Raw genomic sequence first — 64,382 nt, forward strand, 5'->3', positions numbered from 1 at the left:
TTGACTTCTGCTCAGCCTTCTGTCTCCTCCAGCTCCAATTCCTTCAGCTCCCAAAGGCCCCTGTGCTTCCCCTGATCCATCCTCTGTTCTGAGGATGCTGAGCCAGCTGGCCCTGGGCAGCTTTCCAGCCCCTGAGTCCACCCTCCCTTCATGCCATGGTTGAGGGTCATCCCTTCCCACCCCCCACGCCCACACCCCATCCACCACCTGGGCAGATGGTGACTCTCCTTGGATCCCCAAGGTGGGGCTAGAGAGCAGAAAAAGGATCCAGGATCCAGGAGAAGTCATTGCCACCAGGCTCAGCCTTGTTTCAGCTCGGGACAAGTTACAGGGGGCCTGTGGCGGTGCCCAGGAGAGGAACAGAGGAGCCTCGGGGCAGCTGAGGCAGCAACATTCCTAGAGGGAGGAACTGAGCCTCCTCATCGGAACAATGGGGAAACCGAGGGACGTGACTTGACCGTGGACGCACAGCATGTCAGAGCCAAATCCAGGAGCCAGTTTCCCATCTGGTGTAGGGAGTCTCCAGGGCCCTGGTCCCTAGGATGGTGACAGACAGGGCATCACAGCTGGCTCACACAGGTCCCTGGATGAGGGTGGACAGACAGCCTCCCAACCCTGAGGCCAGGGCTGCGCCAGAGCTTCCAGGGACAGAGTGATTTCCTGTCACTTGGCCCCGGAGCAGCTGCTCCCTCATCTAATTAATGGCCCCGCTTCTGAGCCTTTGATGAAGGGGAATCACGAGCAGTGGCTCTGTACGAGCCTCCGTGGAGCCTTCCGTTAAGCAGGGGCAGGTGGGAGGGGCGGCGGCAGCCGGGCAGCACACAGGCCCCCGAGCTGAGAGCTGTGCCCACTGCCAACCTCTTGTCCCCGTTTCTGTCCTCACCATTTCTTAGCTCCTTGCTTCCTCCTCCCCTTGCCCAGGCCAGGGGCACATCCCTTGCCCGTCCCCTGCCCTTACAGCCTTCCTCTGGGTCCTCTCTCACTTCCAGTCTGTCCTATCCTCTGCCCCCTCTCAGAGCCTGACTCCTTCACCTTGACATACACACACACACACACACACACACACACACACACACACACACACACACACACGCTTGTCTGGCTCTGGGAGGAGGTGGGCAGGGAAGGTCCCTCCTTCCACCTACAGCTCACATCAAGGCGGCAATCTTGGGGCTTTCCCTGTGAGATCGGCTCAGCCCAGGGCTGTGACCCTCCACAGACGGTCGCTCCTAGCAACTAACATCCTGTCTTGGGAGCTGGGGAGGTGATGGAGGTGTCCAACAAGCAGCAGCCGGACTTCTCTGAGGACGGCTCAGGGATCATGAGAAAATCCCTTCCCAACCAAAGTCTGTGCAGTGCTAGCTGGGAGGAGACATTAGGGCTGGGTCAGATGGAGAGGAACAGGACTGGAGACCCAAAGGCTCCCCTGCTGGCTGACCGGATGGGTCCCGGGAGCCGGAGGAAGTTCAGATCAGTGCCAGTCAGGGTTAGGGCAATCTAGCTGTGACCCGCAGACATCTAAAGGGTTGCAAAAGCACATGGTCCAGCAGAAAGCAACAGGAGATAGCGATGGGGGCGGGGACCTTATTAGGCAGAATCTTACATGATCATTGGAGAGTGGTTAATCTGGGGTGGTCAGTGTGGGGAGATCTGTACAGAGGGTCCTTACTGGATGTTGGGGTAGAGATGTTGGTGATGGGTGGCCAGTGTTGAAAGGATGTATTAGCACATTGATGTCGGGCCACCAGGAGTGGTTGATATTGGATAGTTGGTTGGGCCATCCGGGATGGGAGGCTGGGCTGTGTCGATGGGCCGTCAGTACTGCTGGGGACGGTCACTTGGTTAGTCAGTGTTAAGAGAGAGATGTTGAGTAGTCAGTATTTGGAGGCTGGGGCAAAGTGGTCAGTTCCCACAGTCTGAAGGCATGGTACCCTCTGTGTTACTATGCATGGTACCTGATATAGCAACCTAAGGCGAGCCCCTGATTCCCTGCCCCAGGGCTTCATCCAGCCCCAGGCTATGGGCGTGGCTTAGTCAAAACAAAGTTGTCCTCAGGCTAAGGCGGGGCGGGGGGGTGGGGGTCTTAGTCTCTTGGGATTGCAGCAGATGGGAAGGTCCCTAGAAGGGATGCCTGGGGCATGCGGAATGGAGTGGGCAGGGAGCTGAAGTGCTCAGGGATGCAGCAGAGCTCCACAGAGGCTGTAGACCTCAAAGCCAGGTTGCTTATCGATGAATCGATTCCCATTATTGATGCTCCTGGGAGAAGTTCCGAAAGATGGAGCTGGGGGAGAGGATGGGGTTCTCACGGAGAAAACTACGGCAGAGCCTGGCCACTCAGAATATAAATGAGACCATCTGCTCACCTGGCCCTTCACAGCTGCCCCCTGCAGTGCTGAGCAGAGGTGGGGACATGTACCCCAGCATGTAATGAGCTGCAGATGTGGGTGTTGGGGAAGCCGTGGTAGGCAGTGAGATGCAATTCTTGAATGGAGCGTCCCAGCTCCGGGCAAGACGCAGACTTGCAGGCAGACGTGCAGGGAACATCGGGTTTGCATGGGGCAGTCACAAGGAGATGGATTTTGGCTTCCATTGGTGACAATTTCTCCAGAAAACAGGTTGCTCTCCACAAGAGGAAGCTTCCCTGCTTCCAGAGGCACTGAGTGCCATGGACTGGAGGTGTCCAAGCAGAAGTTGGAAGACTCCCTCTCAAGAAAGATGGTCTCTGAGGCACCCACCTCCCACCAACCCTGCCCCCGTATTGTCATCAGGGTCCCATTAGTGATATGAACGGTGGAAAATGGCCATAACCAGCCAGGGGTGTTTAGCTGCTTCCCAGGAAGGGCAAGGGGAGTAGTTGCTGTGTTGACCATCACTAAGGGGCCAGGATGAAGGAAGAGTGACAACTTGGGAGAGCTGCATCCATTGGTAGCAGGTCACTGCAAGGAATATCTGGTGGGTACCCGGGCAGAAGCCAGGAAGGGACAGGATAACTCACTGCTGTGAGGTGGGGCCAGGGGCGGGTCAGGATAGAGCCAATGCTAAAGCTGCTGTGACCGTCAGACCACAGGGGCAGAGGCTGAAGGGGGAGGAATCTGATGAGGGAGGCGCGATCTCTGCCTTAGGTGAAGGTTAGTCTATTGGGGGAGACTCAGTCCCTGTCCTGGGAGCCCAATTTGACGAGAGAGATACAGTCCCTGCTTTCGGGAGCCACCAAGTGTAAAGGGGGAGACAGTGCCTACGCCAAGGGTATCCATCTCTTGGGAGGAAAACAAGAGGCAGGTTGTCCTGATTGGAGTAGACGTGCAGTGTCCCAGATCTGAGAGCAGAGGCTGGATTGTGGAGGCCAGCGTGGCCCCAAGTCTGCAGCCGAGAGGGCTCAGGCTGAGCAAAAGGCACGCTGACTTCCTGTGTCCAAGTTTCCAATGCTGGCCTAAATTCAGCGCCATTGGCTGTGACACTCCCCACCCCATCTTCTGCTCACTGCTCTGTCCCCAGTGAATTATTGAAGATGCTCAAAACGGCAGGAGGCCAGGGCCTCCGCTCCCTGGCAGAGAGGTGGCATTCTCCAGGTGTGCCTCCTTCACCAAGCACACATGCCCACACCATGCTCGTTCGGGCTCCACACTCTCCTCCCAGGGAGGCCTGTGGGTCTCCTTCATCCCCCCACAAACCTGCGCACCCCAGACACAGGAAATCTCGGGGGGACAGGCTCAGATGTGGAGCAACGCCCTCTGCATCAGACCCGAATCCTCAGCCCAGCTGTGGCAACAACTTGCTCTGTGACTTTGGACAAGTCCCTTTCCCTGTGTCCCTCTGGACAATGGGTGGGCTGAACCCAGTGGCCTCCCGGGTCCTGGGAAGTGCTGACCCTCTCTAGGCAGAAGGAACGATGAAGAGCAGTCTCTGTTTGAGGCTCTGCCATTAAGCAACGTGCGACCTTGGGCAACGATTTTTACCTCCTGGAGCCTCAGTTTTCTGTAAAATGGGTACAAGAGAAAAAAAGGATACAAGAGCTGAACTGCCTCCTGGGGTTGTTGCAAAGATCAGGGAGATAAAGCCAGTAAAGTGCTTGGGGCGGGACCTGGCACGCGGGGCGTGCTTGGTAAACATTACTCATGACTCTTGTTACTGTTATTATTTCCCTCCCAGGAGCAGCAAGGTCTCTGACACTCTTCTCTGGACCCCATTCTCCCTTCTCCAGGCAGCAGGGCCTTCTGCCCAATCCTTGCCCCGTATGATCAACTCCCACACAGTTCGCTATCCCGTCTCTGCAAGGACCACCTGCCCGCAGCCCAGGGACAAAGCAGCACAGCCCCTCCCCCACACCCGCTACCACTCAGAGCGCCTGGGCCCCCTCCCAGTGCCCCCCTCCTGCAATTATGTAGAGCAAACAAGCGCAGCTGATGGGAAAGGAGCTGCTATTAGCTTAACCTTTCGGGGCTGGAGCTGCTGGGACGATGGGGAGGCTCATGGGGAGGGGGCTCCGTAAGCAGGTGGGGCTGTGAGATGGAAGAGAGGAGAGGGGAAGGGAGGGCACTAGCTCTGAGCTCCTAATGGGTAGGATGCAGGCCCCAAAAAATCAGAAAAAAAAAAAAAAAGGACAGAGAACAAAAGGAAGATGTGGAAGTGGAATTAAAAAGACTGGAGCAAAGAAATCAGTGTGGAAGAAGTGGGAGGCAGAGGAAAGGTGGGAAATAAAGCCCAGGGAACTGTGCCGAGGGCCCCCTGCATGCCCGTCACAGCCCCCTGTGCCCTCGCGCACAGGAGGATGGGACCTCAGAGTCTGTAGACAGGATTATTCCATCTGACACTATGGAGAATCATAGAATGAGGATTGCCAGAGTCGCACGAGACCTCAGACGCCGCACAGCCCCGCTCTCCCACTTTACAGATAGAGAAACTGAAGCTCAGAGAGGGCTTCTGCCTTTCCCAAAGTCACGGTGAATGTTCAGAGAAAGCGGGTGAGCATTCAGGCCCCTGAGCTCCTCCCTTTACATCACCTCTAATCTGTCCATCCGTCCGTCCATCCATCTCAACAGGCAAGCCCGCTTCCCAGCCTGAAGGGGCTTAGATACAGTGAGAGTGACCGAGGGAAATAAGGAAAGAAAACACAAGTAGAGAAAGTCCCACAGGGAGACAAAGTTCCCACCGAGCACAACATGTGACGGCGCTTAACATCATTAAATTATGTACAGTATGTACAATGAACAAATAGCTCCTTCCGCGTGAATCAGGGAGGCTTCAGGGAGGAGGTGACTATGGTCTGGGGCTTGAAGGATGAACTGGAGGATGCTGTGACTATTGCAATTTTCCCAGCAGGGCCGGCTCAGGTGCAGGTAGCAGCTGGGAGTTCAGGGAGGCCCTTCCTCCTTTCTCCTCTGAGTTCTGGGAGGGAGAGTGAAGCAGGTATGCTACGAGGTGGAGAAGGGACCTCGGCTACATGCAGGCCTCTCCCTCGGATGTGGGAGAGATGATGGTGAGGGTTCCTGTGAAATTGGTCCAGAGGTGGGGAGGGGGTTGCGGAGGGTGGTCAGGTACCAGAGGGTGGCTTCTGCCTTTCTTCCTGCTTCCACCCTTGTCTCCCCTGCCTCTCTCTCCCCAGCTCAGGTGGGCTAGCCAGGATGGGGAGGGGCGGGAGTCACAGATTTGCAGAGGCCTGGGTGTGGGGGGGGTGGGAGCCCTTCTGCCTGACCTTGGCTTGGCCAGGCCCTGAGACTAGTCTCGACCCTTCGCCCTGCAGCCCACTCAGGGGGCCCGAGGGAAGGGCCGGGGGTGGGGAGTGGGGATGGGGTAGGGAGGTTTGACTCACACTTAGCCCACAGCTTCGGCGAGACAGCAAGGAATATTTTTAGGAGCTCGTTAAACAGGGAAGAAAGAAAGGGAAGGGAAGGAAGGAAGATGAGGATTATGCATTATTTTTCATCCAAGTGACAGCTCTGAGCATCTCCACTGGAACTGTCACACAAAAGAAATGGCATGTCTAATATTATTACGGAACGGGTGTGCGCACACGTGTGTGCGCGTGAGCGTGTGTGCCGCCAGTGTGCACCTCTGCAGGGTGGGGGCCCTGCAGGTGAGCCCGCAGGTGACACGTGTGTGCGAGCAGCGGAGGGGAGGGCGGTGTGTGCAGCTGCAAGAGAGGAAGCTGTGACGGAAACCGTGGGAGAAACTCTGAATCTGTGTGTGATGGGGGGTGCAGACTGTACAACTCTGTGTAATTGGCTATGTATAACTCTGGGTGCGTGAGACATCGCTGGAAAACTTGTATCCCCGGAGATGTGTGGGGTGAGCACGGGGGCGAGAGGGGCTCATCCTCACAGGTGAGGCTGCATAGGTACGAGGGGGAGAGTGGGCTCGGTGGGGACTCAGAGTCGAGCCCCCAGAAGGTGGTGGGGAAACGGGAGGGTGAGGGCAGCCCTGAGCCCACCTACCCTGTCCTGAAGGGAAGGCGAGACATGGCGAGACACCCCTCACCACCCCGACACTCACACTGTCCCTTCTCTGACCCTGCTGACTTCCCGGCCGGAGGGACGCTGCCCCGCGGGTGTGCGTGCAAAGTTCTCTCTCTGACCTTCAACTCTGGTAAGTGCTTCAGATGGTCTCATAGAGTTATCGTCCCCTCTGGTGAGGTGGGTACTCTCATTATTCGCATTTCATGAGTGAGGTGCTCGCGGGGTGACTCAGACTCAGCAGGGCCAAGCAGCTTCCCTGACCTCGCCGCAGGTGGCAGGAGGCAAAACTGGCATTTGAACAGGCCTCCCGGGAGCCCCCACGTCTCAGGGCTGAAGAGCTGAGCGCAGGGCGTCGGGGTTAGTGGGAAGGGGTCAGCCTGGGAGGCTGTGACTGTGACCTTGGGCTTCCAGGAGCCTTCCCAGGACTTCTTTGGGGTTCCTGGGGGCCTGTCTGGACAACAGGTGTCCAGCGTGGGAAGGGGGCCCCGGAGAGCTGGTGGGATGCTCCCGAGTGGCCGGCCGGGCGGGGTGTAAGGAGATTCGCTTCTGTCAGCCACTGAGCAGTGGCGCGGGCCCTGCCGACTTGGTAACTAAAGCCAACCTCGTAAGTGGCTAATTGATTTCTGTTCCCAGATTAAATGTGCAGCACTTTACATGGCAGCAGAAGGAGGTCAGCGCTCCCCCCACTTCTCCAGCGCCGCGTTCAGAGAGACAAAGAAATTGATCTTCCAATCGATGCTCTGAGCAATGATTAAATGTTCTCTGCACAGCGGGCCTAATGAGTCCCTGAGGGGCGTGCCGGTCTTTTAATTAGAGACTCCCATGGGGGCCAGGGGTAGGGGCTGCCCTAGAGAGAGGGGTCCGGCCAGGGAGCAGTCCTCACCCCCAGGGATCGGTGGGCTGCACCTCTGGGGGAGCACCGTGGCCTAAGAGATGCTGTCTAGGGGTCTCTGAGCATAGACACCCTGTGGAGGGGTCCCTGGTTGCTCAGGCCCATTGCCAAGGCCTCCCTGCCTCCGCCCGCCCTCAGCATCCAGGTAGCCAGGGTTCTTCTTTTGGTCAGTTCAGCTCCTCCATCCTGGTGGAGACAGGGCGAGACAGGAAATGAATCCCCTGTAAGCAGCTGCATTTTCATTACCCAGCTGCCCCATTGGAGGACCGGCTAAAGACTTTAGAAATTCAAATGAGGCTCTCGGGGGAGAGCGGGTCTTAAACATTCCCCTGCGCAGGCAGCTTTATTGAAGGAATAAACTATTTGCAAAGTAAGATATTGAGGCTGTCAGTTTCTCTTAGGGATATAATGAGATCCTGGGAGGGAATGAGGCCGGCAGGATGGAGCCCCCGAGGGCAGGAGCCCTAGCCAGAAGCTGGGGTGAGCTGCCTGCCATGGGCCAGGCAGAGTCCCTCACCACCCCCCCCCAGAAATTCTGTGACCCGGAAAACCTATCCCCTCCCACACACCCACCATCCTCACCTCCCTTGTCGGCGCTCCCGAGAGAGGTGAAGGCAGGAAGGTAGTCAGAATGGCACTGCTGGCCATGGACACCCCAAGAGAGCGGAGCCCCCTGAAGTCCCAAACACACACACACATACTTCCCCACCAGCTCTCTTCCCCTGTATAGAGCTCCGCTCTCCTGGGGCAGAAGTAGAGGGCAGGAGTCAAGACTTGCGGGGGCTGGGGCGCTAGGCTCTGCTATTCGCTAGCTGTTGACCTCGGGCAAGTTGCTTAACCTCGCTGTGCCTCAGCTGTCTCATCTCTAGAATATTAGTAGCTGCCTCATAGGGTTGTTGGGAGAATTAAATGAATTATTTCATATAAAATACTGAGCATGCATCTGTTTTGTAAATGACACTCAATAAATAGTAGCTATTACTAAAGACGTGGGGGAAGATGTAGAGGAAGGTAGTGACCAGTCAACCTCTTTCCCTCCAGGAGGTCCTACCTTACTCTGATCGTCACCACCACCTCCACCGCCACTTCCATCATAACCACCACCACCATCACCACCATCAGCATCACCGTGACTCAGACAGAGTCAGACACATAGCTGTGAGAGTGAAGGGACAGTCAGAGGGAGTCAGAGAGAGCAGAACTATGTGGGGTGAGTCCCGGCAGGCTTCCTGGGGGAGGAAGCCTGTGGACAGCGTACAGTCTGGGCACAATTCTTTCTCTCCTCTTCCCTTCTTCACTAGCTCCTGGGGGTCAAGATGGAGCTACCCATTTTTTTGAGCAAGAGACTAAGGACTAAGGTGCAGGACCAGAAAAGGACGAGGACCGGACCCCCGAGCTCACCACCTCGGAGCTCAAACAGGGCTGAGGGCTGAGGGCGACATTCCCTGGCCCTCCAGCTCAATGCCAGTCAGAGCGGCTGTAGCACGGTGTGCAGGCCAAAGGAGGCCCACAGTCAGATCTGGGGGAGGGGTGTCAAGTGTAATGGGTCAGGCAGCAGCTGGGCGTCTGTCACTCTCACTCTGAGCCTGGAGAAGGAGACTGAAATTGACAGTGTAGATGGTCAGGAGGACAGCAGATACAGCAGCTCCCCCAGGGGCCTGAAGAGGTCTGTGCTCTGTGCCTCTGTCAGGGCTGCAGGGGGGATACACTGGTGGTCCGTCCATCCTCCTCAGTAAGACCTCAGCCCCAGCTGAGATCTAGAAGTACAGAGAAAACAGCCAGGCTCTGCTTCTCACTACTGCATGACCTTGCATAAATCAATCAACCTCTCTGGGTCTCCATTTTCCCTACTGTGACATGTGGGTGGCTTCATGATGGCAGAAGAAGGAACATGGGGCTAGGAGTCAAAGGACCCAGGGCTTAAGTACCTCTCCATGTCTTACTAGCTGTGAGCAGGTAGCCGGGTCACTTGTTCTCTGTGGCCTCAACGTCCTTATCCGTAAAAGGAAACAGCAATCTTCGTGCGTTGCTGTAGAAATGAAGTGAGCCCCACAAGGGCCTGGCACATAGTAGGCCCTCAACAGATCATCTGGAACTGAGCTCTCTTCCAGCTCTTAAAATCTGAGCATAAGATTCTGAAATGAGCTCCTATCACCACTATCACCACCTATACCACCAAAACCATCATCACCTCCACCATCACCTCCACCATCACCACCATCACTTCCATCACCACCTTCACCATCACCACCACCACCACTAATATCGTCACCTCCACCATAAACTCCACCATCACTTCCATCACCACCACCACCACTAATATCATCACCTCCACCATCACCTGCATGACCACCACTGTCACCACTACCCCCACAAATACCATCATCACCTCCACCATCACTTGCATCACCAGGTTCACCATCACCACCTCCACTACCACCATTCCACAACCACCACACACACAAGAATGCTTTTTTTTTTTTTTTTTTTTAGTGGTACGGGTGCCTCTCACTGTTGTGGCCTCTCCCGTTGCGGAGCACAGGCTCCGGATGCACAGGCTCAGTGGCCATGGCTCACGGGCCCAGCCGCTCCACGGCATGTGGGATCCTCCTGGACTGGGGCACGAACCCGTGTCCCCTGCATCGGCAGGCGGATTCTCAACCACTGTGCCACCAGGGAAGCCCCAAGAATGCATTTTTATAATTGAGAGCCAGAGAGGGGAAAATGAGATGAAGAAAGGGGCTGTTTTTCTGGAATATGCAGGTGGTCCAGGAGGCAAAGCCAGGCCTCTCCACCCTCTTACTTGCAAATAAAGAGGCTTCCCTCAGAGCAGAACCGGACTCCCTGGGAGGACTGCATGAAGTACAGATTCATGGTGCATGGATTGCTGGGACTTCCCACACCCCTAAACCTCCCCCAAGTTTCCTCCCCCTGCCGGTGCGGAGAGATGCAGTGCATACTTCTGGCAAAGGGGCAGGGGAAGGGGCTGGCATGAGTCGAGGCCCCCACTCTCTGCCAGGCACCATCTTTGGTGCTTTATATACTTAATCTCATTTGATGCTGATAGTACCCCTGTGATGGGTACTAGTCACTGCGTTTTAACAGAGAAGGAAACTGTGACTCAGAGAGACGACTGATTTGCCTGAGGTCACCCAGGCAGTGTGTGTCCAAGCTGAGATTCAGTCTCACATTCACGCTTTTCCCACCATTCTTAGAGGGTTTGGCTGCCCAGGAAAGCAGACCTGCAGAGGCAGGAGAGGAGCGAGAAGGAGATGTGATCCTGGGATGAGAGAGGGATTCTGTGTCATATTCACAACATTCAGCTGCAAGACCAGGACATCTGGGTCCCCATGTGTGGCACCTGAATACTGCTCCCTGGCCTCCTGGGGGCACCAGGCTTTGTCGTGCATTTGTTTTTCTTCTTTGATCAACTCTAAACAGTGTGCAGGCCAGAACTGGCTGGTGTTTGCACTGGCTCCCAGGACGCAGCACAGGGCCTGGCACCTGCGTGAGTAAGCGTTGTTGAGCAGTTACGTGAAGGAACCTGTGAAAGCATGAATCAATCAGGACGTCAAAACCTGATGGAAAGCTGCACTGACGATTAAAACACAGGAAAACTGCAGTCAGCACAACCGTCCCTGCTTTTCATTATTATTATTTGTTTGCCTTTCTGATTTTATAGAAATGGTTGCTCCCAGATTGCAGAGCACACGCTGACCAATTGATGCCCCAGAACTAATACCCTGAGACAGACCCAAGGCAAGAAGATGATTATTTAACGCAGCACACAGGGGCACTGGGTGTGGGGACATCATTCCGTGTGCGGTAGGACAAATAGAATACAAAGTTTATGCCCAAAACATGTTTCGTTCCTCCTAGTGACCTTCTTCCCCAGCCCCCTCCTCAAGCCCCTGCCTCAGGCACCGGTTCCTGTCCACGTCTGGTGGGTGCCTGGGTGCCCAGGAGCAGAGAGTTGGCCCTGCTTCCCAAGCCCAGCTTCAGGGTCTGGGGACCTGGACAAGGTCTGGTTTCACTGCCTGCTTTTTGGAGAAGGAGATCCAACTGCCTCCCTCCCCCAACTTTGGCCCTGCAAGGTAAGGACAGCCAGGCAGATCACTGGTCTCATCTGGGTCCCTGTGGGTGATGAGATGGGCACTGATGGGTGAGTTGGCAGCCAGGCTGGAGTGGCACAGCTCGCTGCCCTGGGCACTGCCTTCCCTGCTTGTCACCACTCCTGGCTGCCCAAGCAGCAAAGAAAACCCACAGTGACAAGATCCAGAGGGGGAGAGGCTCCAGCTGGGGGTTGGTGCTGGTCTCACAGGCCACTGGAACAACAATGTGACAGTTTCTCATGGGGGGGAGGGGGGGATCCCTCTGTCCCCAGCTCCTGCCCCATCTGCCTTGACCCTTGTCAGTCTCCATTTCCTTGGCCTGCCTTTGCCTCTCTTTTTTTTTCTTTATTTTTATACATTTTATTTTTTGGGGGGCTGCTTTGGGTTTTCGTTGCTGCCCACGGGCTTTCTCTAGTTGCATCGAGCAGGGGCTACTCTTCGTCGCGGTACACGGGCTTCTCATTGCAGTGGCTTCTCTTGTTGCGAGGCACGGGCTCTAGGCGCCTGGGCTTCAGCAGTTGTGGCTCGTGGGCTCAGTAGTCGCAGCACGCAGGCTCAGTAGTTGTGGCTTGTGGGCTCAGTAGTTGTGGTGCCCGGGCTTAATTGCTCCGCAGCGTGTGGGATCTTCCCGGACCAGGGCTCGAACCCGTGTCCCCTGCACTGGCCACCAGGGAAGCCCTGCCTCTGTCTTACTTCAGTTATGGGCTGCTATCAGCTCTGAAGGGCTCTTGGTCCACACCTCCTCCCTCTCCCTCGTCCCCTGACCTCAGGGCCTATTCCCTCCTGCTACACACACACACACACACACACACAAGGACACACGCGCACGCACATACACACCTCAGGCAAAAAACAGAAGGCTCTCTCCCAGGACCTGTGATTAAGACCTGTGAGGAGTAACTGGGATCTGGGGCTCCAGTGGGTTTGTGAGTGTGAAGTGGTGTATGTGCAAAGGTGTGAGCAGGTGTGCGTGAGAGTGAGCATCAATGTGGATGTGGGAGTTGGAAAGCGTGTTGAGGGCGGAGTCGGAGTGGCGATGGGTGTGTGAGTGCACGAGTGGGTGGGGGTGAGGGTGGCAGGACGGGAGTGACTCTGAGTGTGGAAGCAGAGCCCAGGGGCAGATGGACAGATGCATCCTCTGAGCTGGTGTTTCTCAGTGTAGAGGCTGCCGGGACCACGTCCTACTTGATCACCCCCATCTCTGCCATCCTGGGCTCCCTCAAATCAGGTCAGGGGGTGGGGAAGGGGGGTGAAGCCGCTGAGCTCCAGGCAGGGCCCCTGCCTGCTCCTTGGGCCTGTCAGCCACTGATCTGTTCCATGTTCCTATAAATATTTACAAATCCCAGCTGCTGAGGAGCAAGACATCCTCCGCCAGCTGGGGCTCCCAGCCTGGGAGCTGATGGGGAGGGAACATGGGGGAGGGGGAGGGGGCTGCAATGGAGAGACAGGCGCCCAGGACCCCCGGGTTCAGCTCCTAGTTTCGACTCAGGTTAGTCCGTGCACCTCTGTGTCTTCCTCAGGGACTGTGGAGCCAGAAATCTCCTCCTCCAGACCTCGGCCTCAGGAAGCCTGCACCCCTACCCGATGGAGAGGGGGGCCCCCTGTACAGCCAGCCTCCTGCATCCTATTCATGTCTCTCAATTTGAGGTAAGGGGAAGGGTCTTACTTTTTTAAAAACACAGAGGATTCTCCCCGAGTCCCTGGAAGGTATTTCTTTCTCTCCACTCAAAATCTTCCCCAGGACACTTTGATAAATCCATCTGGATCTTTCTAAGTTAGAGGCTGGAGGAGCTGTGTGGTTCAGGCACCCCCATCGCAAGAGCCCCCTCCGTAGACCCTGAGGAGAGCTGAAGCATTTTCATCTGGTCTCACACGCTACCCCCAGGCCGCCCAGTCACTTCCAGAGCTGGCCTGGCTGTGGGAACCGGGGGAAAGGGGAGTTGGGTGGGGAGGGCTCCCTTGCCCCAGTCCGTCAGCACCATGGCCCGGGCTGGTGGTCAGACTCCCTGGCGAACCAGCCCGAGACAGTAGCCCTTCTCAGGCAGAGACTGATTATCGATTATTGATCGACTCTGCCTGGCGCCCGGCACAGGCCCTTGGGCATTTGCATGGATTCATCGGCCATGTGCCTGGATCTCCAGGGCAGGTTTTCCCGGTAGGACTTGGCGGCAACTTCCAACTGCTAGTCCCACAAGGCATGTGCCTGACAGATGGCACCAGAGTCCTGGGTGTCCTGGGTCTCCCAGCTCAGGCAGGCCCAGCACAGACACAGGACACTCCGAGCTCTTCCCCTGTCTTGGCTAAAATTTCAGATTTATAAATGCCGGACCTTCCTGGCCCCCTGTGGGACACCCCTTGGCCTTGCCCAGGTAATACGTACATCCTGGTGTAGGTTTGTCCAGGAAGCCAGACACTGGAGTGGGAGAAAAAGAGGGACAGGGAACCCCATGATACGCTTGGCTGCTTGCGTGGAAGCAGCTGGAAACTCAGCCCAAATGCGGCATTGAAGTCGGGTCGGTGGCTGGCTGCTGCTCTGCCGGAGGGTGGACACCAGGACTGTGGCTTCCCATCTTCCTCTCTGGGGCCCAGATCAGCTGTTTTCACTAGGGTGGGGGAGCCTAACTACCCCAATTTCATAAGATGAGAAGAAGGGGCTGGATGATGCTGAAAACGGCCAATCTCCTTAGCGCAGAGCTGTGATGAGGGGGAGGGGGAGGAGGTGCAGGGCTCAGAGGCCAGAGACAGCCACTCTCCTCGCGAAAGGCAACTGGCCCCACCCCCGAGAAAATTGTGTCCTCCTCAGCCGCCAGCGAGGAAGAGCAGGGGCCGGGAAGGAGGGATCAGGAGAAAGACAGTCTGGTGCTGGCACGTGCTCAGGAAGAGAAGGCCAGTTATGGCAGTGGCACGGGAAGAGTTAAGAATGTTCCTAAAATAGCCCAGCCAGAGCCTAAGCCAGCCGGCTAGGGCCTCTCCCAGAGAGCAGATCTATAGCGGGAAAAGTCAGCCTGCTCTGTGCCCACCGCCTGCTGCCTGGCTGGGGGTGCTAATTAAGCCTCCCTGCCTCCACCAGCCCCTCCTGGTCCTGTGGGGTGCGGGCGGGACTAAGCAGAGGGGCCACATCTTCCCAAGAGACAGCTGGGACCAGGAGTCTTGTGGCAGGGCATCCCCTGCCACACATCCTGGCCTGGGTCAGTGATGGGCAATTGAGTGAGTGATGGGTCAGCGAGTGGGTCAGTCTTTGGAGGGTGGGGACCGCCAAGAAGCTCATTGAACGCCAGCTTCTCCCAGCTCTGTGCTCCGCTCCACTTGGGGCATCTAGGGGTGAAATTGGGGCAGGGAGGGGCCAGAGGAGCCCCTCCGAGAACAAACCATGTCTCTGTTTCAGGGGCAGGACCAGCTACATAATTTACAGGCCTGTACGAAATGAAACTGTGGAGTCCCTTTGTTCAAAGATTGTTAAGAACTTCAAGATGGTGACAGCAGAGCATTAAACCAAGTGCAGGTCCCTTCTGAGCGCAGGGTTTTTGTCAGTGAACAAGTTTCACGTCCATGAAGCTGGCACGGTCAGGATCTGTTTAACTAACGTTTACTAAACAGTCACTGCTCTGTTCCACTGCTCTTCCGGCTCTGCCACCTCAGAGATCCCCTCTCACTCACTCCTGTCCTCAAATGTATGGATGAGGTGCTCAAAGACCGCTCTGAACTCGGAAGGGAGGCCGGGCCACCTCCGCCCCTGGCTGACTTGGACTCTCCAGGAGTACTGCTGCAGCCAGGGTTCCAGCCTTCACACCCAGCTGCCAGAAATCTTTGAGCCGAACCCTCCACTAACACCCTGAGGGTCTTTGGGGACCACCTAGGACAGGGATGAGCAATCAGCCCCTCTTCCTCTTGCCCCCTGACCCCCACCAGTGGGGTCCTGAAAAGAGCCCCTGGGGGTCCCATCTGGCTGTGCCTCAGATGGGCCTCTGACCTAGGGCAAGCCAAGTCCCCTCTCTGGGCCTCGGTGTCCCCCTCTGTCAAAGGAGAGGTATCTAAGATATTTCCAGACCCTAAGTTCTAGGTCTCCTGGGGTGAGAATGGAAGGGAAGGTTTTTTCCTAGAAGAGACAGAGCTTCCAAAGAAAAAGCCCTCCCCAGTCATCCTGGGGATCACGAGCCTTTCTCCCTTATACCCCCATCCTCAGACCCGGGGTGTCTTCCCCAGAAGCCAGGAAAACCAATGCCCCACTCCAGCCTGGTCCCTCCTCCACCGCCCTCTCCCCACTACTTCTCCTCCTCCCTGCCTTCCCCCAGTTTGCCTGGGAGCTGGGGCTGGGGTGCTGGTGGGTCTGGAAGAGTCAAGGCCTGAGGGAGCGGGTGGGTAGCCTGGGGACCGCGCTGGCCAGGCCAGGCCCTCCCTCTGCTGCTTTTGCAGGAGCACAATTGCACTGCCTGTCACTCCCACTTCCCACTATCTGTCTCTCAGGCTGACCCCGTACACCGGCCATTATATTGGTTCCTGCTGGGGCTGCGGAACCTCATTACTTATACATGCAGCTGGGAGATGCAGGCTGGGCTGAGGGTAGACGGCCCCTCCGATTAGGTCTCCCCTCCCACAGCAGGGGCCTTTTCAGAGCTGCCTCCCTGGAGCTGGATTGGGATGGGCTGCCTGTGGGCTGGGCAGGTCCCTGGAACCCTCGGGCATGAGGCCCAGAGTTCTCTGGCGAAGGGGCATCGGAAAACCTACCTGTGACCTGGGTACTTGGGCTCTGCCCCCTTCATCCCGCTCTCTCCTCCTAGGATATGGGGCTGGGGGAGGGGCTCCTGAAGGAGATTCCTCACCAACCTGAGTCCCAGCCTGGTGCGTCCTGGCTCCCCCACCCCAAATCACGACACAGCTTCCATGCTCCCAAATGCCCCTCCTCCAAAGAGGGGCTGCGATTATGGAGGCTTTTCCCATGGAGGATCTGCAAGTGTCTGAGTTAAAATGTCATGAAGGGATTTTAAATATTTTAACAGACGACAATGAGGAGTTTTCTTTCACATGAGAATCACAGCCTCTCTGAGCTGCCCTAGACAATTCTCCAGCCCACAGAAAGAAATGGGAAGCTCTAAAATGTGATCAGAATTCCCCAACACTGTGGCAAGTTGGTGGCCTAACTGAGCCTCGAGAGCCAGTCTCTGCCTCTAGATGTCTGGCTCTCCACCCTTGCCCAAGACAGGGCTATAGACCAGTGGCTTCAACCAAAAACCAAAAATATGCCTTTTATATAATTGAGCCTTAACCCAAGCTTTTCTTTCTCTCTAAAGGACCTAGCTTTGGTTTATCTACCGGGTATGCACCTGCTGGGCCGAGTGGTGAAGAGCCCCCATCCAGGGTCAAACAGACCCAAGTTCTCTCTCCTACTAGCTGTGTGATCCCAGGCAAGTTACTTCACCTCTCTGAGCCTCAGCATCCTCATCTCCAATGTAAAGATGATAATGATTATTCCTTAGACTTCCAGCGAGTATTAAGTGAAATAGAGTATATAAAATGTCTGCCACATATTGGTGCATAGGTAATGGCAAAAACACTCATCCACCCTTCATTAATTTCATAAACATTTCAAGATCTTTCCAGAAAGCTGGAAGTCTCCTGCTCCTCATCCCACCCCCATCCCATCCAGATCAGGTCACTAACAGCTCTCGCCTGGACCACTGCAACCTCCTGCTACCTAATCTCCCTATGACACTCTTACTCTATTTTAATCCCTCCTGCCCGAAGGATATCTGAAAAAATCTGATTATTGGGCTTCCCTGGTGGCGCAGTCATTAAGAATCTGCCTGCCAATGCAGGGGACACGGGTTCAAGCCCTGGTCCGGGAAGATCCCACACGCCAAGGAGCAACTAAGCCCGTGCACCACAACTACTGAGCCCCCGTGCCACAGCTACTGAGCCCCTGCACCTAGAGCCTGTACTCTGCAACAAGAGAAGCCACTGCAATGAGAAGCCCGTGCACCTCAATGAAGAGTAGCCCCCGCTCGCCGCAACTGGAGAAAGCCTGCGCGCAGCAATGAAGACCCAACGCAGCTAAAAATAAATAAATTAATTAATTAAAAAACATCTGATGTCTCTCACTCAATACTCTTCTGTAGTTTCTCATTGCCCTTAGGATAAATTATACACTCCTTGCCACAGCCCACTGAGGCCCTGCAGTCTTGTCCTTAGCACATGCTGCTCCCTTTGCCTGGAATAAGCTTCCCTCCCTCCCTCTCTCCTCCATTTCTGGCAGTCATCCTCTTCACCTTGCTATCCTTTAATCAGGGCTTAACTAAAATACCACCTCCTCCAGGAAGCTTCCCATGATTCCCTGCCTCCAGATGAATTTAGGCAACACTGCTGAGTGTTTCTATAGCATCCCACATATTCCCAGGCAGTTTGTCAAGTTGGATAGCAGTTGCTTGTTTAATTGTCCAGGTTTCTACCATATGCTGTAACTACATAAGGTCAGAAGACTTTTCACGCTCATCACTGTATCTTGTGATAATAAGTCATCAATTAATATGGGCTTATAGAATGGATGGAGGATGGATAAGTGGATGGATAAATAGATGGGAAAATAATGATACCTCCCCTCTGTAGAGTCTTCCTACAGTCCTCTGGGAAGGGAGTTTTCCATCTGTGCTTCATAATACCTGTGCAAACCTCTACCCAAGCCTTAGTCTCCTCAGCTATAAAATGGGGGAAATAATAGTATCTACCTGGTGGGGTTATTGAAACGAAATTATATAAGCCATGTAATAGTTTTAAATCAATGATAATAGGTTGTTACATTTAAATGAGGTAATCCATGCAAAATGCTTAGAGCAAGTTCTTGTACCACTAAGCGCTCAAAAACTATTCATAATTATCATAGCACTTATCGTTTCTTCCTGCCTGTGTCCCCTGCCAAAGAGTGAGCTCCTTAGAGGTACTGCTTAGGTCTTGATCATTTTTGGACACACCACCTCTACGGCCTCACAGTGCCCAGCTCGGTGCTTTCAGTAAATGTTTACTGAGTGAACAAGTGAACAAATGAACACAGATTTGCCAGCTGATGAGTCAGGGCACTGCACTCTTTTTCATCACTCACAAACCCAGACACACACTAATGCAAACAGTCTCTTACAATTCACACCCACTCACATTCATTCAAAGAACCTCAAAATACCACAGAACAGCCACCCAGCTTCCTAAAGTCAGCCATGCATCAAAGAAGAGACTCACCCACTTTCTTACACCCACCATACAGCACCTCAATGCCCAGTACCCCCTCCTCACCTCTGGAATGATGGGGGCTGTAGGAGGGAGGGAGCTCTCACTCACAGTAAGGAAGGCAAAGCTGGACCTTCAGCCCCCAGCACTGGCAGTACCACAGCTACAGATAGCACTGCCCTCCCTCCCTTCCCTGGGCTCACCTCTTTCCTTTTCTGAAAACCTGGGTCCCTGGGCTTGGCAGGTGGTTGAGGAAGAGGCCTGGGAGCCAGAACTCCTGGGTTCCTTTCTCATTCATCTAGTCTTGTCTCTGAACCCGGAAGCATAGGCCATTGTCCTCCTCTCCTAGCGCCAAGCACAGCAATTTGTAGGAAAAAAGGCAGGATGAGGAGATCCCATGCCCCGGGGTGGTGGAAGGGTCTTGCTGTGAGATAATTATATTAGCCGTCCTTTACTTGGCGCCTAATAAGGGTCAGATACTGAGGCCAGCGCTTTGCTACCTTCATTATTACTCATTTAATCCTTATAACAACCCCTTTTCCAGAGGAGAACACCTGAGACGCTGCTGGTTAGTCTGTAGCCTAAAATCACCACCTGGGACTGGCATGCAGGTCTCTAACCCCGGAATCATCAGCAGCCAGGCTTTAGAGAACTCGGGGTGGATGGGGTAGGAGGGCTGGAGGTCCTCAGGTATTAAGCTGGGGAGACGCGCCCCCGTCCCAGACAGTACCCGCCCCCCAATCGGCCAGGCCCTCTTGTCCCGGGGAAGAGGGGCTCGGAGCGCTGCGGCGGAGGACCCTTTCCCGCGGGGACCTGGGCGGGGCCGGGGCGGGGCCGGCGAGCCTGGGGGAAGCGCGGAGCCTGTGGCCCAGGCTCACAGGCCAAGATGGCTGTTAATTAAAGTGCTGGCACTGGCTCCTTTCTGCAAAGTTTGAAGCCGTTATTTTCCACTCCAGCGAAGCGGGGAGAATCCGGCTGGTCTGACAGCGACGCCACACCGCGCTAGGGGAGCGGGCGCTCTTTCGGGTCGGGGGGCGGGCCGCCTTGCAGCGCCGAGCGCGCCCCTGGACGCCCCGGCGAGCGCCGGGGGTGCGTGCTCTCGCCCCTCCGCGACCTCGGGCGACCAGCCGCAGTTTCCCCGGCGGATTCGGGAAGGACTCCGGGTGACAGACGAGCCCCAGCGGCACAGCAGAGGAGAGAGCCGTGTGCGCGCGAACTAGGGGGCGCGGGATTGTACAAATCATACGCCGACGACCGCGCACTTGTCCCTCGGGTCACCAGCCCTGTCGCTCTTGGGGGAGTCATACTGGGGAGACCGCCGTGGGGGACGGGAGGCCGGACTGACAGCCGAGAGTCGGGACTACTCTTCCCGAGCCTGGGGGGGGGGGGTTTCTAGCTGTCCTCCTCCGCCTGCACTTATCGCCTTCCTCCCTCTAGTAAGTAAATGGTACCTAGAGACCCAACTGGGTGGCGGTTAGAAGAGCTTGGAGCCAGGCTGGCGGTTTGAATCCCGGCTCTATCCCTTATTAGTTGTGTGGCTTTGGGCAAATCTCTTAACTTCCCAGAGCCTCAGTTCTCCCGCTGTAAAATGAAAGGAATGATGGGCTTTACCTCCTTGGATTGCTGTGGAGATCTGGTGTGATGGCCTCTGTAAAGCAGTCAACACAGGGCCTGGCACACAGAAAACCCTGAATAAATGCTATTGATTGAATTTTTAGCTCCTTCCTTGGAGAGGGGATCACTCTAACACGGGCTCGGCGGTGCTTGAAAGGTCCTCTCTCACAGCCTCCACCCCCCGCCCCCGACATCCTCCTGTTCTTGTCCTCCTCCCAGCTCAGGTGGGGTTAATCAATCTCAGCTTTGGGAGGGGTCCTCTCAGGAGAAAGGAGAAAGGCTGGAGGGTCATCCTTTAGCAGCAGCTCGTGGCCTCTGCATGGCAGAGCCCTCCGGGGTAGGCTGGATAAAGGAGGGTGAGAAGGAGCAGCGGAGCAGCACAAACTGGGCCTCAAATAACGTGACAAATATTTTGATGGAAGCAGACGCCTTCTCGTTTATGCAGCCTAAACACTTTACTGCACTTGAGGAAGAGGAGTGCCTTATACAGCCTGATGGGGAAAAGAGTTAGGAGCTCAGGAGACTCGAGCTTGGGTAGGAGTGGAGAGCTGAGGGACTGGGAGAGATCAACCCCTCCTCTTGGAGCCTGGGAGAGGGGGTCACCACCCAGGGATGTGTTTGTACTGTCAGAACGGAGAAACTACCTGGGGTGCCCACTTTCTTAGGGCCCCGATTTCTGCCTTGCCTAAAAGCAGGGAGAAGGGAAGTGACCAGAGTAAGATGGAGGGGCCCCCGGCCCCACGCCCATCCCCAGGAAAAAGCAGCCTGACCTGGCCTGGAGCGCAGGCAGGAAGGAGCAGAGGTAAGGAGGTGTGGGTAGAAGATCCTGCTCCTCCTGGGGAAAGGCGGTCCCAGGAACATCCAGGAGCCAAAAAGAGAGGAGGGAGCGGCAGATGTTAGCACTCGGGATTCCGCTGGGCACCCTGACAGGCATCCCACCACCACCCCCATCTCCCGGACAGGTTGTCTGCGAGGCCTGAGGGCGGATTGGCCCCCTCCCCATCCTCCTGCCTTCCCCTCTTCTCCCCCCTCATAACCCTCTTCCTTGTCCTTCCTTCTTGCTCCCCGCTCCTTCCTCCTCTCAATCGCTCTTTGTCCCCTGAAGACCGGGGTGCCCTACCGCAGCCTCCAGCCCCTGCGGGCCGTGGCCCCTCGTGCCTCCCTCTGTCTCTCTCGGCTTTCCTCGTAAGCGACCCTCGAGTCCTCTCCCTCCCAATCCCCCTCGGCGCTTTCTAGCTCTCCCTATGACCCTCTCTTCCATTCGCTTTTTCGTCCCTAGTCTTCCCTTCTCTATGCGAGCCTCTCCTATGTCTGAGACTCTAGCATCCTCTCCATTTCCGAGGCCCTGTCTCCCTCAGTCAGCCTCCCCTTTCCTCTCCCGGTTCCAGCCCTCTACTCCGCGGCCCCGCCCCACGGCCCCGCCCCTCTTGGTGGGCGGAGCCCTACCGTCCGCGGCCCAATTAGGCGCCGGCCCAGCCCTCAGCCCCACCCCTCACGGGCGCCAAGCTGCGCTGAGCGGGTGGGGCTGGATAGGGCGGAGGGGGCGGTGGCTCGAGCGCAGGGAGGCAGGAGGAATCAGGCAGGAGGCGGCGGCCGCCGCGCTCAGTTCTGCCGCGCCGCGGGAGGGAAGCGCGAGGTGGGAGCCGGCGGCTGGGCTCGGCAGCGCATCCAGCGCAGCGCGGCGCCCCGGGCCCGGCCCCATGCCCTCAGCCCCGCCGGACCGCCCTTGAGCACGGGCGCCTTGCCCGCGCCCCCCGCCCGCCGGCACCATTGCCCCGACGGCGCGGCCTGGCGGCCCGGCGCTCCCCAGGCTCCGCGCCGGCCGGAAGACGCTCCTGGCAGCCGCCGCGGGCGTGGTGATGCTGCTGGTGTTGGTGGTGCTCATACCCGTGCTGGTGAGCTCGGGCGGCCCGGATGGCCACTACGAGATGCTGGGCACCTGCCGCATGGTGTGCGACCCCTACCCCGCGCGGGGCCCCGGCGCCGGCGCGCGGCCCGACGGCGGCGACGCCCTGAGCGAGCAGAGCGGCGCGCCCCCGCCCTCCACGCTGGTGCAGGGCCCCCAGGGGAAGCCGGGACGCACAGGCAAGCCGGGCCCTCCCGGGCCCCCGGGGGACCCGGGTCCTCCGGGTCCTGTGGGGCCACCCGGGGAGAAGGGTGAGCCGGGCAAGACCGGCCCTCCCGGGCTGCCGGGCGCGGGGGGCAGCGGCGCCATCAGCACGGCCACCTATACCACGGTGCCGCGCGTGGCCTTCTACGCCGGCCTCAAGAACCCTCACGAGGGTTACGAGGTGCTCAAGTTCGACGACGTGGTCACCAACCTAGGCAACAACTACGACGCGACCAGCGGCAAGTTTACATGCAACATTCCCGGCACCTACTTTTTCACCTACCACGTCCTCATGCGCGGAGGCGACGGCACCAGTATGTGGGCGGACCTCTGCAAGAACGGCCAGGTGGGCCCGGCGGGGGCATGGGGCTGGCCTGGGGGCAGGGCATCCAGGGACCCCGGGGCCGAAGGGTACGGAAGGGCGCCGATGGAGCCCCTGGAGCGGCTTAGGCATTACAGGCGGGGATGGTCCAGGCTGGCTGGCACCCCTAACTCCTCGGTTCCTGGGCGCCAGCTCCAAGGCAAGTGCCGCTGGGCACCTGCGGTATGGAAATGAGGGAGATAAATCCAACTAATAATCAGAGCGCAGGGCTCCCGGCGCGCGGACTGGCCCTTGGGGGCTTGGCCCTTGGGAAACAGCATCTGAGAGCTGGGATTCTGGTTGATACCAGGTGGTGATGAGGGGACGGATCAGGATGGGCTCTGGGGAAAGGCAGCATCGGCGCCCACGGGCGCCTGGGCGCACCGCTAGGCGCGCAAGCGGAGAAGGCGAGCTATAGGAGATGTTTTGCGCACAAAGGCAAAGGGAGCCGAGCGCATAAAGCCTTAGCTGCAATACATCCCCCGCCCTAAGGAAGGGACCACTGGGCAGATCTGACACCCTTTGCAAAACCCGGGACTGCGCGGCCCCTTCCCACTGTGTCAGAGCTAACCGCACAAAAAGACGGCCTGGGGGGGGAAAGTTTTTCCTCCTGAGGCAGGGCAAAGAGGTGGAAACTCCCCTCCTCTTTGCCTCCCAGCTGCAACTCCTGATTCCTGGGGTGTCGGGGGATCCTCTTCCTTCCCTATCCCCATCGGAGAGACCAGAGTGGCAGGCACCAAGCTTACGAGGTCTTTGGTACCTGGGACCGGCAATGCCTCCTACTCTCCTTGGAACCGCTGCCCCGGGACCAATCTTGACCTAATCCTGCCCCAGGGTAACAGTTTTACGCAGCTCCCTTCGCTTTGATTCCCCCTCCCTTCTCAGTGCTCCCAGACCATGGTGGCCTGGGGCCCCTGGGGTAGTCAAGCAGAGCATCCTTGTGGAAGAAGGTGTCTGTGCCAATCAGAACTAAAGCTAGGCTGATGGGAGTTGGGAAGGAATCTCTTGCAACTGAGACCCAAGATCCTGCTGGAACCCCTCCCACTGCAGCACTACCCTGAGGCAGACCCTGGCTTGCGGGGTGGGGGAAAGGACAGGCCTGAGAGTCAGCAAAAAGCCTACCAGGTGCTTGTAAGTCTGCCCCCTGCCCTCTCTGCCCTCTCTCCCATGCCTGCTGTGTCTGGTTTCTGCCTCTCCCCTGCCTCTTTCTCCTATCTCTCCATCTCTTGTGCTGGCCTCTCTCCTGTGTCTACCAGTCCTATCTGTCTCTCCCTGGGTTTCTTGTCCCTCACCCCTGGGTTTAACCCCCCCCCCTTTATTTCTTTGGTGTCTCTCCCACTTGTGTCTATCAGGCTTCCTGTGTCTCTCCTCTTTGTCCTTGGTTCTTGACCAAATGGGAGGCCCTAGTATCCAGTTAGGGCCATCTCTGCAGACAGTCCCACATTTCCCCTTATGAATCGCCGGTAAGGGATGCAACAATGTCACCTTCATTGATGGAATTTCTTCCTTTCGTAAAGAAAGTTTGGGCTGGCATGAAGTTGAGGTTTCAGGGGGCTGGGGGCCCAGCTTGCCTGAATAGGGAGGTGGTCACCAGGCCGCCAGTGGGCCCTAGACCCTATGCTACTTCAGGAGGGTGCCGCAGGGCCCCAGAGATGAGACAAGAGGAGGCCCCAAAGATGGTGTGTGCTTGGGGCAAGGACACTTGCTGCAGTCTCAGGGAGGTGAAACTGACCCCAAAGCCTCTTTTTACCCCCCCGGGACAGGACATCGACAGAGCCTGACAAGGAGGTGACACCGCAGGCTGGTAGAAGAAATGAGGTGGCTTTAACCAGGGGTTTCAGAGACCCAGCATTTTAAGTTACTCAGACCATTTCCTCCATACACATAAAAAAATCCAGGCAGTGGGGTGATAGGCTCTGGTCCTCCCCTACATCCTTTGTGACTTCTTCCAGATTGTCCAAGAGATTCCTTTAATCTCACTGGTCATTCTTTATATTAGTTTTGAGCCCCTACTAGGAGCCAGGTTTGGGGTTCCAGAGGTTCAGTCTGCTTGCCCTCCAGAACCTTGTGGTCTGTGCAGGGGAGACAGTAGTAAACACACAATAACACAGCCCAGCGATTATTGAGTGGGAGAAGGATAGGGAGACCACTGGCACTCCTGTCCCCAGATGTGTCGGCTGGAGGGAGTGATTCAGTGGGGTCTGCCCCAGCTCAGACCAACCTGCTCTGGGGAGAGGAAGGTGAACCTGGGTCACCAAGGTGAGGAGACACAACTAGGGAGAAAATGAAAAGGTCAAGTGTAGGGAAAGGCTGGCTCAGAGGTGGACATTCAAGTGAGCGGATAAAAAAATGATGGGGCTGGGCAATGGGTGGGACCAGAAAAGAGGAGCTTGCTTCTCCCACGCCTTCGAGTCCAGGGGTGACCCTGGGCTCTGTGCTTTTCCTTCCTGGCTTCCTGCCTTGCAGAGAGGCTTCCAGAATTTCCTCCAGAAGGTAGAGCTGCACTGGGGCCCTGGCCCTTCCCTGGCAACATGGGGAGATGGGGCGTCACCACCTTCCTGCCTGGTGCTGAGACCCCCTCTCTGTCCTTGTGTGAGGCCCACCAGCCCCTCTATCTAGGGGTAGCTTTGAGTCACCACTGCACAGCCTGATGGCACTAAGCCTGAGTCATTAGGACATGGGCACCTGAAGAGCCTGAGGAAGGGTCTCTAGGTTGGGGCTGGTGCCCTGGGCGAGGTGAGCCCCCTGCAGCTCCCTCTAAGACCCACAGTTCAGGGACTTCCCTGGCTGCCCAGTGGTTAAGACTTCATGCTTCCAGTGCAGAGGGCATGGGTTCGATCCCTGGTCCCTGGTCGGGGAACTGAGATCCCACGTGCCGGGCGAGGATGCGAAATTGATAAACAGGGCTAGAGAAGAGGGGGCTGTGTGGGGACAGGCCAGGGCCTATGGGAAGGCAGGTATTACAGATGGGCAGGGGCTTGGACACCAGAGTTTGAGTGAGGTGAGAAGTGGTGGGGTGTGTAAATTGGGGACCATGGTATAAAGACCTAACTGGAGATCAGCCTCTCTGATGGGAGGAGAGGGGCCCCCTGCTGTCCTCTCTGGCCTCTAATGCCTTTCACAGCACAGAACGAGTGCCTGGCATAGTAGGGACCCAGCAATGGTGTGAAAGCACAAGTTCCCTGTGGACCAGGCTGGCTGCCTGTGGTAGCCACACCTGCACATCCAAAACCCCAGCATTGCTCTGGGGGTAGGGGCACATTTCCTGGGTTCTCTGCCCCCACCCCACCCCCACTCCAGGCCCCTAATTGGACCACTGCCTCAGTTTCCTTTATTGGCAGCCCTTGAAGAGGTGCTTCTATAGCACCCCCTCCTGAAAAGCCCCAGACTTGCTTTCCTGCTTCCAGGACAACCTCAAATCCCCAAACTTCCCCTCTGCCCCCAGGAGGAGCTGGATGCCTCAACTGTTCCCAGTCTTGTGCAGAGAATCAGGACCCCTGGGTTCCATTCCTGGATCCCCCACTGTCTAAGGATGGAAGAGCATTAATTCTCCCTGCCTCCATGGACAGTCAGGATAATCACAGCAACAATCATGGTGATGAATAAATAATAAACATAAGCGTGACAGTTCTGATGCTTGTCACATCACCAGGAGATTCCTGATGACAGATGACGGTATTCTAATGGATTTGGCTATTAAGAAGCACACTGTTTTAATGAATTAAGGCTAAATTAATCTGTGTAATAAAAATAATTGTTATTAATAGTAATTTATTAGCAAAGATAATGAAATGCATGTGTAATAATAAATACTACCAGGATTAGGGCCCAGGGAACAATACAGGAGTTGGCTGCTTGCTTTTTTCAGCTCTTTCCTAGTAGCTCAAAGCCCATCAAGATTAAAAATTTTTTCCTCCCTGTCAAAAAGCTTCTACACTGGTGGCAGTGGTGAGGCAGGATCTTCTCATCCATTTTCTAAATGGAGAAACTGAGCTCCTTGGCAGACGGCATCTCTCCCTCATTTGATTTTCCACCACCTTTAGCTGGACCAGGAGTTTTCCCAACTGAGTGCCCCAAACAATTCCCTCCCGGGTTGGGGAAGAAGAGCTTGAGGGGCGAGAAGGGGCTGAAAGGATCTGGGCTTTAACTGGCAGACTGCGTGCAAATATGTCGGGTCCTCCTGGTGCAGCATTGCTGCTGAGTCAGCAGCTTCGGCACAGCTGATCTACAATTCTGCCTTCCGTCCAGGAGGGAGGGTGGGCCCCTCCCCTAATTTGGCTTGGTCCAGCCCTGACTGTCAGCCCTTGGGGGAGTTGCCTTCGGGGAAGGGGCAGGATGGAGAGGGGCTGTTGAGGAGCCTGGCTGAGAGAACCCCATTCAATGCAGCCTCCCCCCAACACAAGCCGGAACTTGAAGATGGTTCCTCTCTTCCCATTCTCCACCCAGAATATCCCGGAGAGGCCCCAGGTCAGATGGCTCAGGACTTGCGCTGGCCTCAGCGGTCGGAAAGGAATGCCTGGAGGGAATTCGTCCACCACCCCACATCCTCAATATCTTATGATTATAGTCTGAGCCCCCCAAATGATGTGTCAGGCTTCAAATCCAAAGGCTGGCGCTCCCCTGCCCCATCGTCCTGCCTGTCCCGCCCCTCCTCCATCCAAACAAGGAGCAGCAAAGATATCAGATCAGACTGAGGATCACAGAGGGATATAAGGCTTGGCTCCCTTCCTCCCATCCACTTCCTTTCTACCACCGTGGGGTGACACAGGAGGAGCCGGAAGTCCTCTTTGGGTGGGGGAATAGTCACAGGTATAGCTACAGCTCCTTGGAGGCGGGATGCAGGCCCAACCTGAGCCTTGGGAGGGGAAGTAATGACCAGGCCTTCCATCTCACTGCTCTGGTGTAAAAGACTCCAGAACGGACTTCAGACAAGGCGTCCACAGAGCAGGCCCTGGTACTACTGTGGTTGCTTTCTAGTAGCCTGGCATTGATCCAGGCCCGAACCTATAAGGCCAAGGGGCGCCCTCCTGTCCATCCACTGACATAAGAACAGGTGGATGTGGCTGAGATGTAAGGCATCATTATCACAATAAGGCAGAGAGGAACCAATGGTGAGAGAGGGGATGGCCCTCCATCCCTTAGGGGTCCAGGGAATGCCTCTCTGCAAGGAGGGAGTTCCAGGCTGAGGCATCCCGGAAACATTGTTGAAGTCAGACAGTGAGACCTAGGGGAGTTAAGGAGGCCGATTACACCTTGACTGCCAATTCAGACCCAGATTACACCTCCCTAGAGATCCAAGGCTCCTCTGTAACCCCTTCCCAAAACACACAGTGATGACTGGACAGGGCAGTGGTGGGATGATGGGAGAAAAGCAGGCTGAGAGCCCTGATGGGGCTGGAGGTGGGGCTTTGGGGGCTTCCAGAGGTAGCTGCCTTACCTCTGACGGTCCCCCTCCCTCCCCGACCCCACCTCTCTCCCTCCTCCTCCCCTACCTTCTCACACACACCCCTCTTCTCCTACCCCCACCAACCCCGAAGGTGCGGGCCAGCGCCATTGCCCAGGACGCAGACCAGAACTACGACTACGCCAGCAACAGCGTGATCCTGCACCTGGACGCGGGCGACGAGGTCTTCATCAAGCTCGACGGAGGCAAAGCGCACGGCGGCAACAGCAACAAATACAGCACATTCTCCGGCTTCATCATCTACTCCGATTGAGCTCCTCGCGACCCCTCCATCCCCTATCCCCCCGGAGGTCCCCTCCCGGCGGGGCAGAGGATGACCCGTCCCCCTACCCACACCCCCTCGCTGCCCGCCACGGCCGCCGGCTTCTCCCGGCTATGACGCCCCCGGCCTGCCCTCACCACCGTCCGGGCCGCAGCAAGCCCTCCCGCCATCTCGCCACAGAGCCGGGTCCAGCGCGCCCCGTCCCGGTTCCCCGGGAGGCGGTGTCGACTGCCCCCGCCCCGGCCCGCACTGTATATTTGTACAATAGGATTGTTTTTGCCCACCTGACCCACCAGCCCGCCCCAGCTGGGGGAGAGGTCTCCGCGGGGTCGCTCCCCATGCTCGGATGTGCTGCCCACCCGCTCTGGGGTGGCGCTGCCTGGGGGAGCGGTGTATTGGGGGCTGGATGGCTTCCCAGCTACAGCCCTGGCTGGCTGAGCCCCGTCTGACCAAAGCTATAATAAAACACTTCCACCCCGCTGGCTTTCCGACTGTGCTGTGGAGAGGAGTTGCAGGAGGGGACCATGAACCCTGCCCTCCTCCAGGCTGGGAATGAGTCTGCTGAAAGCTTCTCACGGACCCGTGGGGAGCCAGGCTCCAGAGCCAGAGCTGGTCCCGGAGGAGGTGGGCCGAGGGACCCAATGCCCACCACAGCCCAAGTGGGCCTGGGCAGCTGGAATAGGAAGCAGTTCAGTTACATCATCATTTCCCAGGGTGGAAAAGCTCCATCTTTTCGACCTTGAAAGTGGCATCAGCATTCCAAAGGCACAGCAAGTTTTAAATTGGGAAACCCAGGTTCCGGTCCCAGTGCCACGGTGTAGAATCCTGGCCGTGTCACTCTTTTCTGACTCAGTTCTGGGTTAGTGACAGCAGTGAAAGGAACAAGCTTTGCATTAAATGCTGGTTGACCCTGACCCAAGCACTTCACCCCTGGGCCTCAGTTTTCTCATTATAATGTGTAGGTGAGGAGACCTAACCTACCTCACTTGACTGAGAATTAAAGAGGTATCATGTATATGCTCAATAAACACAACTTTTATTATTTATGCATCACTTTAAAGTTTGTCAAAGGCTTTCACGTATGTCATCTCACTTGAGTCTTCCAAGAGCCCTGGGAGGTTGGATGAGTAGATTTTATTCTTTTTCCAAAGAGGTTAAAGAGCTTTTAAAATAGGACACAGGGACTTCCCTGGTGATGCAGTGGTTAAGGATCCACCTGCCAATGCAGGGGACACGGGTTCGAGCCCTGGTCCAGGAAGATCCCACATGCCGTGGAGCGACTAAGCCTGTGTGCCATAACTACAGAGCCTGCGCTCTAGAGCCCGCGAACCACAGCTACTGAGCCCACGCAGCTAGAGCCCATGCTCCGCAATAGGGGAGGCCACCGCAATGAGAAGCCCACGCACCCCAACGAAGAGTAGCCCCCACTCGCTTCAACTAGAGAAAGCCCACACACAGCAACGAAGACCCAACACAGCCAAAAGTAAATAAAATAAAATAAATAAATTTATTTAAAAAAAAAATATAGGACACAGTCCCCAAGTTCTGTGATTGCACTTGAATCCAAGAAGCCCTTGCCTCCCTGGAGACACACTAAATCTCCTTGCCTTGTCACTGCCTCCCTCACCTCCTATTACTGGGACCATGACGGTTGCACAGTTAGGGCATTCCTAAATCATAATAGCTAATATTTAGAGAGCACCCACTCTGTGTCTGACACCATATAGGAACTTTTTAATTTTTTAAATTTATTTTTGGCTGCGTTGGGTCTTCATTGCCGCACGGAGGCTTTCTCTAGTTGTGACGGGCAGGGCTACTCTTTGTTGCAGTGCACGGGCTTCTCATTGCGGTGGCTTCTCTTGTTGCAGAGCACGGGCTCTAGGCGCACAGGCTTCAGTAGCTGTGGCACGCGGGCTCAGTAGTTGTGGTGCACAGGCTTAGTTGCTCCGCGGCATGTGGGATCTTCCTGGACCAGGTCTCGAACCCATGTCCCCGGCATTGGAAGGTGGATTCTTAAACACTGCGTCACCAGGGAAGCCCCATATAGGAACTTTATAAATATTATCTGATGGAAATGTGTGTGGGGTGGGAGTGGACTGGCAAGAAATGCTCCCATGCCCTTTAGCATGGAGGCTGTTGTCTTATCCATTTCAGATGAGGAGACTGAGGCTCAGAGAGGATAAATAATTTGCCACGGTCACAGAGCTAGGAAGAGGCAAATGCCAGTATTTGAGCCAAAGACCATGCTCTTACCCAGCATGCCATATTACATAAAGACCTGGGATCTCCGAAGCAGAACGGAGGAAGGATGGCTTGGGGGCAGCCCAGCGCTTCCACTCCAGCGCTGCCCTGCAGAGCCTTGGTGGGATTTACAAGCATTTGCCCTGGGCAGCAGCCATGGGGTGAGCCTCTTGGAGAATCCCAAGGCTCTGCTTGAGGGAAGGGTCCCATCTGGCCTCCCCTCCCCCTGCTGGCTCAGCTGGAGAGACAGGAAGGAGGGGTGGCCTCCCTCCCTGTCAGGCCCCATGTATGGACCCTTGTCAAGGCTGGCGGACTTGAATGACTTTCTTTATCCTGTCTTCTCTCCCCGACATCCCCCTACTGCCAGCTGTGGCCGTTTAATAAAATTAGCTTAATACTTGTTCCTTCCCTGTGGGGTCTGGAGATTGAAATCTGCGGGTTCCCACAAACCCAATAAAACCCCTGGCAGGTCTAGCTGGAACGAGAGTTTCCTTGGGAAGAGTGATTAGATTAGCCAGCACCCCCCCCGCCCCCCCACCTAGTGCCACCCACAACCCCCTGTGATTCCTTAATGGCCAACTGGCCCCAAATTACCACCACACCTGGGCGTGCTCCCCAGCCCTCTCCAGAGGCCACAGGGACTGGTCTAGGAGCCCTGCTACAGCAAAAAGCATGTTAACCATTTTTGTAGGGAGAGCCAGGCTGGTTGGCCTGCTTTCTTTCCTTTCTGGTGAGTGGCTGTTCCTCACGTCATTCTGAGAGATGGGCCTAAAATCTCCGTGTCGCAGATGAGGAAATCATAGTCTGAAGAAAATCTGTGACTTGTCTATGGTCACGCAGCAAGTTTGTGACACAACTGGGACAGGACTGAAGCCAAGGACCTTTTCTTCCTTTGCAGGGCACCAGGGGTGTCCGGCAGTGCCAGTTGCCAGCTGGTTGTCACTCAAGCGGCATCCCAGCTGACGGGGAACATGTTGGGGTAGTGTCTCCCCCACGAGACAGGGGCTCCCCAAGGGTGGATCTATTTTTTCCCCCCTCAGACTTGGGACACCTGAGAGCAAGGACTATGTCTCCATCCTCAGAATGGGAAACTTCCTGAAGGCAAGACTGTGTCCTCCATCAGCCTGGGTATCCTCAAAGACAGTGTTTTGACTGAGTTGAGGGCAAGGTGTGTATCTCCAGAGACTGGGGATGAGGAGGGGCCGTTTCCTAGTTGCAAAGATTGTGGCCGTCCTCTCAGTGGCTCCAAGGGTAGACACTGTGCTTTATCTATTAAACTAGGGCTTTCTGAGACCAGACCCTGGGACTGGAGGTTCCCTGAAGGACAAACTCTGTCTCCTCATCCAATTGGGGTCTCCTTGAAAGCAGGGCACGTGTCTCGCCTCTTCCTCTGTCAGGGGCGTGTCTGCCACAGAAACATTCCACAGGGCAGGGCTGGCTAGGTGGTGGAAAGGCGGCTGGACAGGCAGAATGGTGAGCCCACTCTGGAGGAAGGAAGGAAGAAGCCTCCCCAGGCTGCCGCCCCTTTAGAAAGATGTGTGATTAATTAACGAATAATGTCCCTGCCAAAGGGGTGTGAGGATGGCAGTGCCCCTGGAGCTCACCCACACGAGGAATGGCAGGCCATCCTGTGCCCAGGCAGCTGCCAGCCCTCAGAGCTGGTGTTGCCCTGGTTTCCGGGGTCAAGGGGAGCAGAGGGGGCAGCAGGAACCCACCGCTGGGGGCTACCCTAATTGGATGACTTTGCAGGAAGGCCAGGCAGGTGCGCTCGGCTCTCCGCTTCAGCTCGCTGCAAACACATCTGCCATGGTGAGGTCTAGGGGTTAATTGCCTCCCGCCTCACTCCTGGTAACCGATATTTCATTTACTGCTCAGAGGGGGAGCTGCCTGGAGAATCAATCCTGGACAAGCATCCAGGGGACAGGGGAGGCGCGGAGGCACGGGAGCTGTGTCCCGGAGGATCTCTGAGCGTCAGAGGAGGAGGCAGGAGGCAAGGACCAATTGCTCAAGGCTATTCTGGGGCTCACCTGCATTCTGCTGATGCTGACAACAGCTCCAGGACCCCAAAGAGCTGGGGGAAAATCCAAGGGGTCCAGAGGCTGCACTACTTCAGCTAGCGGTGCTGTTTCCCCTGCCCTGGTTCCTTCTGCATGTACTTACCTGGGTACCCCTGTAAGCTGTAGCAGGTTAGATGCGGTTAATAAAGTTATTTTCACAAGCGATGAAGGTATATTTGAAAAGCGGAAGTGGAAGTGTGAGCCCCTCACTTCCTTCCAGGTAATAAACCTTAAAATCCTACAAATGGGGCTTCCCTGGTGGCGCAGTGGTTGAGAGTCCGCCTGCCGATGCAGGGGACACGGGTTCGTGACCCGGTCTGGGAAGATCTCACATGCTGCGGAGCGGCTGGGCCCGTGGGCCATGGCCGCTGGGCCTGCGCGTCCGGAGCCTGTGTTCCGCAACGGGAGAGGCCACAACAGTGAGAGGCCCGCGTACCGCAAAAAAAAAAAAAAAAAAAAAAAAATCCTACAAATGAAGTGATAATAAAGTGGAAGTGAAAAGTCTATACATGTTTGGGACTGGGTAGGGGTGGAAGGGCTACTGAGAGAGGGCAGCTGGGGCCTGGAGAGAAAAGGGACCAGAGGGCTCCCTGCCACCGTGCTTTCCACATGCTACCCATTTGCCCCATCTGCCAAAATTGAGAATCAAAGCCACAGAATGGGCAACTCTCAGTACACAGCTGGAAAAACTGAGACCCAGAGATGAACCCAAGTTTGCTCGGGCTGGTTCAGGGCAGAGCTAGAACCTGAGACAGCAGGACCCAGCAGACATGCAGCAGTTGGAGTCAGAAGAATTGGGCTCAAGTTCTGGCCCAGTTCAGTGTTTCAGGAAACGAAATTTCACCTCTCTGAGCCTCAGTTTCTCCATCTATAAAATGGGCCTAATAAAAATATCTACTTGAAGGGCCATTACGAGGCAGTGGGTAAGAAATTATTAATATTTTGTAAGTTGTAAAGCAAAATGCAGATGCAAGTCTCCCAAGCCCTGTGATTTAAAATTCTTTTGAGGACTTCCCTGGTGGTCTAGTGGTTAAGAATCTGCCTTCCAATGCAGGGGACATGGGTTCGATCCCTGGTGGGGGAACTAAGATCCCACATGCCACAGGGCAACTAAGCCCATGCGCTCTAGAGCCCAGGTGCCACAACTAGAGAGCCTGCACTCTGCAACTACTGAGCCAGCGGGCCCCGGAGCCCGTGCCACAACTAGAGAGAAGCCCACGCACCGCAACAAAAGATCCCACAGGCCGCAACAAAGATCTGACACAGCCAAATAAATAAATAAAAATAAAATTCTTTTGGCTGCACTTCAGTGTGCGGGCCGGTGATGATCGTCACTGAAGAAAACGAAGACATCTGGGTTTTCTTCCACCCGAAGTGAGTGTGGGGCACTAAGGGAGAGATTGGTCTGAGGTACCCAGGATGGAGAGCTAAGTATTAAGAATGGAGTCTCCAATGTGGATTCTCCCACCATTCTGCTCTGTGGCCTCCAGTTTGGGGTAAGAGCACAGGGATGCCCCAGAGGACCTGGCCAACCCATCTGTTTGGTCTCTATTTGCTCTGCTCATTTTTTTTTTAATATTTATTTATCAAATAACCCATACATTGTTAGTATAGACATCATGCAAGGTTAAAACATATTCAAACATCAAGATCCACATTCAGGGTTTCCCTGGTGGCGCAGTGGTTGAGAGTCCGATGCAGGGGACACGGGTTCGTGACCCGGTCTGGGAAGATCCCACACGCCGCGGAGCGGCTGGGCCTGTGAGCCATGGCCGCTGAGCCTGCGTGTCCATAGCCTGTGCTCCGCAGCGGGAGAGGCCACGGCAGTGAGAGGCCCATGTAAGTTCTAGAGGCTGGAAGTCTGGTGTCAAGGTGCCAGCGGGGTTGGGCTCTGGTGAGAGCTCTCTTCTTGGCTTGCAGATGGTTGCTTTCTTGTTGTGTCCTCACAGAGCAGAGAAAGAGAAAGAGAAAGAGGAAGAGGAGTAAGAGAGAAAGAGAGAGACAGCTTGCTCTGCTCATTTTAACATTACTGAATTCCTCATCTGGGCCAGGCCCTAGCTCCGTGTGGAGGAGCCAGAAAGTGATAAGAAACCACCCAGGGCTTCAAGATACCTACAGAGATCATATAAATACATCCAGGACACGGTGCTATTGGAGAGGCAGGGAAGGCTCCCCAAACTGTTAACAGTGGTTACCTCTGAGGGAGCTGGACTAAGTGGAGGCTTACATTTTTTTTTTTACTTATATAATGTTCAAAAAGGTTTTACAACAAGTCTCCCTCCAAAATCTGAGACCCCAACCCCACCCCAGCTGTTGTTGAAGCTGTCCTGTTTGGAATAGGGAAGGGGGCAGAACCCAGGCAGCTGAGGGGTTTCTCTTCTTTTGTCCAGGGGTTTGGGGAATATTGGAGCTGGAAGAACAAATATACTCTCATCTCCGTATCAACAACTAAGTCATAACAGTAGCTTATGCACCATGCGCTGTTTTAAGAATTTTGCACGTATTCGTTCATTTTAATCTCACGATGATCCCATAAGGTAGTTACTATTATCACACCCATTTTTTTGGATGAGAAAAATGAGGCACAGAGAGGTAAACCTTGCCCGAGATCACCAGGCTTCATCTTTCTGACAACAGCTCTCTTGACTGTCCATTCCCTGGAGTAGGGGAAGGGTTGAATCTCACTCCCTCTCAGCCAGAGAAGTCTTTCATCCCCTAAATCACTAGACATTTCCTATAACACCTGCCACCTGGGCAGCTTGTGCAGGGGCGGGGTTCCTGTCTCTTCCCAGACAGTAATGGGCAAATTCAAGGAGTTCTTCCCAGGCCCCCAGGGCTCAGGCCCCTTTGCTCCCTGAGTGAAGAACCCCAGCCAGCATTAGGACAACTGCCTAGGCCAGTAGAGTTACAGACCTCTCCCTGCCTGCCCAGAACCAGGGATGGGTCTGCTAGACCCTGGGCTACTTCAGCTGCCTGCAGAACACCTGCTCTTCCATGAAGCCTTCCTGGACTTCCCCAGCAGTCATCTGCCGTCTCCAGGGCCATACTGAGAGCATCTTCCAAGTGGCTCACTCAGTACCTAACACGGCTTCCTCTAGTTGAGGCAAGTGGGGGCTACTCTTCGTTGCGGTGCGAGGGCTTCTCATTGCGATGGCTTCTCTTGTTACGGAGCACGGGCTATAGGCCCTCGGTCTCAGTAGTTGTCGCATGCCGCCCTAGAGCACACGGGCTTCAGTAGTTGAGGCACGTGAGCTCAGTAGTTGTGGCGCACCAGCTTAGTTGCTCTGCGGCACGTGGGATCTTCCCGGACCAGGGACTGAACCCATGTACCCAGCACTGGCAGGTGGATTCTTAACCCCTGCGCCACCAGGGAAGTCTCCAAGGACCTTTTAAAATTGGTCTACACCCGAAGCAGTGAATGCTACATCCAGGTGCAAAGATGTGCAGCGACAAGGGTACAGGTGAATGGACATGCCTCCTCCCTGCCTCCTTTGAGCACCCAGGGTTGGTAGTCTTGCCACTTGCAGATAGTGAGACATCCACACACCTCACAGGAGCACAGAGCCTGTGGCCTTTCACACCCCCAGCCACGTCAGCCCAGAAACATCTGCTGCCAGACAAGGCAAGAATCCTGCACCCAACCCTCACGTCTGGGTTCTATGCTTTGAAGTTCTTGTTAGGCCAGTACCAGGCTGCTCTCCCCTTATCAGCATCTGTGGTGTAGGGCCCAAGGGTTTTCCATTTGTGTCCACTAAGGTGGGCCTCACCAGGCCCTACCAAGCTCTCTCAGCATCACTGGGCTTGGTTGACTCCCTCACCTGCAGAATCCTTTTCCCTTGGCCTCTAAGATCCAAGGAATGGCTCCACTCACCAAACGAGCTCCACTCCTCCTTCAGACCTCAGCTTGCATGTCACTTCCTCCTGACACCCTCAGATGTTCTCATTATAGCCCATCTCTCATGTCATTGTTAGTCATTATTTAATAGGACAATTTCTCCCATAGCCTGGAAGCTCTATGAAGGTAGGAGGTGAGTGTTTATCACGCACCACCCTATCCTCTGAGCTTACTTGTCTCATATCAGTAAATACTTGTTGAATGAATGAATATGAGAACACCCATTACCACTTCATTGAATGTCTGCAAGTTGCTTTCCCTACATTATTTCTAATCTTTGTAACAAGCTAAGTATTATTTTATCCTCTTTTTTTATACAACTGCAGAAACTGAGGCTCTGAGAGGCTAAGTGACTTGCCCCAAATGATCAAGCAAGTAAATGTCCCCTTTCCACTGCCCATAGCAGGGCCAGCCTCTGCTCCTGGCCTCACCGTGACTCACCTCACCTTCTCCAGGTAATTGTCAGAGTCAGAATAGGACCAGGGCAAGACTTGGCTTACAGGGCACAAGAGGCTCCTATTCCCCTCGTCTCCTGGGCACCCCAAGCTTTCAACCACACTCCAAACCTCTGTTATAATGCACATCCCTGTGAGGGGGGAGGAGATCCCTAACCTGGAAGCCATTCTCTTTTTTTTTTTTTTTTTTGCGGTACGCGGGCCTCTCACTGTTGTGGCCTCTCCCGTTGCGGAGCACAGTCTCCGGACGCGCAGGCTCAGCAGCCATGGCTCACGGGCCCAGCCGCTCCGCGGCATGTGGGATCTTCCCGGACCGGGGCACGAACCCGTGTCCCCTGCATCGGCAGGCGGACTCTCAGCCACTGCGCCACCAGGGAAGCCCTGGAAGCCATTCTTTAACAGCTTATTTCTCCTGGGTAGTGGAGATGGCAAGAATACCCTGGTTTTCTGGTAGCTTTACAATAACAGCATTTTTGCATGGTTGTTTCATTTTATTCTCGCCAAACCAGCAGTGCTAGCTCACTGAATAGAGGGCGGTAGAGGTCCAGGTAGGTGAATGGAGTTTGGGCCAAATCAACCAGGGATTAAATAGTGACACTCCTATCTTGATGGCAGGCCAGCCAGGGAACTTTGCCTCCTGCTTTCTTCCATGCCTCAGACCTGTTCATGGTCCCAGTGTGGGGACAGATCATTAGAAAGTGGTGAGCAACTGACTCCGGGCAGCCATTGCTGTTTCATCCTAATCAGACTCATAGAAAGCTTACATATGCTGGAAGTTAAGAGGGTTTTCCAACCATGCTCTTAGGAAGGGCAGGATATTTGCCCCACTTTATAGATGAGGAAACTGACACCCAGAGAGGAGAAGTGACTTCCACAGTCTCAGCACTAATTAATGATACAGGCACTAGTGATTGCAATCAGACTTTCTGATTCCAGGGCAAGGCTCTCTCTTCCACCGCCACAGCCCCCGGTGCTGGGGATGAGCATGAGGGTGGCCCACCAGAATCCAAGCAGCAGACCACTGTGGAGGATAGAGACACTGCGGCCCAGCGGTGCCCTAAGGGGCCGCCCCTCTTATTCAACAATCCGTCCATGATACTCCTGGCACTGTCAAAGCCAAGCAGGTGCCACTCTCTGCCTCCACCGGTTTCTCCACATCAAAGCTTGAAGTTCATTCTTCGGACGGTCGCGGAAGAGAAGAAACCCTGGAGAGCGGCTGAAACTCCCTTCTTGGGTAAGTGGATGCCGACTTGGCCCACAGAAAAAGCAGGTTTGAAAACGTGTTTGATGTCTGGTTGCTGCATTTGGTGATGAACTCAGTCCCAGGGACAACTGAGACAGGCCGTAACCCTCCCCTTCCCCCTCCGTACCCCAACCCCATACTGGTTTCTGCCAGTCGGTCTGGTGGCTCCAGCCTCAGAGACGAGGCTTCAAACCTCCAGCCAGCAGGAAGGGGAAGTGAGCAAGCGCACTGTTGACAACTCCCGCCACCTCGGAGCAGTACACTGTTACTTAGGAAACAGCCAATCAGCCATCCGGACTGTGACCAATGGCAAGCGCCGATGAGCCGACCCGGCTAATTTGAACACTCCGCGCGGGCCGGAGGTTGGCGCCGGTCGGGTGCTGGAGGGCCGGCGCTCTCCGGTGGTCAGGGTTTCCTGTCTGCTGCGACTGGACCCGGCAGCGAGGGGCGACACCAGCGGCGGGGAACCGACGAAGGGTAAGCGCTGACCCACGACGGAGGCGGCCCCTCGGGCTCCTGCGCTCAAGTCTGGACCGGCGGACCCAGCTGCTGACGGCGGCGGAAGCCGGAGCCCGGCCTCTTTTGTGCGGGACATGGAGGTGCAGCGTGAAGACCGATCAGGTCCCGGGCGGCCCCTTCCGAACAGGGTGGGGGGAGGTGCGGGGAGAAGGCCTTCCTTCTATACCTGCACGGGAGATCGGGACCCTCTGCTCATTTGTACAGGACCTAGACTGGGCCCTCATGTCTGCATCCGGGCCCAGCCCTCTGTACATCCGCTCTGAGAAAGGTACCTCTGCTCATACGTAAGGAAGAACTGGGTCCTCCCGCGCACTAGAACTAGAGACGTGGGACTCTCTGCACATCTGTAAGGAGTAGCTAAGACCCTCGCTGCACATCTGTGCAGAACTGATTGCAGAGCTGTGCCAGGGGCCGTAACTTAGTTACTGGGGCACCCAGTAAATATTTGATTGAATAAAGGAAAGAGTGAAAGAAGATCTGCATGACGCAAAACCAGGCCTTCTGCTACTGCTCCTAGGATGCCTTTCCTCTTAGCTTTGACCCTTTAAGGTACTGAAGTGACACGGGAAAGATAAGCCTGGTCTGTGTCAAGGAAAATAGGGGATTTTACTGCAGATGTTGGTTCTTCTGGTAGGGGGCGAAATGCTAGTATGTCATATCAATTCTAATAATGATGGCTAACATTTATTGAGCACTTACCAGGTTTGAGTTAACTCATTTAATCCTCACAACAACCCAATGGAATAGATACTAGTATTTACATTTTACAGGTTAAGAAACAGAGAAGTTAAGCCTAGCTAAGAGGAGAACATCCACAAAATTTTTCTGTATGAGCTTCTCGTGGATGTTACACTGCTTTCACCAGTCTTATCACTATTCTTTTTCCTCTCCGGTCACACAGTCCATGCTTCAAACAACTACCAAAGTATCCAGTCCTTCTCTGCCTATTTCATGATTGAATTCCCCCACCATCAGAGAGAGATTTTAAAGTGTCTCAATTTGTTGGTTTTATGTTAACCAACCCAGCTCCATTTTATACCTTTTTTTTAAAAAAAAGTATGCCAGTAGCATATTTTTAGAGGTCTTAATAAAAATTATCTCTATCTGGCTACAGAGCAAATCTAAACAGTTATCAGAGTATTGTACAAACCATATTCTATTTCCACAAGCAACTAAGTTTAAAATATAAAAGAAAAAGAAACAAACCCACATTTGGATTTTTTTTTAAAAAAAACATTTAAATAACTCAGTCAAATAGGATATCATTATTCTAATTAAAATGTAATTAGCATGAAACAGTGATAATGCTATTTATAAAATGTGGGGAATGCAGTTAGAGAATACTTAGAGGGAAATTTATAGTCTTAAAGACTTACATTAGAACATGTATTTTTTCAATCTGAAAATGAGGCAAATATTCAATTTTAATAAGATAGAACAGAACAACAGAATTAAAGTGTAGAAAATAAAAGAAGTTGAGAGCAAAAATTAATGAAATAGAATTTTCCTATATAATAGAGATGATTAACTTAGCCAAAAGCTGTATCTTTGAAAAGACTAATAAAAAAGCCAGACCTCTGGTAATATTGATTAAGAGAAAAAGAAAAGAAACATGGAAAAATGACCTTAGGAATGAAAATAGGGACATAACTTTGGTTACTGAAAGATTAAAAGAGAGAGAAAGACTTCAATGGAAACTCTTTTTGATGATGCTTTTGGGCAATTTTCTAGGAAAAACAACTTACCTAAACTGATTCAAGAAGCTATGGAAGGGACTTCCCTGGTGGTGTAGTGGTTAAAGCATCCGCCTGCCAATGCAGGGGACACGGGTTCGATCCCTGGTCCGGGAAGGTCCCACATGCCACGGAGCAACTAAGCCCTTGTGCCACAACTACTGAAGCCCTCGTGCCTAGAGCCCGTGCTCCACAACAGGAGAAGCCACTGCAATGAGAAGCCCACACATCGCAACAAAGAGTAGCCCCCAGTCACCACAACTAGAGAGAGCCCACAAGAAGCAATGAAGACCCAACACAGCCAAAAATAAATAAAATAAAATTAATTAATTAAAGAAAAAGAAGCTATGGAAATTTTGAACAAACCTAGGACTACTGAAGAAATTTGATTAGTTTAAAATCTACCTTCACACACATCAAAAAAACCCACCAAAAATATACAGGCAATTGAAATGATTCTAATCTTCTAGAAACTCTTCCAAAAAAAGAAAGAAAGGAAGAAAACATTTACAGTCTATTTTTGGGGGGGAGGCGGGGTGCCGCGCAGCATGCAGGATCTTAGTTCCCTGACCACGGATCGAACCTGTGTCTCCTGCAGTGGAAGCTCAGAGTCTTAAGCACTGGACCGCCAGGGAAGTCCCCAGTCTATTTTGTGATACCAAAAATGAGGCAAAGAAAATTTCAAGCCAATCTCTTTTATAAATGTAGTTGTAAAACTCTTAGATAAAATACTAGCAATCAGAAGCCAGTGTTGTATTTTTAAAAACTGCATTATGACTAAATTGGGTTTATCCCAGGAATGTGAGAATAGTTTAACAATAGAAGATCTATTAATACAATTTACACATTTACAGATTAAAGGAGAAAACATATCCCATTAGGTACAGAAATAGCATTCAATAACCATTTATGATTTTTTTCAATGGTAAACTAGAAATAGAGGTAAATTTCCTTAAACCAACAAAGAGCAAAATGAAAGCAGGAAAGAGACAAGATTGCTCACTATTGCTGCTTTCAATATTGTACCCGAGGTCCCAGCCAGAGCTGTAAGACAAGAAAAATAAATAAAATTGATTAGAAAGGAATAAACAAAACTATCATTAGTTACAGCCTTATGATTGTCTATCTATAAAACAAAAGGACACAGCTCCTTCCTCTTTGCTACCACCCATAGAAAGAAACAGCCATCTTTGGACGTTTTTCTGTGGGTACTAAGGTGAGGGGGATTAAGAGCTGCAAAAGCCCAGGTAGAAGGCAGAGCAGGCTAGGATGAAGAGTAGCGCCTCTGATGACAGAACAAAGTCAAGGTCTGGCCTTGCTACTTACCATCCATGAGGCAATTTCCTTCCTTAGCCTCAGTTTCCTTTGCAGAGTAGGGATGTAACAAATGTATCAATAACTGCAGAATGAGATTGCTGTGAAAGATAAACGAAGCACTTGTAAAGCACTTAGCATAGTGCCTGACACATAGTAAGTGCTCAATAAATGTTAGCTATAATTGTAGTTATTTTTAGGCTTTTGGCTTCAGATTGCTTTTCTCTGGCCTCTATTCATTCACAGGACAAATATTATACAGCATCTACTGCATGCTGGATCTGGTTCCTAGGCATCTGGGGTGCACAGACTATATCAGAAGAGGGTCCTGCTCTCTTGGAGCTCAAGGACAAGAAACACAGTGTATGATTGTTGTGAAGGAGCAATGAAGGGGACCACAGTAACCGCTATATAAAAGTACAACACCCAAGGGCTAAGCACTTTCCCTGCCTTCCGAGCTCCCAATGTCTGCAAGCAGACCCCCCTCAAGTCCTCAAAAATTCTTCTCCAGGGGCTTCTGAGGACCTCAGGCTTGTTCTCTCTGTCCCTATGAGGATGGGCAGAGGAGGCTACCCTGAAAACAACTGAATCTTGGCTTCCCAGCCTCAGCTCCGCGGCGAACTAGCCTCCGGGTTTTAATGAGCTGCCCCAGGTTAGAAACAGGACGTGACTGTGGCTGGCTCAGAACCCTGAAGATCTTATTAAAGAATCATGTCCCTTGTACTTTGGGCTGAAAAGCTCTTTCCAACCGAGGATCAAAGCAAACTTGACAAACGTTTTCTCATTAATCTCCCATCCCCCCGGGGCAGGAGCAGATCGGTAGCTGTTCTCTCTGGCTCTCTGAAGGGAGATGATGTGACATCAACGTGGTGTGGCTGGTGGAAAGACCTCCCCACCAGTCAGAGGCAAAGCAGAGACCAGGACCCAGGTGTCCTAACTGCGGCCATGCCAAGTGTCACCCTACCCGCTTCCCACCTCCCACCCCACACCCTCAGCACTGTCTCGGGAAGAAGGAAAACATCTCATTAGGCAAACAGTCGGCCTCACTGGTCCTCAGGAGGCGGAGAGGAGAGAACTGTAAAGGTTAGGCGCGCTCCGCTGCCAGTGCCCTTTTTAACTTCCTTTTTTGAATGTTAGGCTGCTCTGTAGCTCCAACTCAGCTAATACAGTGTAGACTCAGATGGTGGGACCAGGCACCCACTGCCTTCACTTTCCTGGTCACAAGAGTGGGGTTGCTGGGAATTCCCTGGCGGTCCAGTGGTTAGGACTCCATGCTTTCACTGTCGAGGGCCGAGGGGTTCGATCCCTGGTCGGGGAGCTAGGATCCTGCAAGCTGTGAGGTACAGCCAAAAAAAAAGAGTGGGGTTCCCTGGGGGTGGGGATGCGAGGATGGGAGACAGGAATTCTGAGTGTTGAAAATTAGGTCTGGTCCATTTATCCGAAAGCGTTTGCAGCATACATAATGCTAGTTACATAAAAGGGATTATAATTATTATACAAACATAAGGGACTGTTACAACAATGTGATCATGAGGGTGTGATATATAACGTCACCAAGGCAGTAGAGCAGGCTCTATGGGCAGACTGCCCGGGTTGGAAGCAGGATTCATCACTTACTACCACTGGGATCTCGGGCAAGTTGCTTAACCCTCTCTGTCTCAATTTTCTCATTGAAAAATGAGTATAATAATAGTATCTATCACGTGGGGTCATGATGGGGTTAAAAGGAGGTGAAACGTGTAAGGCGCCTAGAACAGTCCCTGACAGAGTGGACACTTACCTGTTATGTTTATGATTATGATGAGCTGATTACTGGGACAGGAATAGAATTAATTACACACAAGTAAAAAGATGGTTATTGGTTGACATCTCTCCTTTGTTTTGTGTGGGGAAGAAATTAAGAAGTTTGGGGGTGAAGGACAGGAGTTTGAAGTCAACTCAATTCTGCCTCATTCCCCAAGGAAAAAATGAGTTGTTTGCTGGAGTTTTAGGTAGAAATCCCGTGTTTCTTTGCTGAATGACCCTGGTAATTGTGACCCATCAGTGGGACCTCATCTTTCCTAGGAAAGCATTCATCTATTCCTATCCCCCAGGAACAGCCCCCTGTTTCTTACCCCTGTTAACATATCCCTAGACTTGGGCTGAACTTTTCCAGGATATCTGTGACTCCTGCATTGCAGAAATTCCATCTCTACCTTTGGTAGGCTGGCCTGAAGGTGAAATGAAAGGGGAGAGAGGTCTGAGGGGAATTCAAGAGAGAATAGGTAAATAAGCTTTTGGGATTACTACCAGGGCAATATTAGGAAATCTATCCATGTCACCCTCTACATTGACAGACTGAAGGAGAAACACTGTGTGATCATCTCAGCGAGTGCCAAAAAAGCATTTGATAAAATTTAGCACCCATTCCTAATGGGTAGTGGAGGGTGGGGAACTAAATAAAGAAGAGCTAAAAATAGAAAGTAACTTATTATTTGCAAACTATATCATCATTTAATTGAAAAACCTAAGAGAATCAATGACAATCTATTAGAACTAATAAGGGTGTTCAACAATGTGGCCAGGTGCAAGATCTGCATACAGAAATCAGTAGCTTTCCTATGTTCTGTCAAAATGAATTAGAAAATGTAATTTTAAAAAGAGCTTATTGGGCTTCCCTGGTGGCGGAGTGGTTGAGAGTCCGCCTGCCGATGCAGGGGACACGGGTTCGTGCCCCGGTCTGGGAAGATCCCACATGCCACGGAGCGGCTGGGGCCGTGAGCCATGGCCGCTGAGCCTGTGCGTCCAGAGCCTGTGCTCCGCAACGGGAGAGGCCACAACAGTGAGAGGCCCGCGTACAGCAAAAAAAAAAAAAAAAAAAAAAAAAAGAGCTTATTTACAATATAACAAAGACTATACAGTAACTAGTAATAAACCTATGAAGAAATGTACAAAACTCATGTGAGGAAAACAATAAAATTTTACCGAAGATTATAAAGTTGTGAATAATGAAAAGAGATACGATATTCCTAGATGGGAAGACTTCATACTGTAAAGATGCCAATTCTCATATTAATCTATAAATTCAAAATAATCCCAATTAAAGTCTTAGCAGGATTTTTCATAGAATCAGCTTCCTAAGCTGATTCTAAAATCATGCACAAGACAAGATGCCCAAGAATAGCCAAGAAAAAGAACAATAAGGTGATATATTATAGAACCACAATAATTACGAGTTACGGGAAAAGGAATAGACATTTCAGTAGATCGGAATGGAGAGTCACAAAACAAGTTCATGTTTATATGAGAATTTAGTTATGTTAAATGTGGCATTTAAATTAGTGAGGGGGGGGACTTCCCTCGTGGCCCAGTGGTTAAGAATCCACCTGCCAATGCAGGGGAGACAGGTTCGAGCCCTGGTCCTGGAAGATCCCACATGCCGCGGAGCAACTAAGCCCGTGAGCCACAACTACTGAGCCCACGTGCCTAGAGCCCGTGCTCCACAACAAGAGAAGCCACGACAGTGAGAAGCCCACGCACCACAGCAAAGTGTAGCTCCACGCTCTCTACAACTAGAGAAAGCCCACGCGCAGCAACAAAGACCCAACACAGCCAAAAATAAATAAATTTATTAAAAAAAAAAAACAATACAGGGATGCCTATTATCATTCAACATTGTTTTGGAAGTTCTAGGGAATACAGTAGACAACATATGAAATATTTAGTGTAAGTATGGAGAAGAAAAAGTTAAAAAAATTATTTTCTGATACATAATTGTATACTCAGAAAACTCAATGAGCTCTAATAAGAAGCACTTAAAGTCAATAAGAGAGTTTGAGGGAATTCCTTGGTGGTCCAGTGGTTAGGACTACGCACTTTCACTGCTGAGGGCCCATGTTCAATCCCTGGTCAGGGAACTAAGATCCCACAAGCCTCGTGGCACAGCCAAATAATAATAATAATAAGAGAGTTTGAGGATGGTGGGTATAAGCCAAATATATAAAAATCAATCATGTTTCAGGACTTCCCTGGTGGCGCAGTGGTTAAGACTCCATGTTCCCAATGCAGGGGGCCCGGATTTGATCCCTGGTCCGGGAACTAGATCCCACATGGGTGCCGTAACTAAGAGTTTGCATACCACAACTAAGGAGCCAAGTAAGGAGCCCGCCTGCCACAACTAAGACCCAACGCAACCAAATAAAAAATTTTTTTTTAATCAATCATGTTTCTCCATATTAGCACCTGGAAATAGGGAAGGTATTCCATTCATAAGAGCAATAAAGTACTTAAGAATTGTATTAAAAGGACAATTATAGAAACTATCTGAAGATATAAAAAATACATGAACAAATAGAAAGGTAATAGCCATATTCTTGTATGAAAACATTTCATATAAAATAAATATGTAAATTTAATATAATTCCGATTGTAATCCCAATAGAGTTTTTTTGGGGGGGGGTGGTTCTGGGATGGGGATGTAATTGATAGAATGTTCTTAAAGTCGAATAGAATAAATGACTGAACATAGCCAAGAGAATCATGAGAAAGAAAGCTGGGGTTGGGAGGGGTGTCTTGCCTTGCTAGATAAGAAGCAACTGTAAAGGAACGGAGTGGAAACAATGTGGTGCTGGCACAGGAATGGACAGATCAGTGGAACGGAATAGAAAGCCCAGAATAGGCCTCTGAAAAATATACAGTCATTGGATATGACAAAGACGGTCTTTCAGATGAGAAAGATATTTGTCGATAATTGGTGCTGGCATCAATATTCTCTTGAGGTATAAAATGGAGCTGAGCTGTTGAGGAGGACGTGGGAGAAGGCCCCTGAGTGCTAGGCTGAGGGCACCTGGTCAGGCCTGGGTCAGATTGGTCCTCATCTCCATCATGTCTCTGCCCAGGTGTTGCCATGGTGATGGCAGTGGAAAACAGTATGGTGCGGGTCGTGGTGCGGGTGCGGCCCCCCACCCCGAGGGAGTTGGAGAGTCAGCGGCGGCCTGTGGTTCAGGTGGTGGATGAGCGGGTGCTGGTGTTTGACCCTGAGGAGCCTGATGGGGGCTTCCTTGGCTTGAAATGGGGCAGCGTCCATGATGGCCCCAAGAAGAAGGGCAAAGACCTGACGTTTGTCTTTGACCGGGTCTTTGGTGAGGCGGCCACCCAACAGGACGTGTTCCATCACACCACCCACAGCATCCTGGACAGCTTCCTCCAGGGCTACAACTGCTCAGGTGAGCCCGTCTCCCCCTCTGCTGGGCACTGGTTGAGGAGGGCTCTGGCTGTGCGTTCTCTGTGGGCCCCCCATTCATTCTTCTCCTGTGTGGGGACCACTCCACTGGGCCACGGGATACAACAGCAGATCAGGCAGACAGCGTTCCTGTATGCGTGAGGCTTACAGTCTAGAACTGGGAGAAAACACATCACAGAATCACAGCCACAAGCGTGTGGTTAAAAACCAAGATAAGTGATATGAGGGAAAGAATTGTGGGCCTTCCACAGAGGAAGCTACCCAGGCTGGAGAAGGCTTCCCTGAGGAAGGGATAAGCTCTCACTCATGGTGGAGACCCCTTTGCCCTCAAATCCACAAGCCTACAGGGGCACCAGGAATGGACACGGAGAACTCAACAGCTGTGAATGTAGGGGATGTGGGTGGGTGGGAGGGAGCAGTGGAACCGCGCATGTAGAAGGAAGGAAAGGGGCTCGGGGAGAAGGGAAGGGCTGACCGGATGGAAATGCACTGGGGGAGCCCCTGGAGAAGGTGGATCTGGCCCTGCCGCCACCCTACTCCCTACTCTGTCTTCTGTAGTGTTTGCCTACGGGGCCACCGGGGCCGGGAAGACACACACCATGCTGGGAAGAGAGGGGGACCCTGGCATCATGTACCTGACCACCATGGAACTGTACAGAAGGCTCGAGGCCTGCCGGGAGGAGAAGAGACTCGAGGTGCTCATCAGCTACCAGGAGGTAGGGCTGTTTGCACCCCAGGACTGGGCGGCCCCATCGCTCATTCTCACAACCACCTAAAGAGGGAGTGGAGTGGAGTAAGCAGGAGGGGGGAGGGGGTGGGAGGGAGTGGGCAGACGGGGGCCCAGAGGGCGGACGCGGCTCCAAGAGAGACTGCGTGTGAACTGAGCCCGCCTGTCCTACTCGCCATGTGACGTCATCCAGCAGAGTGCCACTCTCCACGGCGTGTCTCATCATGCTTCCCCGACCCAGCAACTCAGCTCTCCCCAGCGCCTAGGGGAGAGGCTTCCCGACCAGCCTCTCCCTCGGGTCTCTCCCTGGCTTCCTTTCTCCTCAGGTGTACAATGAGCAGATCCACGACCTCCTGGAGCCCAAGGGGCCCCTTGCCATCCGTGAGGACCCCGACAAGGGGGTGGTGGTGCAAGGGCTTTCGTTCCACCAGGTAAGGGGCTGGGCTCAGGTGGGACGAGCAGCCCCACTGGTCCTCCGGGATCCCCTCACCGGGTAGTTTGGGGATGTCCTGGATCCTGTTGGGGCAGTGGTGGTGATAGCAAGGGGGTAACATGGGTCCTGAAGAGCAGCCCTTCTGTTGGGGGAAGAGTCCCCATTGGGGAGACCATAGCCCCCTTCCTGCACATCTCATCTGTAGCCGACCTCAGCTGAGCAGCTGCTGGGGATGCTGACCAGGGGGAACCGTAACCGCACGCAGCACCCCACTGACGTCAACGCTACGTCCTCCCGCTCCCATGCCATCTTCCAGGTGAGGAGGGGTCACAGGCCAGGGCCTGAAGCTGGAGCTCCTGGTGCCCAGTGGCCCCTCACCCCTGCCATCTGCCCCCAGATCTTCGTGAAGCAGCAGGACCGGATCCCAGGTCTGACCCAGGCCCTTCGGGTGGCCAAGATGAGCCTGATTGACCTGGCTGGCTCGGAGCGGGCGTCCAGCACCCACGCCAAGGGGGAGCGGCTGCGGGAGGGAGCCAACATCAACCGCTCCCTGCTGGCCCTCATCAACGTCCTCAACGCCCTGGCCGACGCAAAGGTAAAGCTGCACGGGGCCAGGCTCCTCCCCGGACAGCGACCCAGTGCCCAAGCCAAGGCTCCTCCCTCCAGCCCTGGGCCGAAACCTATCAAGTCTAAATTTCCTGGTGGTCCAGTGGTTAGGACTCGGTGCTTTCACTCCAGCGGCTCGGGTTCAATCCCTGGTCAGAGAACTAAGGTCCTGTAAGCCCAGCAGCGGGGTCAACAAAACAAAAACAAAACAAACAAACAAAAAAAAGCAAAGGCTACCGAGTCTAGCCTGGGTCTGTGTAGTCCAGACACTCGCTCCACGCCCACCCACTGTTCCCAGGGCCGCAAGTCTCACGTGCCCTACCGGGACAGCAAGCTGACCCGCCTGCTCAAGGACTCCATCGGGGGCAACTGCCGCACGGTGATGATCGCTGCCATCAGCCCCTCCAGCCTGGCCTACGAGGACACTTACAACACCCTCAAGTATGCCGACCGGGCCAAGGAGATCAAACTCTCGGTGCGTGCCAGCTGGGAGGGCCACCACCCTGGAGTGGGGGTGTAGGGGTGTCGGGGGAGCCCCCAGGCTGGGAGGAGGAGGGGACAGGACCCACTGGCCTCCTCTGGTACCTGGAGCAAGCGTTCCCGCAAGGCCGAGGGAAGAAGTGCTTAAAGGGGTCCTCGTCCTTAAAATATCACAGCGCTGGGACGATTGAGGCAGAATCTTCTCGAGAGGGAGGCAACGGAAGGGAGTGGCCGAGTATCAGCCAGTGATCTTTGTCAGACTTGTTTTTAGCAGCAGGCCCATATTTTTGGCAAAACAACATATAACACAGATAAAAGCAGAGTTGCCCGGTTTCTCCCGCCTCCTCCAGGGAGCCCCGGTGCTCCAGGAGCCGCTGCGGCAGAGCCCCTGGCCTGCAGAGAGCATATCGGTCAGGGAGCCGGGGTCTCGGGTTCAAAGGCAAGCTCTCCTCTTGCTGTGCTAGGAGAGCCACTGGCCTCCCTGTTCCCTCAGTTGTGAGGGTGCGTCTCGGGAATGTGAGTGAGGTGTGCCTAGCGCGGCGTCTGGCCGCCAGAAGTGGTTGCCGAAAGCTGCTTTGAATGAACAAACAGATCCCTCCCCTGTGCCCCCATCTCAGCTGAAGAGCAACGTGATCAGCCTGGACTGTCACATCAGCCAGTACGCCAGCATCTGCCAGCAGCTCCAGGCTGAGGTGAGGAGCCGCCCCGGGAGCTTGGCCGGGAGGCAGGGCGCCCGGCTCGGGGGCAGGACGGGACCGCCGGCGCGCGGCCAGGGCGCTCTGCCTGCCCCCTGCCTCCTGTGCTCACCCGGCGCTCTGAGGGGCTGGGCTGCTTCATTCCAGGTGGCCGCCCTGAGGGAGAAGCTCCGAGTGTACGAGGCAGGAGCCCAGGCCCCGCAGCAGGACTCCTCGCAGCCCCCCAAAGCGGACCCTCCACATCAACCGTGAGTTCTGCCACCCCTACCTGCCCCCATCCTTTCTCCAGCTTCTGCAGGGCTAGGACTCCTCGCTTCTGTTCTGGCATCTGGGGTTAGGGGTTCCTACTCACTGCCCAGCACACTGACTGTCACCTAGAATGGTCTATGTCAAAGGAGTAAATCACACCCCAGCCTATATAAGCAGCATCTACTCTTCAAAAGAAGGTGCATTTAAGGGGCGGGTGTCATTGTTTCCTAAACCAGAAAATCCCTGACTCCTTCTCCCACGCTCAGCTACTGCCCTCTTATTACCCAGGCATCCACCCCTTATGGACCTGGAGCCACAGAGACCCTGCCGCCTCCCTGATTTTCCCACCTGCCCCCGCTTCCCGCCTTTCAAACCTCTCCTTTCCGCCTTAGCCTTCCCAGCTGCCCCTCGCCATCCCGCCTCCCCAGCCAGCCCTGCACCCCAGAGCTACGCCCAGGGTCGGCAGTCCTTCAAGAGGAGAGCCTGGGGACAGAGGCCCAGGTGGAGAAGATCGTGGAAGGGAACTCTTCAGAAAGGGAGCAGCTCCCAGAGGACAAGGACGAAGGTCCGGCTGAGGAGGTAAGACTTGGAGCTGGTGGAATATTGAAAGAAATGCCCCACCCCCAACTCACAGGGTCCCTTCAGTCCCAGCTTCTCTACCTGGATGTCTTACACCTCAGTCATTAGGAGGCTTTCAGATCCTGCGCAGGAAGAACTAGACTGTCAGATCCTGTGTGTCTGGAAGTGGGGAGGCTGAGTGTTAACAGAAGGGGAGCAGGGAAGGAGCACGGGGACTGGGAGAGAAAAAGCCGCTACCAGGACCTGGTCGTTCCAGGAGCTGTCATTCCCACTCTTGGAGGAGGGACGGATTGTAGGAGCTGCTCACGTAAAGCGAGGGAGGCCGTCCTGGGCCCTCGACCTGTGACTCCCTTCCTCTCTAGGTTCCAACCCAGGTGCCAGCACAGAACCTCAGACACCCATTGCCCGGCTCCCCTGACCTGACCCTGCAGCCCAAGCCAGTCGTGGACCACCTCCCACCACAGAACCTGGGCAGCGACCGTTCTAAGCAGTAGGTATCTTCTTGCTCCAAGGCGGGAGGCGATGGGTTCCAGGCCTCCTGGGGTGGGAGTTGGCGCTAAGTACATCACAAAAGCTCTGTTTCTGCTCTAGTTAAAGAGGCAAGTCTTTTCTCATCAACATTGTCCCTTACCTGCTGTCAACAATTTGATATTATCACCTACTCTGTTTATGTAGCATCCTCTCTATTTATTACTCCGTGTAGCTGGCAGCCCAACAGGAGGGAAGCAAAACACCGAATTCCATCCAGACAGCTGGCAAACACCGAGCTAGGGCAGGGCTGCCTGGGCTAGTGCTTTGCTCTCCAGTCTGAAGGCCAAGCTGCCTGTGCTCAGCAAGGAGACAGCTGCCAGCAGCTGAGCAAGGGACAGCTTTCCTGAGTCAGGTGTTCATCGTGTGTCTTCATCAACAGATTGACTGCTGCTCCTCTCCTCTGAAGTAAATACAAACCCAAAGAGAAATGGCTTTTGGACCATTCTTTCCGTGCTTAATAGAGAGGTGCAGCTAGTATTTTCTTCCTCGGCCCCCAGAACATAAATCCCCTGCCACTTAGCTTTGCTGCTGCCAACCCTACACCTCCCTCCCCAGCACGCTTCACGCTAAGCAGTGTATTTAAAGCTTCCGGACAGAAGGGCCTGTTTAATTTTATTTCTTGTTGGGGAGTGCTTGTTCCCGACTCAGCAAAAAATGCTGCAGCCTGAATAATCAGCGGCTCATTATCTGTCTCCTGCTGCCGACTCCCCGGGGCCCTGGAGTGGCAGGGATGCACTGGCGGGATGTCCCCTTGGCCCCCAGGGAACAACCGTGGACTCCCACTGATGACTCAGGGTCTCTCTGCCTGGAGTCCCGCGTTGCTAGGACACCAGGGTTCTCATTTCTGCTTTGCCTCTGACTTTGTGGTTTCTGACAAGTTGCTTCAACCTTGGCTGCGATTTGGGCATCATGGTCCTCGTTTTCCTTACTTCTTAGAGTTAATAATAGATACTAATAAACTGTGATGGAAGACCCCAAGTGTCAGGGGCTGCAGAACATTCTAGATCTTCTCCATGCTTGAAAACAACCTAACAACCAGATCATCGAAAATAATTTTGCTTTGGCCTTAGAGTTTAGAATCTTAGACCACCAGGGCACTGAGTAGATCTTAGATTTTCCAGTTCAGTGGTTTTTTGGAATTTTTTTTTAGCGGCAAAGCCCTGTCTTCAAACGAAATCTTATGCTGAGGTCTAATATGTAGAACGGATAAAGCAGAGCTGTTCTATTAAAAATGTTCTCTGATGGGTTTCTTGAAACCTGAATTGAAAACCCATGATATAGACTGACGGGGGCTACACGGCAAGAGGGACGGGGCCAGACCTGGGTCATCTGACATCCAGGCCAGTGGCTTTCTCCCCAGACTCCCACTTTTCTCTCTCTAATTTTCATATAATGTGTGGCTCAGGCAGACGTAGAATGAGTTTCTGCTGTGTCCTTTTTAATTTATATCCTGCCTTCTTTCAAAAAGGCCTTGAGGCTGCTTTATAAAATGAGTTTGGGTTCCCTGAGCACACACTGAGGACAGAGGAGGGGGCTCAGAGATATCCAGGCAGGTAAATGCTACCCAGGGATAAATGACTGGCCATGAATAATAATCCCCACCGAGATAACTGTTTATCCTTTTATCGTGGGTGTGCCTCACAGAAGGAACATTTGCTTTCTTAGAATCTAAATTTACAACATCAATAATCACATTACCCTCGTAATTTCCTTTATTTTATTTTTTACATATATATTTTAAAAAATAAATTTGTTTATTTTTGGCTGCATTGGGTCTTCGTTGCTGCGCGCGGGCTTTCTCTAGTTGCGGCGGGCGGGGGCTACTCTTTTTTTTTTTTTTTTTTTGCGGTACGCGGGCCTCTCACTGTTGTGGCCTCTACTGTTGCGGAGCACAGGCTCCGGACGCGCAGGCTCAACGGCCATGGCTCACGGGCCTAGCCGCTCCGTGGCATGTGGGATCTTTCCGGACTGGGTCACGAACCCGTGTCCCCTGCATCGGCAGGCGGACTCTCAACCACTGCGCCACCAGGGAAGCCCGAGGGCTACTCTTCATTGCGGTGCGCAGGCTTCTCATTGCGGTGGCTTCTCTTGTTGCGGAGCACAGGCTCTAGGCGCGCGGGCTTCAGTAGTTGTGGCACGCGGACTCAATAGTTGTGGCTCGCGGGCTCTAGAGCACAGGCTCAGTAGTTGTGGCGCATGGGCTTAGTTGCTCTGCGGCATGTGGGATCTTCCTGGACCAGGGCTCGAACCCGTGTCCCCTGCATTGGCAGGCAGATTCTTAACCACTGCGCCACAAGGGGAGTCCTTCGTAATTTTCTTTAAATAGCCCCTCAGTGCATGTGAAGTATGTGTTAATACACACATACTCTTTCAGCATCCCAATCACTGAATAGAAAGAGCAGACTGAATGCATTTTTGAGGGTCTCCTCGGAGCCAAGATCAACATGGCCTATCTTATTTAATCTCTTATTATCCTAACAAGGTAGATGGCATTATTATTATTACTATTAGAGAAAACAACAGTTAACTAACCTTATAGTGCTGGGTATGTGCCAAGTACTCTTTAAACACTTTATATCTAAGATAGCCCATTTGGGGAATTCCCTGGCAATCCAGTGGTTGGGACTCTGTGCTTTCATTACTGAGGGCCCGGGTTCAATCCCTGGTCAGGGAACTAGGATTCCGCAATCTGCCTATTTCATCACCCCAGCAACCCTGTGAGGTGGCCGCGTGTGTTGACCTCATTTTAGGGATGCGGACACTGAGGGTAAGAGGTGGTCCGAGGTCACGCAGCTGGGATGTGTTGGAGCTGGGTTTTGAGCTGTTGGTCTGACTTGAGCCTGGCTCTTCTCTGCTACCTCCCATTGCCCCTCTGGGAAATGGACTTAAGATCACAGCACTTGTAGGTGGCAGAGCTCAGAGGAAACTCAGACCTTCCGAGTCCAAGGCCACTTAGTGCCCTTTCCCTACTTCCCAAGTACTGTCTTTGTCAGGGGACATGTTTAGTGAGTGAAGCCGCCCACCGTTACCGGGGTCATCTCCGCCAGCCCTGGTCTTCAGCACGGCTGGAAGGGTGATGAGGCCGGCCAGGCAGTCCGGGAGGGCCAGTGCACGTGTGCTGCTCACCACACCTGGAGCCCTGGGGCTGGGTCCTCCAGGCAGGTCTGAGGTGGAGTGGGGATCCCCTTCTCTCTGTTCCAGGTTGGCTCTGAGGGTGTTGTGCCTGGCCCAGCGCCAGTATTCCCTGCTCCAAGCAGCCAACCTCCTGACCCCTGACATGATCGCAGAATTCGAGATGCTGCAGCAGCTGGTACAAGAGGAAAACACTGAGCCTGGAGCAGAGGCCACCGCGGAGCCTGACCCGGCCAGGGGGCCACCTCTGGCTCAGGAGCTACGTTCAGAGTCAAGTGAGTCTCAGCCCTGCTCGGCCTCTGCCTTCTGGTGCCAAGGGGTGGCTGGGGCCCCAGGTGCAGGGTTATAGTTCGGTCAGAGACTGGACCCCTAGGATCATGGACTTCTGCACAGAGAGGCCCCAGGGGTCACGCAGACCCGAGGAGTCAGGGGCTCCTGCCTGTCCCGTGTCTCTCTTCCCCAATTCTACACACTCTTCCTTCTGGCCAATCCCTGATCTCCCCTCAGCACCCTCCTCTCTGCCCAGAGTCTCCAGGGTACTCCGGCCCTGTGACCCGGACCATGGCAAAGCAACTGAATGGCCTCATACACGCTCTCGGCATCCCACCCGGGCCTGACCGCACCTCAGCTCAGGCATCCCAGCGGCCCACAGAGAAGAAAAGGAGGAGACCGAGCCCCTTGGAGCCAGACAGCCCCCCAGACCCGAAGCCCGGGACCAAGCGCCGGCGCCAGTCCCTCCTGCCCTGCCCGAGGAGGGGGACCCCGCCTGAGGCTCGGCTTCCGTGTGGGCCCATCACCCCCACGGGGGGACGGGCCTCCTCCCCCTGCCATTCCCCTCACTTCTGCCCAGCCACAGTCATCAAAAGCCGGGTGCCCCTGGGCCCTTCTGCTCTGCAGAACTGCTCTACCCCTCTGGCCCTGCCTGCACGGGACCTCAACGCCACCTTCGATCTCTCCGAGGAGACCCCCTCAAAGCTGGGCTTCCACGAATGCATTGGCTGGGACAGTGTCCCCCGGGAGTTGAACAGGCTGGCTCAGCCCTTCATCCCCAGGTGGGTCTCCCTTCTGGCCTCCCAGCAGGGGGTCAGGGCTCAGCAAGGGACAGAGGTGCTGCCCAGGGGAATGGAAGACAGCACGCTCTTGGAATTGGGACACTGCATCTCTTTCCATTTGGTCTGACCAGCATCCAGGCCCAGGAGAGCAGAACGCGCCGTCTCTTTGGAGGCGTTGCTCCTCTCCAGGCCCTGCCTTGTCCATCTGTACTTCAAAGCCGCCAGCTCTGTGCTGGTTTGTGACATGCCCAGGAGTAGCTCACAGGCGCCCCCTATGGGGAGGGTCAGCAGGGAGGAGGACCTAACACGGGGTGCCCTGCCCACTCTGTTCCTTGGCATAACCTGGGCCTGGTCTGAGCTCTGTATCCCACTGAGAAATACCTGTTTCTACCACTTCCACCCCAGACTTTACCCTCCAGCCCAGCATCTGGAACTGGGAAGGGGCTCCTGAGAAAATTTTATTCAGCATTTTTCAGTGGGAAGATGCTCTCACCCTCGGCTTCTGCCCGTGTGGCAGGGAGGGGGGAGCAGCGACCAGCTCAGGACGGTCCAAGGCCGCGAACAAGCAGCAGACTGACCTGGACTCCGGAGGCCGAGGGTGGCAGGCTGCCCACTGCTCCCCCCACCTCTCCCACAGCCCGAACCCCCTCTCAGTAACAAGCTCAGAGCCAGGCAGGTGGAAGGGTGAAACTGTCTGAACTCCAGTTCCCCGGACGCGCCAGAAACTGACACCTGGATGTTCTCCCAGAGCAGGCCTGTCGCTCAGCTGTCAGCCCAGGCCGAGTGAGGCAGGGAGGGGAGTCCACCTCTTAGGAGGAAGAAACCGCAGAGGTCACCTTGTCTAACCTCCCTGCCCCGCACGCCGGGCGCCGGAGCGGCACGTGCTGGCACTCTTCTCTGGTTCCCTCCTGATGTGCCACCTTCATCCTCCTCCCTCCCCAGCGGACCCAGGCCCCTGTTCACCGTGAAGGACCCCAAGCCGGCAACTTCCTTCCCTGGGACCTCAGCTCGCAAGAAGAGGCGCGTTGTGAGGTGAGGCTGGGGAGGTGTGGGCGGAGGAGAAGAAGGAGCTGTCACCAGGGCAGCGGGCACCCGGGCCAACTACAGCTGGTCCTCTGGCAGGACCAGCGTCTGGTTGTCTGAGGTTCCCTGGGCTCTTGCTATTACAGGATTATATTAGAGATGTCTCCCTCCTTTGGTAAAGGCCACAGACCCTCTCTCCACGAGGGGGACATTCAGTGTTCACTGGGTAATCCAGGGAGTGGACTACCCCCCCCCCACCTCTACTTCCCTCCCAAACCGCACTCAGCTCCCCTCCCCTCTGCTGCCTCTCCCACCCTCAGGTCTGGCCTTGGCCAAGTGCTTCCTACTGTTGCTCAGCCTCCCCCCACTCCCAAGGCTCCGTGTCTAGCTCTTACCCTCCCACCCCCACCGCCCCCCCCATAGTCCAGAGGCTTGGCCGTGACCTTCATCCCTTCTTCCTTCCTTCCCTCCCGCAGTTCCCACGGCCACAGTCGCATCGCCCGCCTCCCCAGCAGCACCTTGAAGAGGTCAGCTGGGCCCCTGGCAATCCCAGGTGACTGGTATTTGGGGGCAGGGATGCTCTGGGTCAGAGTGGCAGATGGGGACAAGAAGTAGGAGGGGAGGGAATTCCCTGGCGGTCCAGTGGTTAAGACTCGGCGCGTTCACTGCGGTGGCCCAGGTTCAATCCCCGGTCAGGGAAGTAAGACCTCGCAAGCCGCCAAAAAAAAAAAAAAAAAAAAAATGTAGGTGGGGACAGGCGAGAGGAGGGCATGGGGTACTTCCGAGCATCTCAGGGACCCTGGTGAGAGAAATGGGGGATGGGGTGGGGGAAGGGAACGGTGGGATACAGCCTCACTTTTCTCCTTCCTCCCTGCGTCCCCTCGTCTAACTGGCCTGCAGAGCCCCCCTCCAGTCTCCACTCCCCTGGCAACCAGAGGAGCCAGAAGGAACTGTTGAGGGTTGGGAGAGCGCTGTCAGCTGGGAGCTGCTCCGCCAAGGTGTCCTGACCGCCGGCCCCTGTTGGTCCCTGGAGCCGCCTAAACCAGGAGCCCTGACCTGCCTTCCTTGGCTCAGAGCAATTAATGCCAACGCCCTCTTCCTTTATTAACAGTCCTCCCCCAGACGTTCATTCTGCTGCTCACCCTCTTTATTAATCTCTTGTTACACTCAGCTTCTCAGCGTGTATTTATTCATTTGTGAGTTTTAACGTGTTGCTATTTTAAAGGGTGCTGCCATCATTCCCCCTAGTTTATAACACCCTCCATGCAGGAAGGTGGCTTTTGGGGGCTTTGTTGCCCACCCCCCATCTAACACAGGGCTCTACACAGTGATGCCCGCTGTGCAGTTGACGAGGGATGGGCATGGGATGGGGGCATGAGGGAGTCCCAGCTTGGCTCTTCCTGGCTTTGAGAGGAAGGCGTCTTCAGCCCCATCCCCCCAGCCTGGAGTGAGAGCCCCAACTCCATGCCACAGTCCTGGCGATGATGCAGATGATGGTGGTGCCTTGATTTCCAAATGAAGAGAGTTTATCGTTTTTACCCTATTGTAAACAGGATACACACTCAGTGTAAGAAGAAGTGTAAACCTTAATGCTACCACCTAGACATAAGAGCTGTTAATACTTGGGTTTATATCCGCTGATCCTTCAGTTCTGCATGTATATATATATATATATATATATATATATATATATACACATATATAGTTTTTTAATGATAATGATTAATAAACCACCTCCATCCTTGGTGTGTGTTTCTCTCTGTACACCTAGGTAGGATAGCAACCCCTTCCTCCTCTTCAAGAAACTTCTGAGTATAAAAAACATGCCCCCTCTGCCTCCTCCTTCAGCCTTACAGGTGGGCCCTGTCCCTTACTCCGCAGCCCCACCTTCTGCTAAGGGCTCCTGCTCCTTAGCAGGTGAAGAAGCTATCACCCCTGGAGGCCTGGTCCATCCTCCTACAGCCTGCGTGTGGTGGGTTGCCAGGAGTCCTGTCGTCAGAGAGAGCGTCTTAGTGGTCCCCAGGTCTTACAAGGCTCCACGCTGAGCCTCCACCTGCTGGAACCCATTGCAATCTTCCTCCCACAGCTCCGAAAGCCCCCCTCCACCCCCGTTCGTGGCTTTCCCCTCCACTCATTCGGATTGTGACAGTTCAACCCAAGCCTACCTCTTTTTCCCCAGGAAGACGTGGCTGGCTGCATGAACGAATGGCATAACCAAAATTCCAGGAGTCTGTGTTTAAATTGCTTCTGAAAACAAACACGTAAAAGGCATTTAGCACTTTGTGAGTAGTGTGTAAACAATGCCGCTAATTTCAAGTGAGGTCTCTGCTGCTCTGGGCGAGCAACCTCCCCCGCTACCTGGGGCACCCCTCCCCGCTCAGTTTCCATGCCTTTTTGGAGGAGTGGAGAGCACAGAGGGGAGCGCCGCATTCCTACCGGCTGCAGGCATCTCACACGACTTCACGACCTTATGAGGTATAATGAGGAAATAGACAAAAAGGTTAACAAAATGTGCCCGGAGTTAAGACGGCAAGTGGCAGCGCCAGGACTCAGACCAGGATCTGGTCGCACACGTGACACCAAGCTGCTTCTGTTTAGAAGTGAACAGACATCGTTTCTTTCCGCGTGCCGGGAATTTCCTCCTCTCCAATTAGTCTTCATGAGTTTTCTTCCCCTGTGTACCATGATCCCCACAGAAGCAGTCACCGCCTCACATCTCTAGCCCCCAACGGCTTGGTGTGGTGCCTTTGACCTCAGGAGACCTCGCCGCATGCTGGTTGGATCCAAATTGAATAAGCTCCTCATTTCCTGGGGCCCTCACATCTATTATCTCATTTGATCGTCACCATCACCCCTGCAAGCGCAGAGGCAGCAGGCACAGGGCAAGGTGGCTGGTAACCAGGGCCAGGAGGGCAAACTTCGCCCAACAGGCTCCGTTGCACGAGGGCTGGGGGCAGCTTGCAAGGGGAAGAGGTCACTCTTGACAAGGATGTTCTGCAGCTGACCATTCGCTCAGCAAACATTTGTGGCTCTGTGGTGCAAAATGTGCTCTCGGGTGACCCATTAAATGTACAAAGACTCTGCCAATGGAGTTAAGCACATGTGGCTCCTGCCCTCAATCATGGGAGGTTGGGCTGAGATGGGCCGCTCACGAGGAGGCAGCCTGGCTGGTCCAGGGAGCTGGCAGGGGCTGAGGGGGGCAGCGAGCTGACGGCCGGCCTCCATGGGCAGCGATGAGGCTCTGAGATTGGATTGTTCTCACATAGAGTCATCCGCCAGAGGCGGCAATAGATGGCTCCCCTGACCACTGCCCTAGGTTCCCCCTCCCGGCTTCAGCCTGCCTCTTCCGCCTGAGGGCCTACGCAGAGCCCCTCCCTCTACTTCAGGGAGTTTAGACGTCCTCTCTTCCCAGGCTCTTTGCACCCACTCCAGGCCCCGAAGCTCAGGTCTGGGCCCCACCCCGGGGGCACAAATTCCTGCCCAGTTCAGAGAATCAGGCTCAGTGCCAGGAGCTGCAGACACAGAACAAGACATGGTCCCTTCACACAGAGTCAGGATGGAGTCCTTGTCACCTGAGCGTAAACCCAAACCTCCGTCAGTGTTAGGATGTGTCGAGAGGAAGGGACTGGGCTTTTTCCACTGGGTCCTCCCACCGCCAGCCATCGGCTTGGCACCCACAGGGGACTTCCTCACCCCATGGGGATCCTTCCTCCCTGGCAGCTGCTAACTCAGGCATCCTGCCTCCCAGACCCTTGCTCATCTGCCTCCAGTTTCCCCCAGAATGTCTCTTTGGCTCTTGGCTAGGTTTGGGGGATCCTGCTTCCCAGACAGAGTCTAGTTTCTGGCTGTCTTCCCCTTCTCCACAGTTCTTTTGTGAATAGGGACCTAGAAAGTCTTGGGATGGAGTTTGTGGGTGGAGGAAGGACCAGAGTCGTACCCAAGAGCCTGGAGACCATGGCTGTGTTTTCTAGCTCACCCCAGAGCTCCCCTGGGCTCACCCGCAGCCCTACCCCGGGCTCATCCTGCCCATTTGAAGGACCACTGGATTGGAAATAACAGGCCGCCGGTCAGCCCTCTCCTCCCTCCAGGGACACATCTGGTCCCCGCCTCTCACCCTCCCAAAGGGACACAGTCAGGCAGGGAGACAGAAGGGAGCAGGGAGCAGAGCAGACCAAGGAAAGCAATTAAAGAGCTGGTCTCAGGGTTAGAGGCCGGGGGCAGGCTTGAGCGGCCCCTGGCTGGGTGGGGAGGCAGGAGTAGAGCAAGGCCCCGAGCTTATTAACCCCAACACAGCAGCCTGGCCCCTGGGTCTGTGAAGGTGAATGAGCTGACGCCTCCAACGGCTGAGGGGCTGGGGAAGAGAAGGAGAAGGAGTCCAGGGGTTCAGCCAGGAGCCCTTCTGCAGCCACAGGAGTCGGGCGCTTCTAGCCGACAGAGCTGGATGGACACAGGCTCAGGACCGGAGAAGGAACCATCCCTGGCTTGAGGCAGCCATCCTCCAACCGTCCTCCAACAGAAAGGGGAGACCCCTGCGCTCAGGGAGCTCCCAGCTGACAGTGAACCATGGGTTCTCCCATTAGGTGGCTCCCATCCAAGGGGAAAGGGCAGCTCCTGTCCTGTGGGTGCCTGAGTCTGAAGGGGGAGACAGACCATACCCGTAGGTGCATCCCAGTCTGATGGGAAAACATAGGTCTAGCATCGGGAGGACCCCATCTTCAGGGGGTCTTGTCCTTGGGAAGCCTCAGGCTAAAGTGCAGAAGAGACTCGCACCCATGGGAGATGTTGACACACCAAGGGGTTCTCAAGCCAATGGAGCTGTGGGTCTCACGCCCACAGGGGTTGGGGAAGGGCAAGGATGGAGCGACAGAGCCCACTGTGGGAGTCAGGGAGGAGAGCAAGCAGGCTGGGAGACAGCCTGTACTCTGAGTCTCCTCCAGAACAGGGGGACATAACTCTCCCATGTCCCCTGGGAGACCCAAAGCCACAAACAACTAGTGATCTGGGGGCAAAGGGTGCTGCCCCCTCCCCACATCCTGTCCACACTGCCAGGTAACTGCCCTTTGCAGGGGGGGCCTGCCCACATGCTGTCCCTGCCCCAACCCCAATGGAGTCAACAGGACATGGCCGCTCCCCTGGAAGACCCAGCTCCCAGCCCCCCAGGTCCACCCCATCACAGATGCGCTAACATGGAAACAGGTGAAGCACCTGGTAGGTGTTATTAAATGGAAGCTAGGATTTGTCGAGCACCTGCTGTGTCCGGCTTTTCACTGATTTTTATCTCACAACTACCTTGGAAGTAAATATGTCTAGACCTCATTTTACAGATGGGGAAATGGAGACTCAGAGAAGGTTCCTGAGTCATCCAAGATCATACAGCTATTGAGTGGCCATGGCCTTGCTCTCTCCCCTAGACAGCACTGCCACAGCAGTCAGAGGCAGTTCTAGTGAGGCTTCTAAGTGACGCACATTTGGGTTTTAGAAAGCCTGCCTAGAGCTGTGAGACCAACTTTCTTCCTGCCTCCAAAGGGCTATGTCCACCAGGCCACTCGGACCTGGTCAGCTCAGCACTGCCATCTAGTGGCCAGTTTCCTTCCTCAGAGATGGGTCACTGAGCGGATGGACTGGTCAGAGATCCATGTTCTCTCCATCCCACTCACTCTTGTTGACCACCATGCTGTGCCAGGCACTGGGAGAGTGGCAGGAGCACAAGCGGAGTCAGTGGGCAGCAGTCAAGGGACAAAAGGGCCCCTTGAATTAGAGGCTGGCAGGTTTGGAAAACACTGGGCACCTTGCGTGCAGGTTGAGGCCGGGTGACGTGTTGATCTATCCTGGGATCAACTTGGGCCTTGTAGGCAGGAGGGCATCCTGGCAAGTTCTGACGTAGAGGATGGGCACAGGGAGTGGGAGGTCATCTTGTCCCCAACTCGGCTTGCAGTGGGGCACAGCTTGACCGAAGGCCGTGTGGAAGGGTGTCCAGGCATCCTCTTCTTGGGACCCGCAGCGTTCTGCCGTCTAGTCCGGAAGTCAGTCTAGGAACTGGCCCGAGGCTTTGGATGATGAGGCCCTCGGATTGGGGAAGCAGGAGAGGAGGCGCCACAGAGAATGGGGCCTGAGTCAGGCTGGGAGGAGGCGGGTAGAGGTGGAGGCCGGGAGCTGTGTCTGCCTGAGGCAGATGTGCATCACGGTGTGACCTAGAACAGAGGGAGAGGGGACATAACTGTCCAACAACAGGGCTTGGTTACATTAATGCACGTAATGGAAAACCATGCAACTGTTAAAATGATGATGTAGATAAATATTTACTGATATGGAAAGATGTTCACAACATATTGTCTAGTAAAAAAAAGCAAGTTACAAAATAATTTGTACAGCATGAGCCTACTTTTAAAAACTGAATTTATATGTGTAGAAAAAAATCCGGTAATGTTTATATCTCCGGGTGGCAAAATTATAGCTAATTAAATTTTGTTTTGCTTATCTGTATTTGCTGATTTTTCTACAATGAAGGTATAATAAAAAATAATGAAGGTCTGACAAACAACCATGACTGAGTCTATCTATTTCTTTGCTTCGCTGTGTGGACAACTTCAGATAGTTAAGGGCTGAGTGTGGAGCTGGGTCTGAAGGTTGGATGGGAGTTGAAGATGGAGGGAGAGGGCCTGGGTGGGTGACAGGGGCCCAGCGAGTGGCTGAAGGGGTTAAAGAGGGGGTCTCATCTGCTGCTGCTGAAACTAGCTGAGCCCCTGTCTCCCAGACACAATTACTGAGAGTCCCTGACAAGCCCTTCCTGCTCTATTACATCTTTTCCCTCCAGTTCCGCTTTGCGCTCATTTCAACTAGATTTCACTTGTACAAAGAGAGAAGGCCACACACCGTGACTTGCCCTGCAAGCTGGAAGGGCAGCCTCTCCAAGCCACCGAGAGGAGTTGGGGCAAGGGTTTGTCCCCAGTCTTGTTCTTCCTTTAATGTCACTCCCCGCCCCCATCCTTCCCCGCCCCTCAACCCACAGCAGGATCAAGTGACTGGGTGCCCCCTCCTCAAGATTCAAGATTCCCCTCCCCATGATACTGCTCAGGCCCAGGGTCAGACTCTGCTAAAGAATTAGGGATTCTCACCTCCTCTCTCTGCTTGGGACTCACGGGGAAATCTTGGCAGGCAGCCTGTAACCTGCCCGAATGAAAAGCATCTCCCCTGGCGTGGACGAGGGGGCATTGCCCAGACAGGAGCTCAGGGGCTGTGCTGGCTCTGACAGCTGGGGAGGAGGCGAGTAGCCAGACCCTGTCTGCAGAGCTGGAGACCTGGCAGTGCTGGGCTACCCCCAGGGCTTCCCCTTGTGCCCACTGAATGACTCACCTTGGCACAAACACAATGGTCAGGGGTGGGCACAGAGCCTGCTCCCTGCTGCACCCCAGCCCCCATCAGATGCTTTCCGAGAAGCTCTTTGAGCAAGGGGCTTGGGCTGCACCCCACCCAACAGGCTGGCATCTTGGGATAAAAACAGCACAGCCCCCTGCAAGGGCTGCCCTTGCCATGCGACACCCTCACCAGCAGTGGAGAACAAGGCTCCATTCAGCAAGTGCTCGGGAAAAGGCATCAGAGGCCCGGGCGTGGGCAGTGGGCAGTGGGGCGGTGCGGGGGGTGGGCAGGAGAGGAAGGCTGCCCACTTCCCAGAAGTCCAGGGACACAGATGGGTGAAGGGCCTGGGCAGGGTACTGACC

The 64,382-nt window shown here is 54.3% G+C and overlaps 2 protein-coding genes across 2 annotated transcripts; both read left to right on the forward strand.

The window, feature by feature from the left end:
* Positions 1 to 22,141: 22,141 nt before the first annotated feature.
* C1QL1 (complement C1q like 1) lies at positions 22,142 to 28,470 on the forward strand (the record flags this gene model as incomplete). The annotated part of the gene is made up of 2 exons (XM_082859976.1): positions 22,142 to 22,738; positions 28,291 to 28,470. 2 exons carry the CDS (start codon positions 22,142 to 22,144, stop codon positions 28,468 to 28,470), a joined length of 777 nt encoding a protein of 258 aa, XP_082716102.1.
* Positions 28,471 to 46,821: 18,351 nt separating this feature from the next.
* On the forward strand, positions 46,822 to 57,671 carry KIF18B (kinesin family member 18B; the record flags this gene model as incomplete). The annotated part of the gene is made up of 15 exons (XM_082861384.1): positions 46,822 to 47,140; positions 47,716 to 47,873; positions 48,211 to 48,315; positions 48,523 to 48,633; positions 48,715 to 48,912; positions 49,222 to 49,398; positions 50,021 to 50,095; positions 50,246 to 50,346; positions 50,776 to 50,926; positions 51,289 to 51,416; positions 54,659 to 54,864; positions 55,089 to 55,641; positions 56,584 to 56,673; positions 57,141 to 57,217; positions 57,565 to 57,671. 15 exons carry the CDS (start codon positions 46,822 to 46,824, stop codon positions 57,669 to 57,671), a joined length of 2,556 nt encoding a protein of 851 aa, XP_082717510.1.
* Between the last annotated feature and the right edge of the window lie 6,711 nt (positions 57,672 to 64,382).

This window comes from Leucopleurus acutus, assembly GCF_964270905.1.
Source record: "Leucopleurus acutus genome assembly, chromosome: 19".
Classification (NCBI taxonomy): Eukaryota; Metazoa; Chordata; class Mammalia; order Artiodactyla; family Delphinidae; genus Leucopleurus; species Leucopleurus acutus.